Source organism: Lonchura striata, chromosome 15 (assembly GCF_046129695.1).
Source record: "Lonchura striata isolate bLonStr1 chromosome 15, bLonStr1.mat, whole genome shotgun sequence".
NCBI classification, from domain to species: domain Eukaryota; kingdom Metazoa; phylum Chordata; class Aves; order Passeriformes; family Estrildidae; genus Lonchura; species Lonchura striata.
In genome coordinates, this window is record NC_134617.1 from 18,451,339 (window position 1) to 18,522,716 (window position 71,378).

The following is a 71,378-nucleotide window of genomic DNA, read 5'->3' on the forward strand; positions in this document are numbered from 1 at the left end:
AGCCCGTGTCACAATCCTTTAGTGCAAGCGGGAATCATGACAGTTCATTTTCCCCATCTCAGAATTAGCAGAAGTAGATAGGCTTATCATGAGAAACCGAATGTGATAAACATGTTAGAAATGCAAGGCTCCACGTTATTAATTTTTAATTTAATAAAAGTTATTAAGTGTACCAAATATAAACTTTGAGAAAAATGAAAAAAAGCCACTATAAAAAAAAGTCAATGTGGAGCCCGGGATTGCCTCCGGGTGAGACAGAGGTTGGACAGCTGCAGCAGAGGGTCCTCTATGCTTCACACCGACCGTCCTGTCTGACCCATGTTTATACGATTTTCCTTGCCTGAGCCAGAGTCCCCTTTCTTCCTTTTCAAAGTGCATGTATTCATGTGGAGTTCTTTTCTCTGTGGCAAGTTGAACAATACGTGTCCGGAGAGTGATGAACACCTGTGTTTGCAGTCCCGGAATTCGGATTTGAGATGTACCTCCCTGATGGCTCTGACTATCTCGGTCTCGGATATTTATCGTGTATTTATGGTCCGGGTGTATCTCGGACAACCTTGATGCATGATCCCTCTCTGGGCTGGCCACTTTCGTTCGCTTGTAAATAAAGTCCTCCCTCTCTTGTCCAGGTGGCTTTGACATGGTGTTGCAGTCGCTGTTGCTGGCTTGTGCGATTTAAAAACTTCTTATAAGAGTATAATTTAACAGCACATAACTATAAAATAGACGACAATTTTATTTGCACGAATTATCCTATAGACATATAACAGTCCTAATGATTCCTTGAGGCCTTGCAGTGTCACAATGTTCTCCATGGTTCCACAGGCCCCACAGTGTCATGTGACTCCTCTGTTCCATGAGTCCTGCAATGTCACAATGGACCTTTGGACCAATGGACCATGGGGCTTTGCAGTGTCACAACGGTCTCCTTTGGCTCCACAGTGTCCCAATGGAGCACTGATTACAGGCAGCCTCTCTGTGTTACCCTGGAGCTTTGTTTCCGTGGGGTCTCGCAGTGTCCCAATGGAGCCTTGGCTGGATGGGGCCTCACAGTGTCACAATGATGCCTAAATTCCACTGAGGCACACGGCGTCACTAGGGTCCCCTTGCTTCCATGAGGCCCAGCAATGTCACAGTGGTGTCCATGAATCCATGAGGACTCACAGTATCCCAATGGTCCCTTGATCTCACATGGTCCCACAGTGTCCCAATGGTCCCTTGGTCTCACAAGGCCCCACAGTGTCCCAACGGTTACTTCTTCTCACATGGCCCCACAGTGTAACAATGGTCCCTTGGTTCCATGGTTCCTGGTCTGGTGCATTCCCCTTTCCCCTTCTCAGGCCGCCCTGCCAGCTGAGAAATGCTCACTGGGCCTGGGCCTTGGCCAGCAGCCCCTGGCTCAGCTCCTCTGGAGCTCATCACAGACACTGTCTGCTCCAGGCTCAACCCTTCATCCCCTGGGGAGATGCCAAAGCCTCCACAGGGAACATTTCCCTTTGCTCAGGGGAATTTCTCACAGGTGCCTTGTAGTGACTCTTTGTGTCTGTGTGCACACAGGAGTGCCTGTGCTCAGGGAAATGTGGCAGAAATGCTGCTCTCTGAGGGCTTTGATTGCCTTGGATAGCTGAGCCAGTCAGGCCTGGATGTAAGGTTAAGTCATGTCACCCTGATTCTTAAGATTTTCTAAAGCCTTCTGAGTTTCCATTCTGTTGGAGAACCTTCCCACACAATTTCTGTCAACAACATATTGTTTACAATCTTTTATGGGGCTGGACAAACTTGATGTACTAGTGCTTTGTCCAATGTCTTTGGACAGGTGGCCCATTCACTCTCCAATCCAATGTCACCTTTGGGAAAGTATAAAACTTGGAGTCAGAGAATAAACTTTTCTCTTTACCTTGAAAATAGCAGGTGGCTCGCGTCGTGCTTTCACGTGTCTTATAGCGACAAAGTCACAAGCTGTAAGCAAAGTTAAATGCTGCTAAGAGTTGTTCTTTTGCTAATTTCTGAAGCTTAATAGAAGTTATAAGCAAAGTTGAATATTGTTAAATGTTATTCCACAGCTCTGTTTAGCTTTTAGGCTGTATTCCTTTTATCCTTGCCCTCACTGTCCTTTCGTCACAGACACACACACACACACACACACACACACACACACACACACACACACACAAACACACAGAGACACACAGACACCGGGACAGTTCTTGACTCCTTTTTGGTTTGATTGCCTGGATTTTGTTTGGTTTTGTTGTTGCTTTGTTTCCTTGGTGTGCCTGAAGTGTCCAGTCAGGAGCAGAGTGACTCTTGCCAAGGAACTCTGTGGTGCTGTCACTTAATATTAAAGTTGTGTTATGCTACTCCCCTGCTGGGGATTTTTAAAGTGCTCTCAACCCTCCTTCATAAGAGGGTGAAGGAGCCCTGGCCAAGCTCTGGCCCTGGGGGCACAGGGATGCTGCTAGGGGTTCCCTGTCTCCCTTTTCCAACTGTGACGGCCCTGAGCCCCTGTCCCCGTGTCAGGCTCTGGGCTTGATCTCCTCGAACATCCTCAGGGGGAGGCTGCAGCGCCAGGGGCAGGGGGACCCAGAGGGACACGGGATGCCACTGTGCACGAGCAGCTTTGGACTTCTCTGGGAGGAACTGTGAGTGGGAGCTGGCTTGAAGTGACCTCCCCAGTAAGGTCACAGAGCCCCTGTGATGTCACACTGCCTCCTGGGATATCACAGCCCACCCTGAGATCTCACAAATCCCCCTTGTGATGTCACAGGGCCAGTGCTGCTCTATCACTCTGGGATGTCATACAGTTGCGCTGTGATGGCACAGAAGACTCTGGCATCACAAAGTCAGCCCGTGTCACAATCCTCTAGTGCAAGCGGGAATCATGACAGTTCATTTTCCCCATCTCAGAATTAGCAGAAGTAGATAGGCTTATCATGAGAAACCGAATGTGATAAACATGTTAGAAAAGCAAGGCTCCCCGTTATTAATTTTTAATTTAATAAAAGTTATTAAGTGTACCAAATATAAACTTTGAGAAAAATGAAAAAAAGCCACTATAAAAAAAAGTCAATGTGGAGCCCGGGATTGCCACCGGGTGAGACAGAGGTTGGACAGCTGCAGCAGAGGGTCCTCTATGCTTCACACCGACCGTCCTGTCTGACCCATGTTTATACGATTTTCCTTGCCTGAGCCAGAGTCCCCTTTCTTCCTTTTCAAAGTGCATGTATTCATGTGGAGTTCTTTTCTCTGTGCCAAGTTGAACAATACGTGTCCGGAGAGTGATGAACACCTGTGTTTGCAGTCCCGGAATTCGGATTTGAGATGTACCTCCCTGATGGCTCTGACTATCTCGGTCTCGGATATTTATCGTGTATTTATCGTCCGGGTGTTTCTCGGACAACCTTGATGCATGATCCCTCTCTTGGCTGGCCACTTTCGTTCGCTTGTAAATAAAGTCCTCCCTCTCTCGTCCAGGTGGCTTTGACATGGTGTTGCAGTCGCTGTTGCTGGCTTGTGCGATTTAAAAACTTCTTATAAGAGTATAATTTAACAGCACATAACTATAAAATAGACGACAATTTTATTTGCACGAATTATCCTATAGACATATAACAGTCCTAATGATTCCTTGAGGCCTTGCAGTGTCACAATGTTCTCCATGGTTCCACAGGCCCCACAGTGTCATGTGACTCCTCTGTTCCATGAGTCCTGCAATGTCACAATGGACCTTTGGACCAATGGACCATGGGGCTTTGCAGTGTCACAACGGTCTCCTTTGGCTCCACAGTGTCCCAATGGAGCACTGATTACAGGCAGCCTCTCTGTGTTACCCTGGAGCTTTGTTTCCGTGGGGTCTCGCAGTGTCCCAATGGAGCCTTGGCTGGATGGGGCCTCACAGTGTCACAATGATGCCTAAATTCCACTGAGGCACACGGCGTCACTAGGGTCCCCTTGCTTCCATGAGGCCCAGCAATGTCACAGTGGTGTCCATGAATCCATGAGGACTCACAGTGTCCCAATGGTCCCTTGGTCTCACAAGGCCCCACAGTGTCCCAACGGTTACTTCTTCTCACATGGCCCCACAGTGTAACAATGGTCCCTTGGTTCCATGGTTCCTGGTCTGGTGCATTCCCCTTTCCCCTTCTCAGGCCGCCCTGCCAGCTGAGAAATGCTCACTGGGCCTGGGCCTTGGCCAGCAGCCCCTGGCTCAGCTCCTCTGGAGCTCATCACAGACACTGTCTGCTCCAGGCTCAACCCTTCATCCCCTGGGGAGATGCCAAAGCCTCCACAGGGAACATTTCCCTTTGCTCAGGGGAATTTCTCACAGGTGCCTTGTAGTGACTCTTTGTGTCTGTGTGCACACAGGAGTGCCTGTGCTCAGGGAAATGTGGCAGAAATGCTGCTCTCTGAGGGCTTTGATTGCCTTGGATAGCTGAGCCAGTCAGGCCTGGAAGTAAGGTTAAGTCATGTCACCCTGATTCTTAAGATTTTCTAAAGCCTTCTGAGTTTCCATTCTGTTGGAGAACCTTCCCACACAATTTCTGTCAACAACATATTGTTTACAATCTTTTATGGGGCTGGACAAACTTGATGTACTAGTGCTTTGTCCAATGTCTTTGGACAGGTGGCCCATTCACTCTCCAATCCAATGTCACCTTTGGGAAAGTATAAAACTTGGAGTCAGAGAATAAACTTTTCTCTTTACCTTGAAAATAACAGGTGGCTCGCGTCGTGCTTTCACGTGTCTTATAGCGACAAAGTCACAAGCTGTAAGCAAAGTTAAATGCTGCTAAGAGTTGTTCTTTTGCTAATTTGTGAAGCTTAATAGAATTTATAAGCAAAGTTGAATATTGTTAAGTGTTATTCCACAGCTCTGTTTAGCTTTTAGGCTGTATTCCTTTTATCCTTGCCCTCACTGTCCTTTCGTCACAGACACACACACACACACACACACACACACACACACAAACACACAGAGACACACAGACACCGGGACAGTTCTTGACTCCTTTTTGGTTTGATTGCCTGGATTTTGTTTGGTTTTGTTGTTGCTTTGTTTCCTTGGTGTGCCTGAAGTGTCCAGTCAGGAGCAGAGTGACTCTTGCCAAGGAACTCTGTGGTGCTGTCACTTAATATTAAAGTTGTGTTATGCTACTCCCCTGCTGGGGATTTTTAAAGTGCTCTCAAGCCCTCCTTCATAAGAGGGTGAAGGAGCCCTGGCCAAGCTCTGGCCCTGGGGGCACAGGGATGCTGCTAGGGGTTCCCTGTCTCCCTGTTCCAACTGTGACGGCCCTGAGCCCCTGTCCCCGTGTCAGGCTCTGGGCTTGATCTCCTCGAACATCCTCAGGGGGAGGCTGCAGCGCCAGGGGCAGGGGGACCCAGAGGGACACGGGATGCCACTGTGCACGAGCAGCTTTGGACTTCTCTGGGAGGAACTGTGAGTGGGAGCTGGCTTGAAGTGACCTCCCCAGTAAGGTCACAGAGCCCCTGTGATGTCACACTGCCTCCTGGGATATCACAGCCCACCCTGAGATCTCACAAATCCCCCTTGTGATGTCACAGGGCCAGTGCTGCTCTATCACTCTGGGATGTCATACAGTTGCGCTGTGATGGCACAGAAGACTCTGGCATCACAAAGTCAGCCCGTGTCACAATCCTCTAGTGCAAGCGGGAATCATGACAGTTCATTTTCCCCATCTCAGAATTAGCAGAAGTAGATAGGCTTATCATGAGAAACCGAATGTGATAAACATGTTAGAAAAGCAAGGCTCCCCGTTATTAATTTTTAATTTAATAAAAGTTATTAAGTGTACCAAATATAAACTTTGAGAAAAATGAAAAAAAGCCACTATAAAAAAAAGTCAATGTGGAGCCCGGGATTGCCACCGGGTGAGACAGAGGTTGGACAGCTGCAGCAGAGGGTCCTCTATGCTTCACACCGACCGTCCTGTCTGACCCATGTTTATACGATTTTCCTTGCCTGAGCCAGAGTCCCCTTTCTTCCTTTTCAAAGTGCATGTATTCATGTGGAGTTCTTTTCTCTGTGGCAAGTTGAACAATACGTGTCCGGAGAGTGATGAACACCTGTGTTTGCAGTCCCGGAATTCGGATTTGAGATGTACCTCCCTGATGGCTCTGACTATCTCGGTCTCGGATATTTATCGTGTATTTATCGTCCGGGTGTTTCTCGGACAACCTTGATGCATGATCCCTCTCTTGGCTGGCCACTTTCGTTCGCTTGTAAATAAAGTCCTCCCTCTCTCGTCCAGGTGGCTTTGACATGGTGTTGCAGTCGCTGTTGCTGGCTTGTGCGATTTAAAAACTTCTTATAAGAGTATAATTTAACAGCACATAACTATAAAATAGACGACAATTTTATTTGCACGAATTATCCTATAGACATATAACAGTCCTAATGATTCCTTGAGGCCTTGCAGTGTCACAATGGTCTCCATGGTTCCACAGGCCCCACAGTGTCATGTGACTCCTCTGTTCCATGAGTCCTGCAATGTCACAATGGACCTTTGGACCAATGGACCATGGGGCTTTGCAGTGTCACAACGCTCTCCTTTGGCTCCACAGGGTCACAATGGAGCACTGATTACAGGCAGCCTCTCTGTGTTACCCTGGAGCTTTGTTTCCGTGGGGTCTCGCAGTGTCCCAATGGAGCCTTGGCTGGATGGGGCCTCACAGTGTCACAATGATGCCTACATTCCACTGAGGCACACGGCGTCACTAGGGTCCCCTTGCTTCCATGAGGCCCAGCAATGTCACAGTGGTGTCCATGAATCCATGAGGACTCACAGTATCCCAATGGTCTCTTGATCTCACATGGTCCCACAGTGTCCCAATGGTCCTTTGGTCTCACAAGGCCCCACAGTGTCCCAATGGTCACTTCTTCTCACATGGCCCCACAGTGTAACAATGGTCCCTTGGTTCCATGGTTCCTGGTCTGGTGCATTCCCCTTTCCCCTTCTCAGGCCACCCTGCCAGCTGAGAAATGCTCACTGGGCCTGGGCCTTGGCCAGCAGCCCCTGGCTCAGCTCCTCTGGAGCTCATCACAGACACTGTCTGCTCCAGGCTCAACCCTTCATTTCCTGGGGAGATGCCAAAGCCGGAATGGGCACAGGAGAGTGGTTATGTCAGTCTCAGGGGTATGACAGTGGCTCTGAATCAGAGGCGTTGTGGGGCAGATCGAGGCCGAAGCATAGCCGGGGTTGGAGCAGAAGCGTTCTCTCCCCCGTGATCATGCAGGCAGGGACGGGGCGTGGCCAGGATGTAAAAATTCCTCAGGGCACGGTTCCGTCATCGTTCCTATGGCAACAGACAGCCCAAGCCCATGGCCAATCCCTGTCAGCTTCAGACATGGCCAAATTAGAACAATTATTGCAACAAGAGTCAGTTTCTCCGATTGCAGGGATCGCAAACGTGAATCAGTTGTTAGGAGAAATGCTCAAAGGTTTATCAGGAATATTGCGGGATTTGCAAATGTAAATCAATTGTCAGAAGAAATGCTCAAATGTTTATCGGAAGTGCAGATTGAAGAGCAGAGTGCGGTTCCCACCTCAGCTGGTCAGGCGGCAGCGCCATCTAGCGGCGGAACCACAACATTGCAACAGGCTTCGCAGAACTTGTCCGGTCAAGGCACTGCGCCACCCAGTGGTGGAACCGTGACATTGCAGGACTTTTTTCCAGTTTCTTATAAGAAAAACTCCAGGGTGAAAAAGGTCACATCTGCACGGCAGCAGGAACCTCCACTGACACCGGAACAGTGCGGGACTCAGGACACTTCTGCTGAGGTGCAGCAACGGGATGAAACGATACGCATCACTGCTTCGAAGGGTTTCCCAGCTTGGACAATTCCAAAATCAAGGTCTGACAAAATTTCGGGGCCAGGAGAGTCAATTTTAATATCAAAGGGGGTTGTTGAATTTCTTTTACAATATTTAAGCACAGCCTTGGAGTCAGAGCCAGAACTGTTGGTTCATCTTCCAAAAATTTTCCAAATAATGCAGGGCAGTCGTGTGTTCTTATCCACAGCAGATGCTTCACTTTTCTCCAGAGACTCTCAGCCTTCATCTTCGCAGATGCTGCAGACGCCGTTGGTATCGGTGAGTGCTGCTGCACCAGAGGTGCAGCCACAACAGATGACTCCACTCTACAGGCAAGTACCCACTGAATTTACAGCTTTGCAGAGTGCAAAATTGGACTGGCAGGACATTCGAGCAGAGTTGGCTCGGGAAATATAATGATGGCCGTGAACTATGACGCTTAGGGCCAAGACCCGAGATGGGAACGCCTGGATCGTGGAGCAATCAAAGATTTAGCTAAGGCCATTCGGGACAATGGGTTGTCATCACCATATTTCAAGCAGATGTTAAAAAGTATTTTTAGCATGTATGACTTAACACCATATGATCTTAAATATCTTGCAACATCAGTTCTTACAGACACCCAAGCTCTCATGTGGCAGAAGGCATGGAGGAGATCCCTGGAGGAGCTGAGAGCCAGATACCAGGGCGGGCCAAATGCAAACCTCACCATGGTGCAGCTTGCTGGTGATCCTCCTGAGGACGATCCAACTCAACAGGCGGTGAGGCTCCCGCATCACGTGCTCAGCGACATCAAAGAGGCAGCACGGAGGGCAATTCTTCAAATTGCTCCAGTGGGGGTCCAGGACAACATCTACACGGAGATCAAACAGGGTCCTTCAGAGCCGTTTTCTTCATTCGTGGATCGTCTTTCTCAGGCAGTGGAGCGGCAGGTGAGCGAGGAGGAAGCGAAACCACACCTGGTCAAAAGCCTCGCGTTCTCCAATGCCAATCCGGAGTGCAGACGGATCATCAGCATGATGCCGCACCAGGCCACCTTGGCAGACATGATCGAGGCGTGCAGCAAGGTGGGGACACCACAACATGTTGCTTCCATCATGGAGGAACACTTGGGGGATCGAATTGAAAAACGTGTTAGGGAAGTTCTTGCAAATTATACAAAGGGCAACTCTAGGCAAAGAGACGGTGCTTTGGGTGTGGGACACAAGGACATATTAAAAGGAACTGCCCACAACTTGCAAAGACCAACAAGCCACCAGACCTTTGCCCTCGATGCAGGAGAGGGAAACATCTCACAAGTGAGTGTCACTCACAGACAGATGTGGATGGGAAACTTCTTCCGATTCCGGGAAACAGGAAAAAGAGCGCAAATCAACGCCAGCGCGCTCAGGCAAAAATCCTGGCGGTGACACAGAACCAACAGGAACAATCCTCGGGGAGAAATGAACAGAGCCCCTCAGCAGAGCAATCTCCAAAATCCCCAGCGACCCAGACTTGGTACCACCTGGATTCCAATGTGTCTTGGCAACCTCCAAATTGACGTGTCTTTTGGACAATAGCCATGCAGTGATACCTACAGGTGTCACAGGGACTTCTTGGAAAAGGCAGGACTTTTTAATAATGGCCAGGGACAGAAGTACTATCCTTGGACTTGTTGTTTATCCATCTTTGATTTCAGCAAACCATAATGAGGAGCTGATGGTCACGGCAAAAGCCTTGCGACCACCTCTGACAATTCCACAAAACACACTGATTGCCCGAGCTATGGCTCTGCCATCTCATCCAGAAAGGCAAGCCATGCCGGTGTTCAACAAACGGGACTCTTTTCCTGGTGATCAAGCAGACGTGCATGCATCTTGGGTGAAACATTTGAGCCGGGATCGACCCATCGTTACTTGTCAGTTGACTTGTAACAAAAAGACAATTGCTATTACAGGGATGCTTGACACAGGAGTGGATGTTACAGTTATTTCATACATTTTTTGGCCTCGGGAATGGGACTTGGTTGCAGCTTTGGGTTCTCTCACAGGCATAGGGGGGAGTTCCCTGTGCATGCAGAGTGAGAATGCAATTGTTGTCACAGGCCCGGGAAAAAAGACAGCAGTTATCCGTCCTTTCATCGTGCAAAAGCCCATCACAGTATGGGGAAGGGACCTTTTGGCACAATGGGGACTGAAATTAGAATTGGATTTTTAACAGGGGTCACTGTGGCACTCAAACTCTGAAACTGACCTGGAAAACAAATGATCCTGTTTGAGTGGATCAGTGGCCCCTGGAGTGGAGAAAATTGAGTGCATTGAAAAAGTTGGTCCAGGAACAGCTGCAGAAGGGACACATCAAACCAACAGACAGCCCATGGAACTCCCCAGTGTTCGTCATTTGCAAGAAAACTTCAGGGTCTTGGAGACTGCTTCATGATCTCAGGAAAATCAACGAGGTCATCAGGACATGGGGCCACTGCAGCTTGGGCTTCCATCTCTCTCGATGATCCCAAGGGACTGGTCGCTTGTGATCATTGATCACAATGCCTATTTTTTCAGCATTCCACTTCATCCAGATGATGCTCCATGCTTTGCATTTTCTGTCCCAAGCATCAACAGAGAAGAACCTCTGCAAAGACACCACTGGACGGTTCTTCCTCAGGGGCTCAAAAATTCTCCAAGTATTTGCCAATGGTACGTGGCCCAAGCTTTGCATCCAGCATGAGAGAAACATCCAAAAAAAATATTATCCATTATATGGACAATTTGCTCTTTGCAGCACCAACAAAACAGGAGGTGCAAGAGGTTCGTGACTGTGTGATTGCGCAGGTGCAAAAAGCAGGACTGGAAAATAGTACACCAAAAATACAGGAAATTGCACCTTGGAAATACTTGGGATGGAAGATCACAAAGCAAACGATAAGGCCACAGAAACTGGAAATCAACACAAAGGTCACCAATCTCCAGGACTTGTAACAGCTTTTGGGGGAGATCAACTGGATGAGACCGATCCTGGGAATCACCAATGATGACATCTCGTCATTGCTCGATCTTTTGAGAGGGGACAACAACATCAAATCTCCCAGAACTCTGACGCCTGAAGCAAAAAGAAACCTTGAAAAGATCACAGACATGATTCAGCAGAGACAAGCACATCGCTTTGTAGAATCATTGCCTTTTCATTTAGCAGTGTTGGGGGAAACAGCACAGTTATATGGGTTGATTTTTCAGTGGGATTTGTCTCAAGTGGACCCTCTTTTCTTGATAGAGTGGGATATTTTAGCTTACAGGCCCTCAAAAACAATTCTCACAGATCTAGAAATGGTAGCACAGATTATTATCAAGGTGAGAAACAGGTTGCTGACAATGTCAGGCAGAGATTTCTCAGTTATTCATGTTCCTTTGAAAAATGCGTATTTTGAATGGGCGATGCAGAAATCACAGGATTTTGTAGTTGCTTTGTTAGGATATCTGGGAATTTGTACAATTCATTTTCCAGCTCACAGGATGCTGAATGCAAAAGTAAGTTTCAGGGAAAAACCAAAAATAAGCCAGGAACCAGTGGAAGGGGTGACAGTGTTCACTGATGGTTCGGGAAAAACACACAAATCAGTAGTTACATGGCAAAACCCAAAAACAGGGGAGTGGGAATCAGACATTAAAATGGTACAGGATTCACCACAAATTGTGGAATTGGCAGCAGTGGTCAGGGTTTGTCAATTGTTTCAGGAACCTCTCAATCTGATCACAGATTCAGCATATGTTGCGAATGTGGTCAAACAGTTAGAGGAATCACTTTTGAAACACACTGACAATGAAATTTTATATTCATATTTGTCATGCATGAGGACAATTCTAGAAGGTAGAGAACACGAATATTTTGTTGTACGTATCAGGGCACATTCATCACTCCCAGGGTTCTTAGCAGAAGGAAATGCTCACACAGACAAGCTCAAAATGACCATATCTCAGACATTGCCAGATATTTTTGAGCAGGCAAAATTGAGCCATGCATTTTTCCATCAAAATGCACAGCCATTGATGGAATCCTTTCGCCTTTCTAAAAGTCAGGCAAAGGAGATCATCAGTGCTTGTCCAGACTGTCAGCTTGTGCAGCCTCCTGCATCTACAGGAGCTGTCTATCCAAGGGGATTGCAGAGTCTTCAGCTCTGGCAAGCTGATGTCACAAAATACCCATCCTTTGGGAGGCTCAAAAATATCCATGTTTCAGTAGACACATTTTCAGGGGCGATTTTTGCATCATTACATACAGGGGAGACCGCAGAACATGCCTGCAGACACTTTCTACAAGCATTTGCATCACTCGGGGTGCCACAAGAAATAAAAACAGATAATGGTCCAACTTATACAGGCAAGGTGCTTGACAAATTTCTGAAAAAATGGGGAGTGAAACACACTTTTGGTATTCCTTATTCTCCCTCAGGTCAAGCAATCATTGAAAGAACACATCACACCCTGAAATCCCTTTTGGATAAACAGAAAAGGGGAGAGGCAGGCACAACACCTTATATGCAGCTGAACAAAGCTCTGTATGTGTTGAATTTTTTAAATGGTTCATTCTCAGAGCCCACACCACCAATTGTCAGGCATTTTACAAACAGTGCACAAGCAAAGTTAAGGGAAAATCCTTTGGTTTTGATCAGAAATCCAGAATCAGGACAAATTGAAGGTCCATTTACATTAATAACTTGGGGCAAGGGTTTCTCTTGTGTTTCCACAGAGCGAGGACCGAAGTGGGTGTCGGCGAGGCATGTGAAACCTTTTCGGGTGCAGACGCAGGTGGACGCAGACCCGAGGAGCAAAGAAGAGAGCACGCAGACGGAGGCAGACAACAACGCTGCAGACGTCTCGTCAGACAATGATTGATTACCCAGAGACTTAGTGGTTTTTTGGGGAAATTAAGTGTTATTTGAGTGTTGGTGTATTGCAGGGATTTTCACAGAGGTTGGGGACATGGACATGGAGTTTAGACAGGCAGTGTTCATGCGTCTCATTCTCTTGCCTGTTGCTTTGGGCAATGAGACAGACTTTCCCATGAAACAACTGAGGGAAAATGTGTGGGAAATTTTGGCAAAGGCAGCGGGTCTGGACAGTATTTGTCTGACTCATTCAAAGCCAGGGAAACCATTTTCAACATGTTTGGTAGGTGTGCCAGTGAAGGAGTGGCCAATTCCAAAAAATATCCCTCCAAAGGTTTTGAAAACTTTTTCAGATCCTATGGAAGGATGGCATGTTTGAACGCAGTACCTCCCTGTGCCTCACCTGGAACCCCCAGAGTTGGACATTTTTGGGTCAACAAAAATGAAATACTGCATCAAATTTAATCCAGTGGGAGTGGCAAAGACAGATAATCATACAATAGATGTCACTCCAATTCAGCCTTTTTATAAAAATGCATCATCCTGGTGCAATTACACCAAGGTGACGAGCAAATCATCCCTTCAACACCCAGCCACTTTACCGAAGGGAGTGTTTCTGATTTGCGGGGACAGAGTTTGTCCTGCTATCCCTGCAAAAGTCAAGGGCAGTCCATGCAGCATTGGGGAGCTCTCATTGATAACACCTGATTTGAAAACTTTAAAGGAGCAGACATGCAAAGAGAAAAAGATCCTTTGATCAATAGAGTCCGAATTGTGATGATGATGTTTATACCTGGGACAAGGCTCGGAGAATTGCAGTTGCAATTTTCTCGCCCCAAACAGCATCAGGGGTGGCCTTGACACAATTGGACCACATAGCTTGCTGGTTGAGCAAACACAGTCGTGCCATTTCATCTGCACTGAGTGACATGTTAACAGATATCAGCAGTGCAAGACAGGCAGTGCTTCAAAACAGGGCAGCAATTGATTATTTGTTGCTGTCACATGGGAACGGATGTGAAGAATTTGAGGGGATGTGCTGAATGAACTTGTCAGATCATTCAAAAACCATTCATGAAAATATAAAACAGTTAGAAAGTAGTATCACCAAGTTGAAAAAAGTAACAGGATCCTGGTGGGATGATTTCTTTAACCTTTTTGATGTCTCACCAGTGTGGAAAGAAATTTTAAAAATAATATTTTACATTCTTATAGGGCTTGTAGTTCTTCTGCTTGTTATGCCATGCATTTTCATGTGTATTCTAAGGGCCTTGAACAAAGTGGCAAAGCAGGTGTTTTTGGTTCAAACAGGGAGGGGAGATGTGGGAACTCAAAATGTCTCTCAGACATTTTTAAAGGTTCCAGGCCTTGGTCAGAGGCATTCTAGACCCCGGCAGGCAGCTGGAAACAGCTGTGATTTCGAGTTTGAACCATGGAATGAATTACCAAATTTGAAGGTGAAACAAGCAGTCATAAAGGGTTAGATAGTATAGTAAAAGTAGTTACAAAGTAGAGGGGAAATTTTTTTACTATTGTACAGGGGGGTTTTAGCATATATACAAGGGGTTTTTTACTTTGTACATGGGGGTCAGAAGTTCTAAGATGGAGGAAAGTGGGCTGTTCCTGTCTTTCCTCTTTCTTCTTCCTTACCTCCATGTTCTTGGTGATGTTGGCATTTGCAGATTGGTTTAGAGTAGAAAAGCACTTGGTAATATAGGTAGTAGGTATTGGGGAATAATTGTAAACATGTTATACGTAATATATCTTATAAAAGATAGCAGCAGCCCTGGGTGGGGAGGGAGAAGAAGAAGACACCGGACAGTCAGGGTGTCAGGAGTGTGTGCGTCTCTGCCCGGGCCGCTGATCAAACAGACGCAGCCCGAGAACCTAATCTGTTAGATAACTAGCAATAAATCGTCTTGAGACCAAACAACAAGAGACTGTGGAGTTTTTCTTTGGAAGCATGGGTTGGAAGAGAGACTTTACCACCACTCGAGACCCCAAACCAAACCCAGGGTTCTCACAACTTGCAAATCCAATTAAGGGTAAGGACCATCCCACAAGATAAAAAGATAATAGTTCAAGTCATGAATTGACCCACTGGAGAATCCAAGGTTTGTGCGACCACATTTTATGGGAAAATTTATGTATTGGAGTGTATGACCTGGCAAAGGCAGTCACAAGAGGATGTGCGATTTGCCTGAAAACTGACCAATAGGTAATGAGAAAAACAGCACATGGGGGAGGAAAACTTGCTTTAAGACCTTTCCAAAACATACAAGTAGATTTCAGTAAAATGCCCTCTGTGCAGAGGTACAAACATTTACTAGTGATCGTAGATCATCTCACTCACTGGGCAGAGGCTTTCCCTACCAAAAAGGAAAACGCACAAGAAGTTGCAAAAATAATCTTAGAAAATATCATACCTCCATACGGGCTAGTCAGTAACATTGACTCGCACTGAGGTCCGCATTTTGTCTCTTGAACTTTGCATCAAGTAACAAAAACCCTGGGGATAAGGTAGAGATTGCACACCCCATGGCATCTTCAAAGCTCGAGAAGGGCAGAAAGGATGACTAGAACTCTTAAAAATGTAACAACCAAATTAATTAAAGAGACAAAAATTAATTAGCTCAAATATTTACCTCTTACTCTCTTGTGCATCACAAGACCTCGGTCCGACATAGGGGCTTCTCCTTATGAAATAATGTTTAGACTCCCTCTTCTAATCACCCTTTTCAGTACTGCAGATTATTTAAAAGGGGAGGCAGCAACTCAAAAATATTTAAAAATCATAAAAAAATCCCTAGAAGGCCTCAGAAAGAAGGGGTATCTCCCCCAAACCTCCCCTCTGGATACCAAGGCCCACATCAGTCCTGAGGACTGGGTGTTAATAAAATCCTAGAACACCACCACTCCACTAACCCTCAAATTTGAAGGACCTTTCCAGGTGTTCAAGAAAAAGGCTGAACCCATATCACCAGAGTAAAAGGACCAGTGCCACCCCCAGACACCAGACCAGACCCAACAGGGTCACCCACCTCCTCTTGTATATGGACGGTAATTAGGGGACCCGAAGACTTTAATTTAAAAAAAACTTGCTAGAAGCTGATATACAATAAGGTAGTAGTAACCGTTTCTGAGTTAAAGTACCACAGTAAAAGTTTAAACACTTTGTAATTGTTTAATAAGTGTCCTTTAGCCAAGGAAGTCAACTGAAGAAAGTTTTAGTTAGAATATTATTAAGTCTCACTTAGTTGCTAGGAATTAAGAGAATTACCCAAAGAACCTAAACCTCAAAAGCCAGAGACTGTAAGTTGATGCGGGCTTAAGCCCAATCTAAGAAATAGTGGAGGGATTTATTATGAACAAAACAGCCTTGCTGAGACACTTCGGTTTGGGCTAAGTACTGACATTGAAATATTAATTAGCGAATTGCTCCTGGGAATCACCTACACCCCCACCCACACTACTATTCTAGGACTGGGATGCAAAATAGAGAGACCAGTGGAATCATGGGAGAGGGTTTTGGGGATGAAAACACCCCTGAATGGAAGGCTGGGCACAGTGGAGGGGGCTGGATGGGTGAGCTGCTTGGGGAAAAGGGAACCACATCCCTGGTCTGTGTCTGACCTGTCACCATAGCCTGCAGGGGACCACACTGGACTGGGCTGTGGGAAGCAGGAACAAAGGAACAACTCTTCCTGGTGTTCCCAGGAGGGAAGGACAGGGGACAGCTGCTGCTGCACTTTGGCAGCAGGCTCTGCACATCCCCTCACCCTTCGGCGACCAGGACTTCAGACATAGACTGCACACCTCTTCACCTCTGGCTACCAGTGTGCCACGGAGACTCCAGGGACAGACTCTGCAGCCTTCTCGCCCTTTGGCTACTGGGAAAAAGCTACAACAGCGGGGGCAAGCTCCGTGTTGAGCTCCCTGCCCAGCTGATCTTTTTAATAAATAGCTGAACATTAATAAAGGCATGAGCCCTGTTTACTACATGAAGGCCCCCAAAATTCCACTAAAAAGCCCCAAAATCCCCTAAAAATCACCGCTGTTGTGCCCCCGTCCCCCGAATCCCCCATACCCCATTCAGGGTGGGCCTGGGACTGCCTGGGACCCCCAGATCTCCATAGGACCCCCTCCAGGAACCCCAACCCTCCCCAGAGCCCCCCCCAAAGTTGGCCCAGGACCCCCTGAGAGCCCCCAGACCCCAATTGCACCCAGCCCAGGATGCCCCCTGAGACCCCCCCAGACCCTTCCCAAGACCCCACCCAGGACCCTTCCAGGACCCTCCAGACCCCGCCCCAAACCCAACTCTGGACCCCCCAGCCTCTCCCCAGATCCCTCCAGGACCTTTCCCAAAAACGCCCAACCGCCCCCCAGACCCTCTCTGGGACCTTTCCAGATGCCCCAAAGCCCCTCCCCAAAACCTCCAAAACCTCCTAGGATGCCTCCAGGACCCCCCAAACCGCTCCCCAAACTCCGCCCAGACCCTCCCAAGACCCCCCCTCCAGGCCCCTCTCAGGACCCATCCCCACCCCCCAGGTCCCCCCACAATGCTCCAAGACCCCTCCCCAGACTCTCCCTGACACCTCCAGGACCCCTCAGGATCCCCCACCCAAGAGCCCTCCAGGACGCCCAGACTCCCCCGAGGACTCCTCCATGAGCCATCCAGGACCCCCCAGAGCCCTCCCTAAACTCCCCCCGGATCCCTCCCCAAAGGCCCCCGATCCCCCCAGGACCCCTCCCCAGCCCCCCCAGCCCCTCCCAGCCCCCGGCCCCTGTGCGGAGCCCCCTCCCCAGCGTTGCGGCCCCCGCGGCTCCCGCGGCTCCCGCCTCTCCCAGCGCCTCCCCCGCTCTGGCAGCGCCGCCCGCAGGGCCCGCCCGAGCCCGGGGGGCGGGGCCGCCGGGGGAGGGGCGCCGCTCCCGGCTCCCTCTGATTGGCTGCAGCCGCGCGCTGATTGGTTGGTTCGGCACGGGGCGCGCCGCTATTGGCTGGAGGAGCCCGCGCGCGCGGTGCAGGCGGGAAATTGTCAGGGGAGCGCGGCTGAGGAGGGGCTGAGGTGGGGCCGGGGAAACTGAACGGGGGGTTTGGGGCGGCTCGGGGAGAAACTGGGGATTTCTGGGGAACTGACAGGAAATAGGCGTGTGTCTGGTGGGTTTGGGGGAATGAGGGGGCTTTAGAGAGCTTTGGGGGGAGCTTGAGAGCTTCTGGAGCGTTCTCCGTTGGGTTTAGGGGGATCTGAGGGTAATTGCGGGGGTCCGAGGGGACTTTGGCGGAGTTGTGAGAGGAACTGGAGGGATCTGGGGGTTCTGAGGTGGCTCTGGGGTCAATTTTGGGGTAAAGTGGGGGGATCTGAGGGTAATTTGGGGGCTTTAGGTGGGTCTGGGGTGGATTTGGGGCTCTGGGGACACCTAAAGGGGTGCCAGGGGGTGAAGGGGTCGCAGCCCCCCAGACGCCCCCTGAAGCCCCCCTGTCCCCACAGAGGGGTCCCGGCCCTGGCGGTGCAGGACCCCCGGCCCCAGCCCAGCATCTCCATCAACCACCTGAACCGGGACACCAAGGAGGACGGGGATGGCTGGGGGGTCCTGGGGGCTCTGAGAGTGTCCGTGCCTGTCCCCAGGGGCTCAGGCTGTCCCCTGGGTGTCCCCGAGCTGGAGAAGTCCCTCTGCGCCGTTTCCTCGCCGTTTGGGCAGATTTTGGACATTTTGGTGCGGCGCAGTCTCGGCCTGCGGGGCCAGGCCTTCCTCACCTTCAGGGAGATGAGCAGCGCCACCAACGCCCTGCGCTCCCTGCAGGGCTTCCCCTCCTGCGGCCAACCCGTGGGGAGACAGCGACTGGGGGAGTTCTGGCACTGGGGAAAGAACTGCAATGCTGGGGAAAAACCGCCAAACTCTGGCCTCATATATCCCCAAAATCCAACTTGGAATCCCTCCAAATGCACCCCGATGACCCCAAAGTTTCCCCTTCTATGACAAGCCTGTGGTGAGACAGAAATGCTGGGGGAAAATCCGGGAATTCTCAGGGAAAAAAAAACAAAATCCTGAGGAAAAAAAACCAAACCCAATCAGGATTCCCCCCAGAATCCCATCAAGAATCCCTGAAATCAAATTGTGAACACCCCCTAAATCCAACCAGGAACCTCCTAAAGCTTCCCCTTCTATGACAAGTCCATGGTGAGATCCAAATCCCTGGGAAAATCCTGACATTTTGGGAAAAATCCAGAAGTTCTGGGATAAATCCTGGATTCCTGGGGGAAAAACTCAAAATGCAGCCTCAAATATCCCCATAATCCAGCCAGGAGCCCCCCAAAGCTTCCCCTTCTACCACAAGTCCATGGTGAGAGAGAAATCAGAGTAGAAGTCCTGGGATTTTGGGAACAATCCTGAAATTCTGGGAAGAACGCCAAAATCCTTGGGAAAAAACACAAATCCAGCCTCAATTATCCCTAAAATCCACCCTAAAACTTCCCAAAGCTTTCCCTTCTGGGACAAACTCGCGGTAACAGCAGAATCTTCAGGAAAATACCCAAATTTTGGGATCAGTCCTGAAATTTTGGGAAAAAAAGAACAAATTCAATTGGGAACCCACCCAAAATCCCGTGGGAAACACCAAAATCCAGCCCAGGAACCCCCTCAGAATTCACCCTGAATCTCCCAAACCTTCCCCTTCTACCCCACAGTGAGATTCAAATCCAGGGGAGAATTCACAGACCCTTGGGAAAACAGGAAATTTTGGGAAAAAGCCTGAAATCCGGGGAAGAAACAGAATTCCAGCCAGAAATCCACCCCAATCCCCTGGGAACGACTCCAGACCCCTGTTGGAACCTCCAAAATTGCTCTAAATTCCCCCAAAATCCTGCTGAAATTCCCCAAATTCCTTCTAGGACTTGCCAAAACCCCTCAAAAAAGTCCCTGATTGCTCTTGGAACTGCCCCAGATTCCTTCTGGAGCCTCCCCATATCCCTCAGAACTCTTGAAAATCCCTTGGAAAACCCAAAAATCTCTCTTGGAACTGCCCCAAATCCCTGAGAATTCCCCCAGATCCCTCAGAAAGACCCAAATCCTCCCCAGATCCCCTCTGAATTCCCCCAGACCCCTCAGAAAGCCCCAGATCCCCTCTGGAGCCTCTTCCAGATCCCCCCAAAATCCTCGGGAACAACCCCAAACCCCCCGAGCCGTCCCCAGCTCCCCCCGGAGTGATCCCAAATCCCCCCGGAGCCAGCCCAGGTCCCCTCTGGAAGCTCCCCGAGTCCCTCGGGAAGCCGCAGATCCCCGGGAGCCGCCGGGCAGCGCCGGGAAAGCCCAAAGCCCCGCGGCAGTGCCGCATCCCGGCCGGAGCTGCCCCGGGAGCCCCGCGGGGCCGGGGCCGGGGCCGGGATGCGCCGTCCCAGCGGATCCAGCGCGCCCGGCCGGGCTCGGCCAGCGCGGCCCAGGGCAGGGAGCGCTGGTGGGGCGGGAGCGGGAGCGGAGCGCGAACGGGACCAGCGCAGAGCCAAGGGGGGAGAGGCCCCGGCCCCACAGAGAGCGGGGCCGGGCGGGGATGGCTCGGGGATTGTCCCGGGCGATTCGGGCACTCGCAGCGATCTCTGCGGGATTCTTGGGCTGCTCCTGGGAGGTTTGGCTGGGATTTTGAGGGAAGTTTTCGTGGGGATTTTTTGGGTGGATTTCCTCGGACTTTGGGTGGGATGTGATAGGACTTGGGGGCATTTTTTGGGGAATTTGAGAGGGGTTTGGTGGGATTTCGGCGCGGATTTTTGGAATGGATTTGGTGTGGATTTTGGGGGGGTTTAGGGAAATTTTGGTCGGATATTTTGGGTGATTTGGTGGGATTTTTTGTGTGGATTTTGTGTGATTGGGGGATTTTTGGCTGCATTTTTGTACAGATTTTTCTCTGTGGATTCTGTGGGATTTTCATGGGGATTTAGTGGGACTTTTTGTGGGATTTTTGTGTGGCATTTAAGGGGATTTTGGGGGCGATTTTTATGGGGATTTTGAGGGATTTCTGTGAGCCTTGGGGTGATTTTTTGTGGATTTTTTTGGGTGAGTTTTGTGGGCTTGTGGGTGGAATTTTTGTGGAGATTTACCTGGGATTTTGTGTGGTTTTTCTGGCATTTTCAAGGAATCTACAGTGGAATTTTTGTGGGAATTTTATGGTATTTTTGGTGGGATTTTTTGTGAGGATTTTGAGTCGATTTCTATTGGATTTTGGGGAGTTTTGGGGGATTTTTTAGGAAGATTTTAGTTGGGTTTGGGGTGTTTTGGGGGGGATTTTTATGGGATTTTGATGATATTTTTGTGAGGACTTTTGGTGATATTTTTGTGAGGGTGAGTGGTGCCTTTGGTTCCAACCAACTTTCCTCCCCGAGCCAACGTTACCCACTCCCTCACACGTCCCCCCGTGCCTTCCCACTGCCTTGTCCTGTCTGGGCTTCCACAGCCCCTCATCCCTTCGTGGCCCCGTCCCCTCAGGGTCTCCCCCAGCCTGGCCAACCTGATCCATCAAGAGGCACCTGGGAGCCCTCAGCATTCCAGGCAGCAACACACGGGCAGGAGGACACGGATGGCGCTTCCTGCCTGGGACAGGGCTTGTGGCCATCTCCAGGCACCGCTCTCACAGAGATCCCCACAGCTCCAGCCCCTGCCCATCTGCTCTGTGGGCAGCACAAAGGCTTCAGCAGAACCACCAAAGGCCAAGGGGCTTCTGGCCATTTTCCCTGCAACCCTGCATGCCTGGGCAGCTTGCTGAGCCCAGGAACCCTTTTCTCCCTCTTCCCCTAGGCCCTGCAGAGCCTGGGCAGCAAAAGAAAGATCCTGGGAGTCTGTCTATTACAACACATCCTATATTTCTATGCTAAAGAAAAACAAAAAGAAGAAAAGAACAATCCTAAAGAAACGAAACATTCCTGCTGGCTCGAGTGGCCCCAGCAGACAGAGCCTCTGGGATCAGCTCTCTGCAGAGCTGCAGCAGCGCAGCCAGCCAAGCCCCGACAGACGAGGCCGTCTCCTCCATGCCCTGCAGAGCCGATCATGCAGGCTGTGGAAGCGGGAATATCGAGCTCTCTCTATTCCCTGGAGGACAGACAATGTTTGAACTGCCAGGCTCGCAACGGCGACACTGATGTCATTGGCCGTGTCTTCTAGGGCTGAAAGAGAGAGGAACAGCGCCATGGTCAGTTCCCGCATCTGAGGGGACCCGAGGAGATCCCTGTGCCAGGGCCATCCCAGCCGGCTCTGGCTATGGCCAGCAGGGAGCAGGGACCAGCTGGATCAGCCCAAAGCTGCTGGCCACGAATCCCCCAGGTGCCCTGAAAGCTCTGTGTGCTCTGTCCACGCCGCCCCTGGTCTGCACAGGGAGCAGAGCCCTCCACAGCCGGGGCAGGGCTCGCAGCTCCCCCGCCAGCCCTCGCGTGCAGCCCGCTGCCCTCACTCACCCTCACAGATGAGATGGAGCTCTTCCTTCCTCCCCCTCAGGTACCGCCCGGCCGTCCCTGGGAACACAGAGCCTGTCAGGCCCAGCGGCACAGCTCCCTGCCAGCGGCTCTGCCAGCCCTGTGCCCACACGCCCTCCTGGCCCGGCTCGTGGCTCACCCATGAACCTGACGGCCGCCTCTCGCAGGGGCTCCTGTGGGCTCTGCAGGTAGGGCAGGGCCCGGCGCAGGTGCTCGGCCACGCTGCTGCTGTCCTCTGCCAGCTGGAGAGAGCGACAGGAGGGAAGGGTTGGCCCCGCAGCCCCCCGGGCCGGGGCTCCATGGGCACCCGGCTCGGGCCGCAGGAGCCTGGAGCAGAGCCCGCGCGGCCTCGGGCTGCAGCAGCGGGCAGGGGCACAGCTGCCAGCCCGCACACCGAGCACCGCGCTCAGGGGCTGCTCCAGGCTGGGGCTGTGGCTTCCCGGCCCTCCTTACCAGGATCTCAATGAACCTCCACAGTTTCTCCTTCTTTACAGGCTTTTCAAGATCTCTCCTGTTCAGGAATTTGGCCACACAAAGCAGGGTTTCCCAAGAAGCCTGGAGAGCAGTAGAGACACGGAAATGGCCCCACAGCCCAGGATCAGCATCCCTGTGCCAGGGCCAGGAGGAGGATGCAGCCTGCCAGGCGCCAGGGCAGGAGGCAGCCAAGCCCCCTCCCAGGGCGACAGCAGCAGCCCGTGAGTCCTCACCTCTGCCACACTCTGATTCTCATCATGGCAGTGGAAGAAGAGTGGGAGCAGGCTGTGACACACTTGTGTCATCAGGAGCTTTTTCTCTTCTTCCACTACAGTAGACAGCAAGGCTCGAAATACAAACATGGAGATCCACTGCACATGCCAGTCATCCTGTGTAACAGGAAGGAAACAAGACCTTGGCATCAGCTGATTCTGGCCCACCTTGGCGCAGGCCTGCATCTCCACAGGGCACCAAGTGTCTGGGCAGCAGCCAGTGGCCGTGGCTGAGGGCACAGAGCCTTACGTGTTCAAAGAGTGGCAGGAGCACCTTAGCCAGCTGCAGGGCGATGGGGCTGGGTATTGGGGTGTCATTATCCAAGAACAAATCACTAAGTAGAACAATGCTCATCCTGACCACATCACTATCATTTTCCTGCAGGAGCTCCCCGAGGCTTTCGGTCAGGCTCCGCATTCTTTTGGCCTGTGCGGAACAAAAGTGTGTGAAAGGCCACCCTGCTGCCACAGGGCCCAGAGGCCAAAGGCCTGTCCCGCAGCCCTCGGGCAGCTGAAGTGGGAGGCAGGAGAGCTGGGAGCGGCTGACCCAGTGCCTGAAGACCAGAAACTGTGTTCCCCAGCACCACGCTGCCTGCACGGCTTCAGCTGCTGCCCCCTCCTTACCAGCGAGGGATTATCCCTGACCAAGAGGAGGGCTCTCAGAACCTGGCGGCGCATCTCTGTGTGCTCACTCAGCAAGTGCCTCGACAAGAGATCCATGATGCTGTCACTGCATGCACTCAAGTCCAGGCAATGCAGGACCTGAAAGGCACAGGGCAGTGACAGGGGACCCGGCCGGCAGGAGCCCAGAACCGCACAGGGCGGGGACCAGGCAGCAGCGCAGGGCGTGGGCACCATCCCAGGCAGCTGCGGCTACGAGAGGGCAGAGAGCTGGGAGGCAGCGCCGGCCTTCAGACTCACCTCCACAAGGAATGCCAGGGCAGGGAAGTGCCAGTATGGCATCTCTTTGCGGAGCAACTGAAGGAGATAGTCTAAGATGCTTTTACACAAGTCGATGGATTCTTTGCCCATCTCCCTGGAAGGCAGAAAATGGCACTAAGATGTGGCAGCAGCTCTCTGGCCTCAGAGAGAAACAAACAACTTTCCCAGGCATCGCCTGAGAAAGTCTGAGAAGATCAGAGGAAAGAATGAAAAAACATTCTTATCTTAACATGCTGCACCTGGCATTGTGAACATTCGGAATATGTTACAGAGATTTGTCTACCAAAATGTGCTTTCTTAAGTAACTAATGGTATAGTGTTTAGACTAGAAAACACATTAAATCAACCTATATCATAACTATCTATAAGAACAATGGGTTTCTTAATAATAATTATTATTGATCGGACCTCTGAAATACATGGAGTCAGTGATAATTACTGGCCGGGGGCCCGCTCCTACGACACTAAGACCCTGAGTCGGGGGGGGAAGCCCCTCCCAGGACAGACTGATGCAGTTCTTGTCTTTACCCCCCACCCTGCAGGGGGACCTGGGTCCTTTGAGATGTGGCAGCTGCTGGGCACCCTCCTCTCCCAGCCTTTCCCAGTCTGCTTGGCTGTCCCTCGTCCCTCTGGCCCATGGCCATGGGGACTGAGTGGGATATCCCAGACACAGAGCACAAATGCCGGGAGCAATGGGGAGAAGGGGGTCTCACCTGGCCAGCAGACCCACAGCATAAATGTGGGTGTCAGCACAGAGCAGCGTGTCCCAGCCACGCTTGCGCTCCATTGACAACACCACATCCTCATAGTCCATTTGGCACAGCAGGGACTTCAGGGTCCTCACTGCAAACCTGAGTGCAGAGCAAAGCCCGGGTCACACTGGGAGCACTGGCTCCTGCCCTGGCCATGTGGCAGGGACAGAAGGATTGGGATAGAGCACCTGTTGGGGCTGCTGGCAAGGCCATGTTCTTCCTGGCATCCCTTCCAGAAGGTATCCACCTCCTCTGGCATCTCTTTGGTGCTGAAGAACACTTGGAAGAGCAGATGCACAAATAACTGCGGGAAATGCTCATCCACTATATCTGGGACACAGCGCTCCTGAAGGATCTTCCATATCACCACAGTTGCCTGCAAAGGACAAAGCCCCCCGAGGCAGCGTTCAGTGCCAAGGTGTCCGTGGGACAGGGCCCGAGCGTGGCAGGGAGAGGCCCAGAGAGACACAGGGGGAGCAGCGGGCCTGGTGGCCCTGCAGCTGTCCCTAGGCCAGCTTTCAGGCCAGTGCCTGAGGCAGGGAGATGCAGTGGGGAAAGGAGGATGGAGAGCTGCTGGACAGGTGGCCTTGGGGCCAGCAAAGTCCACTGGCAGAAACTCACAGCCAGGGCAAAGACAGTCATTCTGTTCCCATTGCAGGTGCTCATGCTGTGCTCTGGCCAGCTCCCCAGCACATCCAGGAGTATCTGCTGTGCCAGCTCTGCAGTCCAGGGTGTGCACATGATGGTCTTCCACATGGCCATGGCAGCTCTGCAGGGTTAGAGCTCTGTCTCAGGGCATCTCAGACACAGCACCGTGGTGTGGGCATCTCTAGAGGCCCGGGTTGACTGCCGGCTCTGCCTTTGCCCACTGCCCCTCTCCAGCAGCAGCCAGGCAGCCCAGCCCTGTGGGGACAGGCCCCTGTGGGACAACGAGGGAGCATGGCAGCAGGCTTGGGGCTGACATGCCAGGGCCTGGAAAGGGAGCAGCCAGAGGGCCCTGGGACTCTCTGTTGGTCAGAAACCTGGCCCAGGCTGTACAGGGCGATGGGTTGGGGTGAGCCCTGAGCCCTCTGGGCAGATGGGCCCCATACCTGTCACAGGATGGGGCCACACGCAGGAGTGTCATTACTGCCTCATTTGGCTGCGCTTCTGTGAGATACAGCAGGGCGTTGTCCAGCCTGTGCTCAGCAGAATCATTGGCCATGAGCCACTGGTGGATGTATCTCACCATGCCGGGCACCTGGAGAAGGCACAGGGAGACTTGGAAAGCTGCCAGAGGGATCAGCGTTCCCAGGGTCCCCAGAGAAGTGCTTCCCTTCCCGCCGCACTGCGATGGCCTCAAAGGCTCACAGGGGCCAGCACTAGTGGCTTGGAAAGCTATGTGACTCATGGGGCAATTGAAGCCTGGCCACATCTGCTTACTTGCTCTGCTCTGGGAACACCACTCTGCACAAGCAAATCCAGCAGGGCGGCACTGGTCTCATGTCCGAGGAGCTCTGAGTATGCTCTGAGCCCAGGGCTCATGACACTGGTCTCTTCCTGCCGAATTCTCTTGATGAATTTGCAAACAAGCTGTAGGAGAAGAGCAAGAAGCCATGGGGTGCTGCAGGTGTGCTGCTGGGCTGAGCAGTGACAGCAGGCCCAGCCCAGGTGGGGATGGCTGCAGGTACCTGTGCTGTTCTGTGGAAGCGGCCATGGGCGGGTTCCTGCTCTTGTGTCTGGTCCAGGGCTGCATCTGGGAAAGAGCAAGCGCAGCCAGGGCTGAGGGTCTGCGGGAGAGGCCGGAGAACACAGCCCAGCCCTGCGCTGCCCAGGCAGGGACAGCCCCGCAACGGCCCAGAGCATGGAGCACGGCTGTGGGGTGTCTGCCCGGCCCCTATTCCATCCTGACCATGGGCATGGCCCCAGGGGATGGGATGGCATGGCATGGCATGGCATGGCATGGCATGGCACGGCATGGCATGGCATGGCATGGCATGGCATGGCATGGCATGGCATGGGGCCAAGCTGGCTGCAGGCACCAGCCCTGTGGCCCAGCTCTGCCACTCACCCTTCTGCCGTGGCTGGAACTGCTCCAGCTCTTCAGGCTGCTGTGCTGGGGCAGCTCCAGGGCCTTCTTTCTCCTCCTTCCCCCAGGCCAGCTTGGGCACGCTCGCAGGTCTGTGCTCTACGACACTGCCTGGATTCATGGCTGCTTGCAGAAGGTGAAAACGAAAAGGTCCAAGTCAGCAAGTGCTGCAGTCGTGCCTTGAGGGCACCTGCAAGTGTGAAGACTTGGCAAGGCTACAGGACAGCAAGTCCTGCACTCTGCTCTTGGGGCTCCAGCCACAAGGACAGGAGACTCCTGTCAAGGACAGTGAAAAGCAAATGCCACAGTCTGCCCTCGAGGGCAGCTGCAGAAGATTTGCCTTGGGAAGGCCAGGGGTCACCAAGTGCTCTGCTCTGGCCACGAGCTCACCTGCAGGAGTAATACCTCGGGAAAGCTCTGGGTCAGCAAGGAACGAGTGGCTGTGCGAGGGCTCCTCACAGCACCGCTCTCTCGCGTCCTCTCTCGTCGTGTGCACCGAGCACTGTGGAGTGTAACTGTAACTTGTAACTGCCAACACCTCTGCCAGAGCGTGTCACCAAGGGCCCTTGGAATCCCTGTCCCGTTCCATTCCATGGTGACCATGCTGCACGGTGTCACCAAGGGCCCTTGGAATCCCTGTCCCGTTCCATTCCACGGTGACCATGCTGCACCCTGTCACCAAGGGCCCTTGCACGCACTGCCACCTGCCCTGGGGCCACCCCGTGCCCACCCAAAGTGGCCCAGGTTGGAAGGAATCCCTGGCCCCAAGTGTCTGAGACAGCCCGACGGGATCTTTAGGAATGACTCAGACCATCAGCCAACGCTGCCCTGCTCTGCAGGCTCAGGGCAGCAGAAGGAGCCCCCACGGGCTCTGCAGGAGCTGGCAGAGGCTGCCCAGCAGGGAGGCCATGGGGCACAGAGCCCCAAGGCTGCCCAGGGCCCCACGGCACAGGGGCCGTTCCCAGCCCCAATGCTCCTGTCCTGGCCTGGGCTGCACAGGGGCTGTGGCACCATGGCTGGGCCAGCACAGGGCCACAAAGGGGCCCCGCAGCCGCTGCCGGGGCTGGCAGCAAGTCCGGGCACAGACAAGGAATTGCTGAGCATGGCCTGCGCTGGCCAGGGCTGACTGTGCCAAAGGCAGAGCTCAGCTGCTCTTGATGCCTGCAGGAAAAGTCAAGAGGCCAAAGAGCCTCCATGGCTGTGCTGGGGACAGAGGCTGGAGGAGGGAAATGCAGGGAAGCTGTGGCATGGGGAGGACATGCAATTCCAGCAGACACCTCAGCCTGCAAGGTGCTCTGCTCTACCTCAGCTCCTCTCTTAGATATGCCAATCCCAGCTCAGCACCTCAGGGTACTGGGGCCCAACAAGTAGAACATGCCTGTTCATGGAAAGGGGAGCAGGTTTCAATATCTCTCTGTTCCATAACATACAAGCAAATCTTTATTATCTGGCTCACTGGAGAACTTTGAAGAAATGGTAATGTTTTCCCACCCAGAACAGCAATTTCCTGGCTCTACTGCTTTCTTCTACTGATGGCAGGAGAAGAAATACTCATCTTCCCCTCTACCTCTGCCACCAACATTCAGTATAATATTTCATGACGCGCTTCCTTTGGGTGTTTCCAGGACTCCTGGTTAAATGGCCCTATCTAAGGACATCTCTTCATTTAGAGCAGCTGCATGTATGTCCTTCCCATTGCTCCCAGATTTCCTCCTGCAGCTGTTCTCTGGTCATTCCAATGCATCTCCTTTAAATGGCTTCATGCTTTGAGCTTTTGGGAGTTTCCCAATTTTTCAGAAGTTTAAATAACTCCTTACTCAGCATCTTATTGTAAGTTTTACCTATCACCTCTTCTTATGCCTTTGTCTAAAATCCTGCCTTTATGGCAATGCCTTGTAGATGGTGGACATGTCAGATGCTGCTGGGATGTCACAAGGAGCAGAGGGAAGGGTTTTGCTTGATTCAATTTATCATATTCACATTTTTTGATGTTGGCCATGAAGAGAAAGTTTTCAGTACCCTCCTACCCCTGCCTCTGTGCGAACTGGCCAAGGAGAGACCGGGCGGGGGCGGCAAAAGTCTGCAGGCGGTGCCAGGGAGTCTGATGGGGCAGGGCGGGGCGCTCCCAACCATGGCTGGGCGGGGGCCGCGACAGACAGGGGCAGGGGCAGGGGCAGGGGCAGGGGCAGGGGCAGGGGCAGGGCCAGGGGCAGGGGCAGGGGCAGGGGCAGGGGCAGGGGCAGGGGCAGGGGCAGGGGCAGGGGCAGGGCAGGGGCGGGGAGAGAGGGGATGCGAGAGTGTGCGGCCGTGCGAGCGGGAGCGGCGGGGGCGGTGGGGAGCGGTGGTGTCTGAGGAGCCGGGCGTGTGTCCCTGTGTCTGTCTCTCTCTCGGTGTCAACGAGGCCCGAGGGCGGGCGGCTTCGTGCCGGCCCCGGGCGCCTCGGCACCGAGCCCCCGCGGCCCCCCAGGCTCCTTCCGAGGACCGAAGACCTCTGCGGGCCGTGAAGGAACCGGCCCCAAAGCGGCCGCCCGCTTGCCGGCGGTGCTGCCGGCGGCGGGCCGGGCCGGGCCGAGTCGCACCGGGGCCGGCGGCTGCGAGCTGATTTCCGCCGCACGGACGGGCTTCTCTTCCCCGCTGGCCCCGCTGACATTCTCTTCTGCGGGGCAGGGCTGTGTCGGCTCCCGGACGGGGGGCGGGGGGCACTGGGGACGCCGTTTCCACAGTTCTGCACCTCAGGAGACCCGAGCACAGGGCACGGGCTGCCCGTCGGCTCGCCTGCGGGTGCTCTGCATAATAAAGGAAACTGAACAAAATCTGCCAAGAAAATTTCTTTTTCGGCTAAGTTTCTCATACCAGGCAAATAGAAGAGCCATTCTTTCAAGAAAGGAGAAAATGGGGGGGAATAAAACCCTAAAGACAAACTGAATAAAACCCCAAACCAAAAAAATCTCAAAACAAAACACAAAACCCAAAGGAAAAAAACCCAAAAAATCCAAAACAAAACCAGAAAACCCAAAACAAAAGCCCTGCACCTCACCTGCCCTCCAAAAAACCACCCCAAAAAACGAAATACAACCCAGAAAAATACAAAAATATGTGTTGGTCTTGAAAGTGGGCGGTTTATGGGCTGGGATGGGGCTGCTAGAGCTGTCCGGCTCTGGGCTGTAAGGAGGCTGTGAGCTTCCCCTGGCTCCAGGGCCGCCGGTGCTGGGTCGGCACCCTTGCGGCAAGCGTTGTCAGGGGGCAGCAGGTCTACTCTTGCTCCAGGCAAGCCTGGGGCAATCAGGTCTACCCGTCTCCGGAGCCATCAGGTCTACCAGGATCTGGGGACTCCCGGCTCTTGGCGGTGCCCGTGCCACGGGCAGTGACGGGTGACATCAGGTCATCCCCAACTCCGCGCCGGCCCAGGGTTATCAGGTCTACCCAGCTCCAGGGTCACCTGGTTCGTGGCAGGACCTTCATGGCCAGGGTCAACAGGTCTACCCCGATGCTGAGTGACCGTAAGGTGTTGTGGCCAGGACAACAGGTCTACCCTGGCTCCGGGGCTGCTGGGTTCATTGCAGTGCCCTGGATGTGAGCGGTGGCGGGGGACAAAAGGTCTACCCTGGCTCCGGGCCGGCCCGGGGCCATCAGGACTACCCCTCTCCACGGCCGCCGTGCTCGTGGTTGCGCTCAAGCTGCGGGTGGGATTGACAGCTAGCAGAACAGAATGGTTGGAAAAAGATCTGCCACCACCAGACACCAGACCACACCCAACAGGGTCACCCACCTCCTCTTGTCTATGGACGGTAATTAGGGGACCTGAAGACTTAAAACTAATTTAAAAAAACTTGCTAGAAGCTGATATACAGTAAGGTAGTAATAACCATTTCTGAGTTAAAGTACCACGGTAAAAGTTTAAACACTTTGTAATTGTTTAATAAGTGTCCTTTAGCCAAGGAAGTCAACTGAAGAAAGTTTTAGTTAGAATATTATTAAGTCTCACTTAGTTGCTAGGAATTAAGAGAATTACCCAAAGAAGCTAACCCTCAAAAGCCAGAGACTGTAAGTTGATGCAGGCTTAAGCCCGATCAAAGAAATAGTGGAGGGATTTATTATGAACAAAACAGCCTTGCTGAGACATTTCGGTTTGGGCTAAGTACTGACATTGAAATATTAATTAGCGAATTGCTCCTGGGAATCACCTACACCCCCACCCACACTACCATTCTAGGACTGGGATGCAAAATAGAGAGACCAGTGGAATCACGGGAGGGGGTTTTGGGGATGAAAACACCCCTAAGTGGAAGGCTGGGCACAGTGGAGGGGGCTGGATGGGTGAGCTGCTTGGGGAAAAGGGAACCACATCCCTGGTCTGTGTCTGACCTGTCACCATAGCCTGCAGGGGACCAGACTGGACTGGGCTGTGGGAAGCAGGAACAAAGGAACAACTCTTCCTGGTGTTCCCAGGAGGGAAGGACAGGGGACAGCTGCTGCTGCACTTTGGCAGCAGGCTCTGCACATGCCCTCACCCTTCGGCTACCAGGACTTCAGACACAGACTGCACACCTCTTCACCTCCGGCTACCAGTGTGCCACGGAGACTCCAGGGACAGACTCTGCAGCCTTCTCGCCCTTTGGCTACTGGGAAAAAGCTACAACAGCGGGGGTGAGCTCTGTATTGAGCTCCCTTGCTCTGCTGATCTTTTGAATAAAGAGCTGAACATTAATAAAGGCACGAGCCCTGTTTACTACATGAAGGCCCCCAAAATTCCACTAAAAAGCCCCAAAATCCCCTAAAAATCACCGCTGTTGTGCCCCCGTCCCCCGAATCCCCCATACCCCATTCAGGGTGAGCCTGGGACTGCCTGGGACCCCCAGATCTCCATAGGACCCCCTCCAGGAACCCCAAATCTTCCCCAGAGCCCCCCGCCAAAGTTGGCCCAGGACCCCCTGAGAGCCCCCAGACCCCAATTGCACCCAGCCCAGGATGCCCCCTGAGACCCCCTGAGACCCTTCCCAAGACCCCACCCAGGACCCTTCCAGGACCCTCCAGACCCCGCCCCAAACCCAACTCTGGACCCCCCAGCCTCTCCCCAGATCCCTCCAGGACCTCTCCCAAAAACCCCCAACCCCCCCCAGACCCTCTCTGGGACCTTTCCAGATCCCCCAAAGCCCCTCCCCAAAACCTCCAAAACCTCCTAGGACGCCACCAGGACCCCCCAAACCGCTCCCCAAACTCCGCCCAGACACTCCCAAGACCCCCCCTCCAGGCCCCTCTCAGGACCCATCCCCACCCCCCAGGTCCCCCCACAATGCTCCAAGACCCCTCCCCAGACTCTCCCTGACACCTCCAGGACCCCTCAGGATCCCCCACCCAAGAGCCCTCCAGGACGCCCAGACTCCCCCGAGGACTCCTCCATGAGCCATCCAGGACCCCCCAGAGCCCTCCCTAAACTCCCCCCGGATCCCTCCCCAAAGGCCCCCGATCCCCCCAGGACCCCTCCCCAGCCCCCCCAGCCCCTCCCAGCCCCCGGCCCCTGTGCGGAGCCCCCTCCCCAGCGTTGCGGCCCCCGCGGCTCCCGCGGCTCCCGCCTCTCCCAGCGCCTCCCCCGCTCTGGCAGCGCCGCCCGCAGGGCCCGCCCGAGCCCGGGGGGCGGGGCCGCCGGGGGAGGGGCGCCGCTCCCGGCTCCCTCTGATTGGCTGCAGCCGCGCGCTGATTGGTTGGCTCGGCACGGGGCGCGCCGCTATTGGCTGGAGGAGCCCGCGCGCGCGGTGCAGGCGGGAAATTGTCAGGGGAGCGCGGCTGAGGAGGGGCTGAGGTGGGGCCGGGGAAACTGAACGGGGGGTTTGGGGCGGCTCGGGGAGAAATTGGGGATTTCTGGGGAACTGACAGGAAATAGGCGTGTGTCTGCTGGGTTTGGGGGAATGAGGGGGCTTTAGGGAGCTTTGGGGGGAGCTTGAGAGCTTCTGGAGCGTTCTCCGTTGGGTTTAGGGGGATCTGAGGGTAATTGCGGGGGTCCGAGGGGACTTTGGCGGAGTTGTGAGAGGAACTGGAGGGATCTGGGGGTTCTGAGGTGGCTCTGGGGTCAATTTTGGGGTAAAGTGGGGGGATCTGAGGGTAATTTGGGGGCTTTAGGTGGGTCTGGGGTGGATTTGGGGCTCTGGGGACACCTAAAGGGGTGCCAGGGGGTGAAGGGGTCGCAGCCCCCCAGACGCCCCCTGAAGCCCCCCTGTCCCCACAGAGGGGTCCCGGCCCTGGCGGTGCAGGACCCCCGGCCCCAGCCCAGCATCTCCATCAACCACCTGAACCGGGACACCAAGGAGGACGGGGATGGCTGGGGGGTCCTGGGGGCTCTGAGAGTGTCCGTGCCTGTCCCCAGGGGCTCAGGCTGTCCCCTGGGTGTCCCCGAGCTGGAGAAGTCCCTCTGCGCCGTTTCCTCGCCGTTTGGGCAGATTTTGGACATTTTGGTGCGGCGCAGTCTCGGCCTGCGGGGCCAGGCCTTCCTCACCTTCAGGGAGATGAGCAGCGCCACCAACGCCCTGCGCTCCCTGCAGGGCTTCCCCTCCTGCGGCCAACCCGTGGGGAGACAGCGACTGGGGGAGTTCTGGCACTGGGGAAAGAACTGCAATGCTGGGGAAAAACCGCCAAACTCTGGCCTCATATATCCCCAAAATCCAACTTGGAATCCCTCCAAATGCACCCCGATGACCCCAAAGTTTCCCCTTCTATGACAAGCCTGTGGTGAGACAGAAATGCTGGGGGAAAATCCGGGAATTCTCAGGGAAAAAAAAACAAAATCCTGAGGAAAAAAAACCAAACCCAATCAGGATTCCCCCCAGAATCCCATCAAGAATCCCTGAAATTGAGTTGGAAACACCCCTAAATCCAACCAGGAACCCCCCAAAGCTTCCCCTTCTATGACAAGTCCATGGTGAGACCCAAATCCTTGGGAAAATCCTGACATTTTGGGAAAAAATCCTGAAATTCTGGGAGAAATCTTGAATTCCTGGGGGAAAAACTCAAAATGCAGCCTCAAATATCCCCAAAATCCAACCAGGAACCGCCCCAAAGCTTCCCCTTCTACCAAATGTCCATGGTAAGAGACAAATCAGAGTAGAAGTCCTGGGATTTTGGGAACAATCCTGAAATTCTGGGAAAAACTCCAAAATCCTTGGGAAAAAACCCAAATCCAGCCTCAGTTATCCCTAAAATTCACCCTAACGCCCCCCCCCCCCCCCCCTCACCCGCCAAAGCTTCCCCTTCCGGGACAAACCAGTGGTAATAGCAGAATCTTCAGGCAAATACCCAAATTTTGGGAAAAATCCTGAAATTCTGGGACAAAAGCACAAAATTCAATTGGGAACCCACCCAAAATCCGTCCAGGAGCTCCCAAGAATTCACCCTGAATCTCCTAAACCTTCCCCTTCTACCCCACAGTGAGACCCAAATTCAGGGAAAAATCCACAGATTCTTGAAAAAACAGGAAATCTTGGGAAAAAGCCTGAAATCTGGGGAAGAAACGGAAATCTCACCAGAAATCCACCCCCCAATCCCCTGGGAATGACCCCAAATCCCTGCTGGAACCTCCCCAATTCCTCTGAATTACCCCAAAATCCTGCTGAAATTCCCTGAATTCCTTCTAGGACTTGCCAAAATCCCTCAAAAACGTCCCTGATTGCTTCTGGAACTGCCCCAGATCCATTCTGGAGCATCCCCAAATCCCTCCGAACTTCTGAAAATCCCTTGGAAGACCCCAAAATCCCTCTTGAAACTCTCCCAGATCCCCTCAGAATTCCCCCAGATCCCTCAGAAAGCCCCAGATCCCCTCTGGAGCCTCTTCCAGATCCCCCCAAAATCCTCGGGAACAACCCCAAACCCCCCGAGCCGTCCCCAGCTCCCCCCGGAGTGATCCCAAATCCCCCCGGAGCCAGCCCAGGTCCCCTCTGGAAGCTCCCCGAGTCCCTCGGGAAGCCGCAGATCCCCGGGAGCCGCCGGGCAGCGCCGGGAAAGCCCAAAGCCCCGCGGCAGTGCCGCATCCCGGCCGGAGCTGCCCCGGGAGCCCCGCGGGGCCGGGGCCGGGGCCGGGATGCGCCGTCCCAGCGGATCCAGCGCGCCCGGCCGGGCTCGGCCAGCGCGGCCCAGGGCAGGGAGCGCTGGTGGGGCGGGAGCGGGAGCGGAGCGCGAACGGGACCAGCGCAGAGCCAAGGGGGGAGAGGCCCCGGCCCCACAGAGAGCGGGGCCGGAGCGCGGGGCCGGGCGGGGATGGCTCGGGGATTGTCCCGGGCGATTCGGGCACTCGCAGCGATCTCTGCGGGATTCTTGGGCTGCTCCTGGGAGGTTTGGATGGGATTTTGAGGGAAGTTTTCGTGGGGATTTTTTGGGTGGATTTCCTCGCACTTCGGGTGGGATGTGATAGGACTTGGGGGCATTTTTTGGGGAATTTGAGAGGGGTTTGGTGGGATTTCGGCGCGGATTTTTTGAGTGTATTTGGTGTGGATTTTGCGGGGGTTTAGGGAAATTTTGGTCGGATATTTTGGGTGATTTGGTGGGATTTTTTGTGTGGATTTTGTGTGATTGGGGGATTTTTGGCTGCATTTTTGTACAGATTTTTCTCTGTGGATTCTGTGGGATTTTCATGGGGATTTAGTGGGACTTTTTGTGGGATTTTTGTGTGGCATTTAAGGGGATTTTGGGGGCGATTTTTATGGGGATTTTGAGGGATTTCTGTGAGCCTTGGGGTGATTTTTTGTGGATTTTTTTGGGTGAGTTTTGTGGGCTTGTGGGTGGAATTTTTGTGGAGATTTACCTGGGATTTTGTGTGGTTTTTCTGGCATTTTCAAGGAATCTACAGTGGAATTTTTGTGGGAATTTTATGGTATTTTTGGTGGGATTTTTTGTGAGGATTTTGAGTCGATTTCTATTGGATTTTGGGGAGTTTTGGGGGATTTTTTAGGAAGATTTTAGTTGGGTTTGGGGTGTTTTGGGGGGGATTTTTATGGGATTTTGATGATATTTTTGTGAGGACTTTTGGTGATATTTTTGTGAGGGTGAGTGGTGCCTTTGGTTCCAACCAACTTTCCTCCCCGAGCCAACGTTACCCACTCCCTCACACGTCCCCCCGTGCCTTCCCACTGCCTTGTCCTGTCTGGGCTTCCACAGCCCCTCATCCCTTCGTGGCCCCGTCCCCTCAGGGTCTCCCCCAGCCTGGCCAACCTGATCCATCAAGAGGCACCTGGGAGCCCTCAGCATTCCAGGCAGCAACACACGGGCAGGAGGACACGGATGGCGCTTCCTGCCTGGGACAGGGCTTGTGGCCATCTCCAGGCACCGCTCTCACAGAGATCCCCACAGCTCCAGCCCCTGCCCATCTGCTCTGTGGGCAGCACAAAGGCTTCAGCAGAACCACCAAAGGCCAAGGGGCTTCTGGCCATTTTCCCTGCAACCCTGCATGCCTGGGCAGCTTGCTGAGCCCAGGAACCCTTTTCTCCCTCTTCCCCTAGGCCCTGCAGAGCCTGGGCAGCAAAAGAAAGATCCTGGGAGTCTGTCTATTACAACACATCCTATATTTCTATGCTAAAGAAAAACAAAAAGAAGAAAAGAACAATCCTAAAGAAACGAAACATTCCTGCTGGCTCGAGTGGCCCCAGCAGACAGAGCCTCTGGGATCAGCTCTCTGCAGAGCTGCAGCAGCGCAGCCAGCCAAGCCCCGACAGACGAGGCCGTCTCCTCCATGCCCTGCAGAGCCGATCATGCAGGCTGTGGAAGCGGGAATATCGAGCTCTCTCTATTCCCTGGAGGACAGACAATGTTTGAACTGCCAGGCTCGCAACGGCGACACTGATGTCATTGGCCGTGTCTTCTAGGGCTGAAAGAGAGAGGAACAGAGCCATGGTCAGTTCCCGCATCTGAGGGGACCCGAGGAGATCCCTGTGCCAGGGCCATCCCAGCCGGCTCTGGCTATGGCCAGCAGGGAGCAGGGAACAGCCGGATCAGCCCAAAGCTGCTGGCCACGAATCCCCCAGGTGCCCTGAAAGCTCTGTGTGCTCTGTCCACGCCGCCCCTGGTCTGCACAGGGAGCAGAGCCCTCCACAGCCGGGGCAGGGCTCGCAGCTCCCCCGCCAGCCCTCGCGTGCAGCCCGCTGCCCTCACTCACCCTCACAGATGAGATGGAGCTCTTCCTTCCTCCCCCTCAGGTACCGCCCGGCCGTCCCTGGGAACACAGAGCCTGTCAGGCCCAGCAGCACAGCTCCCTGCCAGCGGCACCGCCAGCCCTGTGCCCACACGCCCTCCTGGCCCGGCTCGTGGCTCACCCATGAACCTGACGGCCGCCTCTCGCAGGGGCTCCTGTGGGCTCTGCAGGTAGGGCAGGGCCCGGCGCAGGTGCTCGGCCACGCTGCTGCTGTCCTCTGCCAGCTGGAGAGAGCGACAGGAGGGAAGGGTTGGCCCCACAGCCCCCCGGGCCGGGGCTCCATGGGCACCCGGCTCGGGCCGCAGGAGCCTGGAGCAGAGCCCGCGCGGCCTCGGGCTGCAGCAGCGGGCAGGGGCACAGCTGCCAGCCCGCACACCGAGCACCGCGCTCAGGGGCTGCTCCAGGCTGGGGCTGCGGCTTCCCGGCCCTCCTTACCAGGATCTCAATGAACCTCCACAGTTTCTCCTTCTTTACAGGTTTTTCAAGATCTCTCCTGTTTAAGAATTTGGCCACACAAAGCAGGGTTTCCCAAGAAGCCTGGAGAGCAGTAGAGACACGGAAATGGCCCCGCAGCCCAGGATCAGCATCCCTGTGCCAGGGCCAGGAGGAGGATGCAGCCTGCCAGGCGCCAGGGCAGGAGGCAGCTAAGCCACCTCCCAGGGCGACAGCAGCAGCCCGTGAGTCCTCACCTCTGCCACACTCTGATTCTCATCATGGCAGTGGAAGAAGAGTGGGAGCAGGCTGTGACACACTTGTGTCATCAGGAGCTTTTTCTCTTCTTCCACTACACTAGACAGCAAGGCTCGAAAGACAAACATGGAGATCCACTGCACATGCCAGTCATCCTGTGTAACAGGAAGGAAACAAGACCTTGGCATCAGCTGATTCTGGCCCACCTTGGCGCAGGCCTGCATCTCCACAGGGCACCAAGTGTCTGGGCAGCAGCCAGTGGCCGTGGCTGAGGGCACAGAGCCTTACGTGTTCAAAGAGTGGCAGGAGCACCTTAGCCAGCTGCAGGGCGATGGGGCTGGGTATTGGGGTGTCATTATCCAAGAACAAATCACTAAGTAGAACAATGCTCATCCTGACCACATCACTATCATTTTCCTGCAGGAGCTCCCCGAGGCTTTCGGTCAGGCTCCACATTCTTTTGGCCTGTGCGGAACAAAAGTGTGTGAAAGGCCACCCTGCTGCCACAGGGCCTAGAGGCTAAAGGCCTGTCCCGCAGCCCTCGGGCAGCTGAAGTGGGAGGCAGGAGAGCTGGGAGCGGCTGACCCAGTGCCTGAAGACCAGCAACTGCGTTCCCCAGCACCACGCTGCCTGCACGGCTTCAGCTGCTGCCCCCTCCTTACCAGCGAGGGATTATCCCTGATCAAGAGGAGGGCTCTCAGAACCTGGCGGCGCATCTCTGTGTGCTCACTCAGCAAGTGCCTCGACAAGAGATCCATGATGCTGTCACTGCATGCACCCAAGTCCAGACAATGCAGGACCTGAAAGGCACAGGGCAGTGACAGGGGACCCGGCCGGCAGGAGCCCAGAACCGCACAGGGCGGGGACCAGGCAGCAGCGCAGGGCGTGGGCACCATCCCAGGCAGCTGCGGCTACGAGAGGGCAGAGAGCTGGGAGGCAGCGCCGGCCTTCAGACTCACCTCCACAAGGAATGCCAGGGCAGGGAAGTTCCAGTATGGCATCTCTTTGCGGAGCAACTGAAGGAGACAGTCTAAGATGTTTTTACACACATCGATGGATTCGTTGCGCATCTCCCTGGAAGGCGGAAAATGGCACTAAGATGTGGCAGCAGCTCTCTGGCCTCAGAGAGAAACAAACAACTTTCCCAGGCATCGCCTGAGAAAGTCTGAGAAGATCAGAGGAAAGAATGAAGAAACATTCTTATCTTAACATGCTGCACCTGGTATTGTGAACATCCGAATATGTTACAGAGATTTGTCTACCAAAGGGTGCTTTCTTAAGTAACTAATGGTGATAGTGTTTAGACTAGAAAACACATTAAATCAACCTATATCATAACTATCTATAAGAACAATGGGTTTCTTAATAATAATTATTATTGATCGGACCTCTGAAATATATGGAGTCAGTGATAATGATTATCTGGCCGGGGGACCGCCCCTATGAAACTAAGACCCTGAGCCGGGGGGGGAAGCCCCTCCCAGGACAGACTGATGCAGTTCTTGTCTTTACCCCCCACCCTGCAGGGGGACCTGGGCCCTTTGAGATGTGGCTGCTACTGGGCACCCTCCTCTCCCAGCCTTTCCCAGTCTGCTTGGCTGTCCCTCGTCCCTCTGGCCCATGGCCATGGGGACTGAGTGGGATATCCCAGACACAGAGCACAAATGCCGGGAGCAATGGGGAGAAGGGGGTCTCACCTGGCCAGCAGACCCACGGCATAAATGTGGGTGTCAGCACAGAGCAGCGTGTCCCAGCCACGCTTGCGCTCCATTGACAACACCACATCCTCATAGTCCATTTGGCACAGCAGGGACTTCAGGGTCCTCACTGCAAACCTGAGTGCAGAGCAAAGCCCGGGTCACACTGGGAGCACTGGCTCCTGCCCTGGCCATGTGGCAGGGACAGAAGGATTGGGATAGAGCACCTGTTGGGGCTGCTGGCAAGGCCGTGTTCTTCCTGGCATCCCTTCCAGAAGGTATCCACCTCCTCTGGCAGCTCTTTGGTGCTGAAGAACACTTGGAAGAGCAGATGCACAAATAACTGCGGGAAATGCTCATCCACTATATCTGGGACACAGCGCTCCTGGAGGATCTTCCATACCACCACAGTTGCCTGCAAAGGACAAAGCCCCCCGAGGCAGCGTTCAGTGCCAAGGTGTCCGTGTGACAGGGCCCGAGCGTGGCAGGGAGAGGCCCAGAGAGACACAGGGGGAGCAGCGGGCCTGGTGGCCCTGCAGCTGTCCCTAGGCCAGCTTTCAGGCCAGTGCCTGAGGCAGGGAGATGCAGTGGGGAAAGGAGGATGGAGAGCTGCTGGACAGGTGGCCTTGGGGCCAGCAAAGTCCACTGGCAGAAACTCACAGCCAGGGCAAAGACAGTCATTCTGTTCCCATCGCAGGTGCTCATGCTGTGCTCTGGCCAGCTCCCCAGCACATCCAGGAGTATCTGCTGTGCCAGCTCTGCAGTCCAGGGTGTGCACATGATGGTCTTCCACATGGCCATGGCAGCTCTGCGGGGTTAGAGCTCTGTCTCAGGGCATCTCAGACACAGCACCGTGGTGTGGGCATCTCTAGAGGCCCGGGTTGACTGCCGGCTCTGCCTTTGCCCACTGCCCCTCTCCAGCAGCAGCCAGGCAGCCCAGCCCTGTGGGGACAGGCCCCTGTGGGACAACGAGGGAGCATGGCAGCAGGCTTGGGGCTGACATGCCAGGGCCTGGAAAGGGAGCAGCCAGAGGGCCCTGGGACTCTCTGTTGGTCAGAAACCTGGCCCAGGCTGTACAGGGCGATGGGTTGGGGTGAGCCCTGAGCCCTCTGGGCAGATGGGCCCCATACCTGTCACAGGATGGGGCCACACGCAGGAGTGTCATTACTGCCTCATTTGGCTGCGCTTCTGTGAGATACAGCAGGGCGTTGTCCAGCCTGTGCTCAGCAGAATCATTGGCCATGAGCCACTGGTGGATGTATCTCACCATGCCGGGCACCTGGAGAAGGCACAGGGAGACTTGGAAAGCTGCCAGAGGGATCAGCGTTTCCAGGGTCCCCAGAGAAGTGCTTCCCTTCCCGCCGCACTGCGATGGCCTCAAAGGCTCACAGGGGCCAGCACTAGTGGCTTGGAAAGCCATGTGACTCATGGGGCAATTGAAGCCTGGCCACATCTGCTTACTTGCTCTGCTCTGGGAACACCACTCTGCACAAGCAAATCCAGCAGGGCGGCACTGGTCTCATGTCCGAGGAGCTCTGAGTATGCTCTGAGCCCAGGGCTCATGACACTGGTCTCTTCCTGCCGAATTCTCTTGATGAATTTGCAAACGAGCTGTAGGAGAAGAGCAAGAAGCCATGGGGTGCTGCAGGTGTGCTGCTGGGCTGAGCAGTGACAGCAGGCCCAGCCCAGGTGGGGATGGCTGCAGGTACCTGTGCTGTTCTGTGGAAGCGGCCATGGGCGGGTTCCTGCTCTTGTGTCTGGTCCAGGGCTGCATCTGGGAAAGAGCGAGCGCAGCCCGAGCTGAGGGGCTGCGGGAGAGGCCGGAGAACACAGCCCAGCCCTGCGCTGCCCAGGCAGGGACAGCCCCGTGACGGCCCAGGGCACGGAGCACGGCTGTGGGGTGTCTGCCCGGCCCCTATTCCATCCTGACCATGGGCATGGCCCCAGGGGATGGGATGGCATGGCATGGCATGGCATGGCATGGCATGGCATGGCATGGCATGGCATGGCATGGCATGGCATGGGGCCAAGCTGGCTGCAGGCACCAGCCCTGTGGCCCAGCTCTGCCACTCACCCTTCTGCCGTGGCTGGAACTGCTCCAGCTCTTCAGGCTGCTGTGCTGGGGCAGCTCCAGGGCCTTCTTTCTCCTCCTTCCCCCAGGCCAGCTTGGGCACGCTCGCAGGTCTGTGCTCTACGACACTGCCTGGATTCATGGCTGCTTGCAGAAGGTGAAAAGGAAAAGGTCCAAGTCAGCAAGTGCTGCAGTCGTGCCTTGAGGGCACCTGCAAGTGTGAAGACTTGGCAAGGCTACAGGACAGCAAGTCCTGCACTCTGCTCTTGGGGCTCCAGCCACAAGGACAGGAGACTCCTGTCAAGGACAGTGAAAAGCAAATGCCACAGTCTGCCCTCGAGGGCAGCTGCAGAAGATTTGCCTTGGGAAGGCCAGGGGTCACCAAGTGCTCTGCTCTGGCCACGAGCTCACCTGCAGGAGTAATACCTTGGGAAAGCTCTGGGTCAGCAAGGAACGAGTGGCTGTGCGAGGGCTCCTCACAGCACCGCTCTCTCGCGTCCTCTCTCGTCGTGTGCACCGAGCACTGTGGAGTGTAACTGTAACTTGTAACTGCCAACACCTCTGCCAGAGCGTGTCACCAAGGGCCCTTGGAATCCCTGTCCCGTTCCATTCCATGGTGACCATGCTGCACCGTGTCACCAAGGGCCCTTGGAATCCCTGTCCCGTTCCATTCCATGGTGACCATGCTGCACCCTGTCACCAAGGGCCCTTGGAATCCCTGCCCCGTTCCATTCCACGGTGACCATGCTGCACCGTGTCACCAAGGGCCCTTGCACGCACTGCCACCTGCCCTGGGGCCACCCCCAGCCCCCCAGAGTGGCCCAGGGTGGAAGGAATGCCTTGCCCCAGGTGTGTCAGACAACCCAACAGGATCTTTAGGAAGGGCTCAGCCCATCAGCAAACGCTGCCCTGCTCTGCGGGCTCAGAGCAGCAGGAGCCCCCGCAGCTGCCGACGCAGCCGCGGCGGGAAGGGCACGGGGCCTCCACAGAAGCTGGCACGGCCTCCTCGGGACACGTCCCACATGGTGGCCATCCTAAGCACGGCCGTGGGACACAGACCGGGAACATGTTGTCCAGGGCAGGAATGCTGCTCTGAGCCCTGGGGCCCGGGCAGCGCTGACAGCAGCAGGTGAGGCACAGTCCCCGCCCAAGCAGAGTTCCCCCGAGCCCTGGCAGCACCGGTGCCCATCTCCTGCCCCAGAAACCTGTGCCCCAAAAGGGCTTCTCTGCCAGAGGGCAGCCAAAGCTGGTGTGCACTGGGGGCTGTGCTCTGTCCTACAGGGGCTATTGGTAGCAGCACCTGGAGCAACTGGTGGCAACATTTGGTGCGTGTCAGATGTTGTTGCTCCTTCCCAGAATGATTTTTTCATGGAGGGGATTAGCAGTAGCACAGAAACACCAACAGCTACTGAACTTCACAGGACAAAAGGACTCCACCGAAACACTGCCATGTTTCCTTGTGCTTTTGCGTCTTTCTTGCACTCTGAAAGAAAAAGAATTGGCCCAAGCCCTGCTATTCAAATCTCCAGCTGCTGTGTGTCTTCCTGTGGCAGCTCTCTGCAAACAAAACTGGCTGCCTGCTCAGCTGGGCAATGGACGGCCACAAACAGGGAGGGCCCTGGTGAACATCTCTTTGGTCTCGTGGGGCAGCGAGGGCACAGGAGACAAAGACTGCTCCTCCCGAGTTCATGGGGCAACAGAGAGATTTTATTTCCCAAGCCCCCCCTTACACAGGGCATTTGAAAGACCAGGCCTGGAAGCTCTCATTGGTTTGAGCTCCACGCCCCTTCAGGTTCTGGCCTGTGAGGTGCCTGCAGTTTTGGGAGATATTTGATTGGTCAAGACCCCTGTCAATCATGGGAACACCTCACCCTCCTTTTCTTTATAAAATTCTGTGTATTGTTCTCTGTCACCCATCTGCAAGGGCCCTTTGCCAACATGGTGACAGAGGACAGCGTGCATCTAATTTGCACTGGAGCTGCAGCATTCCCCTCCAGGAACTGTTAGGGGAGAACTCAGGCCACAGGCATAATGCTTCTTGGTTACAAATTGAACTTATCTCTAAAAGCAGAAAGCTATTTAATCCTGAGCCCATTAAACACTTAGAGAAAAACCCAATTTTAAAAAACAACCTTTAAGCACTTGATCCCTTGGGGAAAAACCAAACTTCCAGAAAACAATCTGTAAACAGAAAAACTGTTTGCAAACTTGAGAAATAATTTGTAAACAAATCAAATCCATCTATGAACTGTCCATGAGGCAGGTGATCATTTGTAATGCTGTCTGTGGTTTCCAGTGTCCATATTTTAGGCAGCTGTATTGTACTGTTGTAGGATTTATTGTAAAACATGAGAACAGACTCAGAGGGGAGGAGGGTGTACCCTCAATCCAACCCCTTTCCCCTTTTTTCTTTGTATAAAAATAATAATAGGAACAGAACATGGACTTTGAATACTATTAACTTATGCAACGTTTCATCCACATTTACTGAAAAGGTTCAGGGCGAAGAACTTGATTGGGAGATGTTTTGATCAGGGCAAGGAACTTGGTTGGGAGACATTTTCTGTATTTATATTTTATCTAGTGCAAACCATATACTTTTTTCCCTTTGTTAGAAGTTAGAAATTTTGTTATTGACTTTAATAGCTGACTTTTCACTTTTAAAATGATGACAAGTGGCAGAATGTCAGTGAAAATCTCTGCAACTGCAATTTGCTTATGATAAATCGATGTTCTATGTGTACCTCAGTGGATATTCTTTGAATCATACCAGTTTATCTTAAAGCAATGCAAGAATAATTACTCGAATATTAAGAAAAGACATGTTAATGCACATACTAGGACTTTTACTAAAATATGAATATCAATCTAATATCGATATCCAACTGAGATGGACAAAAACTCTCTATGGGTTTAAAGTTAGAAAGTGTATGTTTATTGAGACAGCCGGGCAGTACCTGGGATAATTCCCTAATGCACACTGCAAAAATCACAGGTATTACAAAGCTTTTCTATTTACAGAAGTCTTGAATACACAAAATATGAATGCATATTCATATCCCTGTCACTTCCTCTGATCCGCTTCACATGCTAATTGGCAAAAAGGCAATTAAGCATGTGTAGTTCTGTTCCCTGAAATGAGTCTGGGGTCCATTTTGGGGAGGGGTTTCCAAAATGAGGAAGTAAAATAAGTCTTCCTCGTTCTGACCTTTCTGCCTTTCCCATGCACACGTGACAAATGAATCCTTGCCGTTTTCCTGTGCTTAATGGATTCCTAAAGTATGGGAAGTCTGCAACTGTTTTTGTGTCCCTGAAATCTGTTTATCACATTCTGTTTCACATGATAAGCACAGCTACCCAAGCATAAAGCTGGCAAGCAATGAGTTAATAGATCCTGGATATCTTATCTAAGATCCAACTACTGTTAACTATGAACAAAGCCCATTTATCTACTTTCGATAAGTCAGCAACATCTAATTTAACTATCATCTTAACTTTCCTAAAATTCTTAATTCTTCAAAATTAATGTCTCACCGGGACTGGGGACAGGGAATGGGAATGGGGACAGGGAATGGGAATGGGGACAGGGAATGGGGTATGGGAATGGAGACAGGGACTGGGAGTGGTGACAGAGACAGGGAATGGGGACAGGGACCAGGAATGGGGACAGGGAATAGGACTGGGACAGGGACAGGGACAGGGAATACGGTACAAGGATCAAGAATGGGGTCCGGATTGGGATGGGAGCAGGACGGGAACGGGACGGGGGGACACGGGAACAGGCAGGGGCAAGGGGAGTATGGAAGGGGAGTAAGGAATGGGGCAGCCGCTGCAGGTGGACGAGGCGTTGGGATGGGGCACATGGGGACAGTTCCAGGGCAGGGGATCCTTGACCAGCTGCCCAGAACCTCCACCAGGGTCTCCCAGGGCAACTGGAGCCGCTCAGCCTGGGGTGCCCAAAGCCCTGAGCAACTCCCAGGTCCCTCCCAGGAACCCCCAAGTCCTTCAAACCCAGCATCCCCCATATCCCCTGCAAGACCCCCCCCTCCATGTCCCTATCCTTGTCTTAGCTCAACATCTTTATTTTTGCCTGCTTTTAAGAGTTTTGAAAGGGCAAAGAGAAATGAAAAGAAAATCCAGGCCACGGGGAGCCAGGAGGATGTGGAGCCTTTCCAGCCGGGTGTCTTCCCAACATGGATCAGCAGCACCACGGGTCACCGGGGCTCTGCCCACCGGGGCTCACTGGGGATCATCCAGCACGGATCCTCCCATGGGGGATGGAGCTGGAGCAGTGCACGGAGCTCTTCCCACACTGGGGCACTCACAGGGCTGCCCTTCGTCTATGCCGGGCCAGGGGGACAGGCCGTGCCCCCTGTCCCCTGCTGCTGGGCCAGGGTGTTATGGACAAATTCAATTGGGGAGGCTAATTATAGATAAATCAATTAACAAGAATTTATTAAGCAAGTGGTATTAAGCAAATGAACAGTGCTGGGCGGCTGGGGAGCCTCTGCTCTGCCACGGCGCACCTTCCCCCTTTTACCTTTTTGTTTTTATAGTCCCTTTTTATTTCCTGTTGACGCATTTTCTCTCGATGCACTCTGCGTCGGTGCAATTGGTTCCTGGGGGGTCTTTTGTTCTGCCCTTGGTGGTCATAGGAATGAAGGCTCCTCCTCTTCCTTGCAGATTGTCCTTGGCCTAAAAGTTAACTTGTATATAATTAGTTACACAGTCTTCTATGCTAATTGCATTCCCTACTCAGTTCAGATTCTTATCTCCTATATCGCTCGTTTTGATGAGCAAAACAATTTTTATTTATTACAATTCCCCCTTTTTCTCTTTACCAATTTGTTCATTAAAACGCTTTAACTCTTGGTAGCTTAAGACCAGGGTTTCATCTACTTCTAAGTCCCTGGGCAATGTTTCCTACCTATCTCTAATAAGTGTTAGATGAGCTGCCTCTAATCTTCCTTTTACAATGTCTATGATTTTATTAAAAATGTAAGGTCTGAAAGTTAAACTTAGTAACAACAATATTACGGGACCTGCAATCTCCCTTATACAGAATTTCTCCTTGAGTGCCATACCCCGGAGTTTTGCACCCCTCAGGGTACCATGAGGTCTTTAAAAATTTACCTGGATGGGTGACAGCCAAGGCGGTTGCTATGGTTTCACAGCCCCAATACCCACACAGATATTCCCCGGGATAATGACAATATCCCCTCCAAGGATTGGAACTAGGACGCCAATAGGTAGCCCGGAGTTCAGGTTTACTCCATCTCCACATAGAGTCTGCCAAGTCTTTGTTAGTAACAAAAAAAATGGGAGCTACAGTGGTGGCATTATGCTTAACAACTTTCCCTTGGTCTATTTTGGTCAGAGTCCAATTAAATGGCTGGTGTGCATAGTCCCCTTGACCAGGCCAGGTACAACATATAACTAATATGCACAGAATTTGCCAGCAAGGGTGGAGTCCAAACTGCCCCAGGGTTTGATTATCATTATCTCCCCATTCCCAGTGTTTGTTTTGACATGTTATTGCCGGGCTCACCTTTACCCTTGGGAGATCAGTATCCTTGAGGCAGTTCTTGAAATACTTTGAATTGTCCCATTTGAGGGCTCTTTCCTCCACCGCTTCTCATCCCTCTGCCTCGCTCGCCGACTCGGTTGCTCCAAGCCGCGAGGCGCACCATCTTCTCGGAGCAAGGATATTCTTCAAGAGGACCCAAACTCTGTTTTTGCTGCCTCTTTTTGAATGATTTCCAGTTTTTATCCTTCACTTGTGGTGAGTCACACTGAATCCCAGGTAAAGTTTTCCAGCAATTCCCTTTTATAATTTGAACAATTAAGGGAATTGGTTCATTGGAGTGGAAACAACAATTTTCAGGTCTGGCCCCCTTAGTAAACACCTCCCATCACTCTTGGGATTCCCTTGGTAGGGTCCCGTTCTCTTCTCCAATCCTTAGGACTGACTTTGTCAGTTCTCTTTCTAACTGATAACACCCTTAACAAATACCCCTAGGAGGAGTGCCTCTGTAACTATGGACCCACCACCGTTCCTGGCAAATTTTACAAATATAGCATACAAAAGGGTAACAATCACAATCCTTATTTGTACAATATACTCTAAAATCATTAGTTATAGGATATCCATAGTCCAATATCTCACTCTACCAGCTGGTTCGTACAATTTTTACTGAGTCCATTCAGTCCATTTAAATGTGACCTTAAGGTCCCCGGGCTGGCTGGTTATTCTCCAGGGCTCTTGGGCAGCAGCAGGAATCGCTCCCTTTATTTGGCTTGCATGGGTCCACCCCTTCTCGGCGGTTCTGACTGCAGTTTCTGTAGTGAGTAAAACAACATAGGGGGCTTCCCAGTTTGGGGTTAGTGAGGTTTCTTTCTAGGTTTCTTATTAAAACCTTATCACCTGGATTTATATTGTGGATTGCTAGGTCTAAAGGAGGTTGTTGCACTAGTAACCCAGCTCTTCTAAGGCCTTCCTGAGCCTTCATAAGTTGCATGACATATTGGTTAATTTGTTGATTACTTATTTCAGGGTGATCTATAGGAGAATCCATGTCATAAGGCATCCCATAAAGCATTTCAAATGGAGAAATTCCAATATCGGTTCTGGGCAGAGTTCTTATATTTAACAAGGCTAAAGGTAAACATTTTACCCAAGATAACTGTGTTTTATACATCAATTTAGTTAGTTGTTTCGTAATTTTCCCATTTACCCTTTTCACTTTACCTGAGCTTTGTGGATGCTGGGGAGTATGATATTGCCACTTTGTTCCTAGAGCTGTAACTACTTCTTTAATTATTTTGGAGGCAAAGTGTGGCCCTCTGTCTGAGTCTAGTACTTCTGCTAGTCTGTAGCAGGGGATTATCTCTTCTAATAGTATTTTTACTACTGTTTGTGTACTTGCCCTGGAGGTAGGGAATGCCTCTACAAAGTGAGTCAAGTGATCTATTATCACCAATAAGTGTTTATACCTTCCTACTTCAGGCAAATCAGTAAAATAGATTTGAATGTGGGAAAACGGTCTATGTGCCAATTCCCGCCCCCCCCATTTCCCACACCACTCAGGATTTCTCACACCTGGGTCTACTCCTGGGTCAGGGGTCTCTTCAGCCCCGCTAGAAATCTCAGCCCTCATTCTAGAGAGACTGCAGACTGTATAGAGAAAGTTACCAGATTAAACACCAGGAAGATGGTCTCTTTAACAGTCAGGGGAAACGGAACATTCTCTAATAGGGAGCTAAGAGATTCTGAGGAGAAGAAGGAAAGCAAAGGCTGAAAAGCCTCGTCCCCTGCTTCCCCTCTAACAAACTGGCTGCACAACCATGACTATGAGCCATGCATTCCTGGAACAGACTTCAGCACCTTTATAAACCCTCTGCAAGCCATTACACCCATGCCCAGCCCGATGGATATTCTGGTTAGTGCCCTTCTACTGCAAAAACTACGTATTAGGGACAATACCAGAGCTATTCCTGAATAAGAAAATAAACCTAGGGACCATAGAGGGATTAAGATCTCAAAAAAATTTAGGGACCAGAAACACATACAGGCCTCCACTCTAAAAGACACTCTGAATTCAATCAACAAAGCCAGTAACTGCTCCATACTAACACAAAGTAATTGGAACCAAAATATGATTAGAATGGGGTTTGTTTTTTCACTCTCTCCAGCCACGAAATGGGCAGCAAAATATTTGTCCTCGTTTAGGGCAAATCTGGGGAAAAACCTCTGGAAGGAGCCCCCAGAAAACAATCCCCCACAGCCTCTCCCCACCCACCTGAATCAGGAAGAATTTTCTCTGAGAGAAGTGGAAAAGAACCTGTTTATTTAACAAACAAAACCCTTCCCAGCACTAAAAAAATTAACAACACCAGATGACAACAAAACTCTTTCACCACTCTGCAGAGATGACAAATCCAGAAAGTCTCTCCTGGGAGTGGTCGCCCGGGTCTGGGCGCTGGGGATTGCTCTGGGCACTGGGGATGGCTGCTGCAGATCACAGAGCGCAGGCTCTCGGTGCTTCTCGGTGTTTAGAGGGTCCCAGTCCAGAGCAGGTTGGATGGTATTCAGGAAAGGGAAAGGGAAAAGAAACAGTCCAGGGAAAGAATTGGACTGCTTAGCTAAACTAATTTAAAAAGCAAAGGCAAAAGCAAAAGCAAGCAAAAAAGCAAAGCAAAGCAAGCAAAAGCCAGCAAGCAAAAGAAAGCAAGTCAGTCAACACTGGCCTCTTCTAGACAGCAGACCATGGGGGCAGGTGAGCCGGCCGATAACAAGGCAAAACAAACCTTCACTTTCTGAGTCAGTTCTGAAAGCAAAGAACATAATATCAAACATAAACAGAACACACGATTGGAGATACAAACACCATAATGTCACCCTTGGACATTCCACCCCTTACCTCCATATCTTCAACATCATGTAAAAACTCCATCAAGTAAAAACTTCCATCTTTCACTTACTCATACACATTTCCTTCTATTTCACTTGCTCAAACCTTTGAGCCTTACACATTTCCTTCTGTCTCATGTCTGTGTGTTTTCGTGTACAGACACTGGCAGTAAAATCCAGCAAATAGTGATATTTGCACGAGTCTCACCCCACAGTCAGATCCCCCTGAGGTACACATCGTGTTGCTCCATCTCTCTGCATTATCCACCATGTACAACCTGGTCCCTGAGCAAAGACAATCCCACAAATGGGTTTTTCTTACTTGAGGCAGAATTGATCCACACTGATTTCCCTAACAAACCTCTGACATGTGCCACTGGGACTTTATCTCCATCTACTATATTCAGGGACTCAGACTGGGCAGGACCTGCTCAATTGGTGGAACCTCGGCTGTTAACTAACCAGGTGGCCTTTGCTAAATGCTGCTCCCAATTTTTGAAAGAACCCCCACCCAATGCTTTTAAGATTGTTTTTAACAGTCCATTGTGCCTCTCCACTTTGCCTGCAGCTGGTGCATGGTTTGGGATGTGGTACGCCCACTCAATGCCATGTTCCCTAGCCCAGGTGTTGATAAGGCTGTTCTTGAAATGAGTCACATTTTCTGACTCAATCCTCTCAGGGGTACCATGCCTCCAAAGGACCTGCTTCTCAAGGCCCAGGATGGTGTTACGGGCTATAGCATGAGACACAGGGTAGCTTTCCAACCATCCAGTGGTGGCTTCTACCATGGTCAGCACGTAGCGCTTGCCTTGGCGTGTCTGGGGCAGTGTGATATAGTCAATCTGCCAGGCCTCCCCATACTTGTCCTTGGACCACCGCCCACCATACCACAGAGGATTCACCCGCTTGGCCTGTTTGATGGCAGCACACGTCTCACAGTCATGGATCACCTGAGAAACACTGTCCATGGTTAGAGCCACCCCTCGGTCTCGTGCCCGCTTGTAGGTGGCATCTCTGCCTTAATGGCCTGAGGTATCATGGGCCCATCGAGGCAGGAACAACTCCCCCTTATGGTGCCAATCTAAGTCTATCTTTGACACCTCTATTTTTGCTGCCTGATCTACCTGCTCATTGTTTTGGTGCTCCTCATTAGCCCGACTTTTGGGGACATGGGCATCTACATGATGGACTTTCACTGTTAGTTTATCCACCCGAGAGGCAATGTCTTTCCATATATCAGCAGCCCAGATTGGTTTTCCTCTACGTTGCCAGTTGGCCTTTCTCCACCTTCCCAGCCAGATCCACAGAGCATTGGCTACCATTCACGAATCAGTATAAAGGTAGAGCTTTGGCCACTTCTCCCTTTCAGCAATGTCTAGAGCCAGCTGAACGGCCTTGAGCTCAGCAAGTTGGCTCGATTCACTGTCTCCTTCAGTAGCTTGTGCAACTTGGCGTGTGGTGCTCCATACGGCTGCTTTCCACTTCCGGTTCATCCCTAAGATGCGACAGGAACCGTCAGTGAAAAGAGCGTAGCAGGTCTCCTCTGCTGGTAGTTGGTTGTATGGTGGAGCTTCTTCAGCCTGTGTCACTTCTCCCTGCTCTTTTTTGTTAGTGAGGCCAAAGTTTTCACTTTCCGTCCAGTCTGTAATTATCTCCAAAATCCCAGGGTGATTCGGGTTTCCAATACGGCATGCTGTGTGATGAGGGCAATCCACTCGCTCCATGTGGCGTCAGTGGCATGGTGGGTGGAGGGAACCTTTGCTTTGAACATCCACCCCAGCACCGGCAGTCAGGGTGCCAGGAGGAGTTGTGCTTCTGTGCCAATCACCTCCGAGGCAGCTTGAACTCCTTCATAGGAAGCCAAGATTCCCTTCTCTGTTGGGATGTAGCTGGCTTCAGACCATCTGTAACTTTGGATCCAGAATCCCAATGGTGGGCCTCGAATCTGCCCAGGCACCTTCTGCCAAAGGCTCCAGGACAGACCATTGTTCCCAGATGCAGAGTAGAGCACATTCCTCAACTCTGGTCCTGTCCTGACTGGGCCAAGGGCCACAGCATGAGCGATATCCTGCTTGATCTGGGTGAAGGCTTGTTGCTGCTCAAGGCCCCAGTGGAAATCATTCTTCTTTCGGGTAACCAGATAAAGAGGGCTCACAATCTGGCTATACTCGGGAATGTGCATTCTCCAGAAACCTATGGCACCCAGGAAAGCTTGTGTTTCCTTTTTGCTGGTTGGTGGGGACATAGCCCTGATCTTGTTGATGACCTCAGTGGGAATCTGGTGCCATCCGTCATGCCATTTCAGTCCCAGGAACTGGATCTCTTCAGCAGGTCCATTGACTTTGCTTTTCTTGATGGCGAAGCTTCTAGTAGTATCTGGATGATCTTCTCACCTGTCTCAAACACTTCCATTGCCGTGTTCCCCCACACAATGATGCCATTTATGTACTGCAGGTGTTCTGGAGCCTCACCCTTTTCCAGTGCAGCCTGGATCAGTCCATGGCAGATGGTGGGGCTCTGCTTCCACACCTGGAGCAGTCAGTTCCAGGAGTACTGCACACCCTTCCAGGTGAAAGGAAACTGAGGCCTGCATTCTACTGCCAGAGGAATGGAGAAAAATGCATTAGCAATGTCAGCAGGGGTGTACCACTTTGCTGCCTTGGACTCCAGCTCATACTGGAGTTCCAGCATGTCCAGCACAGCAGCGCTCAGCGGTGGAGTCACTTCATTCAAGCCACAATAATCCACAGTCAATCTCCATTCTCCATCAGACATGTGCACAGGCCAGATGGGGCTGTGGAAGGGTGAGTGGGCCTTACTGACCACCCCTTGGCTCTCCAGCTCACAGATCATTCTGTGGATGGGGATCAAAGCACCTTGATTTGTCTGATACTGCCGGTTGTGCACTGTTGAGGTGGCAATTGGTACTCATTGCTCTTCCACCCTCAGGAGTCCTACTGCAGATGGGTTCTCAGACAGTCCAGGCAAGGTGTTCAATTGCTTAATGTCCTCTGCCTCTGCAGCAGCTATGCCAAAAGCCCACCTGAGTCCCTTTGGGTCTCTGTAACATCCGTTCTGGAGGAAGTCTATGCCCAGAACACACGGGGCCTCTGAGCCGGTCACAATGGATGTTTCTGCTGCTCATTCCCAGCCAGGCTCACCTCAGCTCCCAACAGGGTCAATTGCTGCGATCCCCCCGTCACCCCGGCAATGGAAACAGGTTCTGCCCCCACATGTCCCGATGGCATTGGGGTACACTGCGCACCAGTGTCACCTAAGGCTTCAAATTTCTGTGGCTCTGATGTGCCAGGCCATCGGATCCACACCATCCAGAAGATCCAGTTTTCCAGTGCTTCTCCCTGGCTAGAGACAGGGCCCCTCTAACCCTGGTTATTGTTTCTTTCCTAGGCATACATGGTAGAGGTATTTTAAAGGTGATCTGACAAATCATACTCAGCAGCTCGGTCATGGGAGGCTAAGGCTACCTTCACTTTACTGGAATTCCCTCGGTCAGTGCTTCCCTCCTTGAGCTGACACACCCACGCTGCCAGGACAGAAATGGGTTTCCCATCCCACCTTCCCATGTCTTCCCCATGGTAACGCAGAAAGAGCCCCAGGCCAGCCCGTGGGGCATACCCTCTCTCTCTGGCTGGGGAACGTTGGGCTCTGACTTTGGGGCCTGTGACTCGCACTGGGGCAATGTGGGAACTGTTCCTCCTCACCTCCTCCCTCATCTCCCTCATCTCCTCTTTGAGTTCCTTGCCCACAGCAGAGCCATGAGCCTGCACTGGGCCATGGATCATACTCTCACAATTTCTCAGCTGTTGGCAGCAGAGCCCACTGTCTCTCGGCTGTTATCAGCATTAATCGTGGCAATGAAGGTGGTGTACTGAGATGGCCCCAGCCTTGCCAGACTCAACAGCATTTTCCCTGTGCCCCTGACCTTGTCGGGGTCATTATCATGCTGTCCATCCCTCCCAAAGAGTACCTCCAATGCTGCCATTTCCTTCAGCTGTTGGTCCCTTCCTCAAGGGTTTTCCATCATGTTCTGTGCTGGTGCTCCTGCATTCTCACCCTGTGAACAAACCTCTCTCTGGCACTCATTAAAATCCACTCCCAGAGGGAAAGGGACCCTGGCTCCCTTACAAAAATCTGATTCATACCTGAGCCGTGGGTCAAGGGTCCCATATTCCTTGCCTCACCACCATCCAGCTGGACACCTGTACCCATGAGGTCTCAGACTTGAAGCAGTCAGGTTGTATAAGCCTCACGTCTCCATCGTACAATGTCCTTGTGCAGGTTACGGAGACTTTTGTACATCAGGGACTCGGTGATGATCGCAACCTCTGGTTCCCCTGTGGGTTGTGAGGGCCTTCCCTTATCTGGGTGCTCTGATTCCATCTTAGACCTCCTTGTTTCTACAGGGGCGACTGCTGCTGGCTGTGGCTGCCTTTGTGGCTCAGCTGGAACCTGGACAGTTCTAACATCTGTGGGTTCCACTGCTGCCCCATCAGAATCTCCTTTTTCGAGGCAGGGGGAGGGCTTCTCACCAGCTGGGGAAATGCACTCCTTCAGCATCTCCTGCATCTCCCTCAGCAGACCCCCACCCAGTCTGGGTGGTTCATATCTGGGGTGGCTGTGGGGCAGGGTCAGGCTCTGGGGCAGCAGCATCCCTGGTCTCTGGGGCCGTGTCAGGTTCTGGGCTGGGTGTCAGGGTGGTTATCCAGGTTAATCTTCCCTTGTGTCTCAGTGCCAAATAGAACAGGGCTAACAGCAACACAGCCCCTGTATGATATCATTGGTATTTGGAGTGGATCTGAGCCCTTCACAAACTGGTGGGGCAGCCCCAAAGAGATGGTTAAAGGCTTGGGAGAAAATTTCCCCCGGTGTCATTTCCTCACAGTAGGTGCCATTATTAAAGTAACCCCAAAAGCACACAGTTAGTGTGTGATAGCTGTGAATCCATGTGCCTGCTTCCCAGAGGAAGTTAAAGATCCTGAATTCTTCCCCTTATTCACCCATAAAACAAACCAGAGAACAGCCACAGCAGCCTTGGCTGTAGGAGCCGTGTTTAGATCAGGGCCTGCAAATGGAGAAATGCAGCCACGGTTCCGTGCCACCCAAACCAGGGCAGGCTGGAGCACAGGGTGCCGCTTGACGAGGTTTCTGTAGCAGCACACAAAAATCAAAAATTGGATTACTCAAGAACTGTTATTCCCTTTTTTGTTTCTTTGCCTTCGAGCTACACTTTGGGTGCCAAAATCTGTCTTGGTTTGCAAAGACAGGAGTCTGCTAAGGAAGGCAGGAGCCTCCCTGAAATGGGGAAAAAAATAAATGTAGAACCCCCTCCCTGTAAATTGCTATAAATTTGAAGTTAAGGGTGACTCTCAGGCAAAAATATGGGAGCAGGAAAAACAGTTCTTTATTAGGGAAGAAAACTAAAAGATAAAATAAACAATGCAGTGAACCAACCTCTAACAGATGGCAATTGAATACATCTTGCCTTGCAGTCTAGGACAACAACTTATTCAGCATGAATCACATCCATTTACCACATGCCCCTTACCGACAGATATTGCCCACCTGGGGCTGACATGCCAAAAGTTTTTTAAAAAATTATGCATTTTTTCATAATTAAAATTTAATTAAATCTTAATAAACGAATACAATTAATTAATTTTAGCTTAATAACAATTAAAATTTAATTTTGCTTATGCATAAAAATATTATTAAATCTTTTATTATTTCATTTTAATGCTTCTATAAAAAAATCTCTATATGTGTTTTCTAACTAAAAACTTATTGGTCATTGGTGCTAAGTAACACAATTCCCTTCATTAATTCATTGACCACTCTTGGCTATTGATTTTGCCCTCTTTATTCTAATTTTTGTTTATTTGTATTATTTTTGTCATAATTTCTTATCATTTTCACAGGCAGGGTAAAAGCGGCCACTTTGGGGCCCACGGAGACATTTCTGGGCAGATTTGGGGCAGTTTTGTGTCTGGGGAGGGAATTCAGAGAGAACTTGAGGGTCTGGGGGACCCCTGGGGGAGCCGGGCGGGCGCTTGGAGGGGCACTCAGGGATCCTGAGGGGCAGTTCGGGGTCCGGGGGAGCACTCGGGGGTCCGGGGCCCTGGAGGTCAGCGAGGGGAATTTGGGGCCCTTCGGGGTCCGGGGGAGCACTCGGGGGGCTCGGGCGGGGCTCGCTGGGCGCGGGGGCTGATGGGAGTTGTAGGCGCGGATACAATGCGGTGTAACGGGGCCGCGGAGCATCACGGGAGTTCTAGGCGCAGCTACAGCTGCTCTCGGTGGGGCGCGGGGCATGACGGGAGATGAAGTCACGGCTGGAACAGCGCTGCCCGTGCGCCGCGGAGCATGACGGGAGCTGTATCCCGGAAGTGGCTCGGACGCGGCGTTTGGGGTCCGGGAAGGCCTCGGGAGACACTTTTGTATGGGGCAGATGGGGGCGGATACTGGAGGGGGGGAGGGTGTCTTTGTAGAGCGCGGGGCATGCCGGGCGTTGTAGTCCCGGCCCCAATGGGGCTCTATTGGGCTGCGGGGCATTATGGGAGTTGTAAGCAAAAAGAATAGACGCCGCTGACTCCAGGCACCGCCCCCAAAGCCATGATCCCTGACGCTGATTGGTTGGGAGCTGTGATGGGCGGGAGCCTCGGCAAATGGGAGGTGGCAGAGGCGGGAACGGCCATTCAACCCCTCCAATTCCTCCCAGCACAGCCCAGTTCATCCCCAGTACAGCCCAGTACAGCCCCAGTGCCCCTCCAGTCCCTCCCAGTACAGCCCAGTTCATCCCAAGCACAGCCCAGTACAGCCCCTGTGCCCCTCCAGTCCCTCCCAGCACAGCCCAGTCCCTCCCAATACACCTGAGTTCATTCCCAGGCCCTCCCAGTCCCCCCAGTGCCATCCATATCCCGCTCCAGTGTCCCCCAGTCTTCCCCACAGCGTTCCCGCCCATTGCGTGGCAGCGGCGCAGACGGAATGTCCTGCGGCCCAAACCTCCTGCTCCTGCCACACAGCGCCAGCCTTCTCCCCTCCTCCTCCTCTCCAAGCAGAGCACAAATCCCAGCTCGGAGGAGGCTACCCCAGAGAGGGCTCCGGCTCCTGTCTCAGCCCGAGTGTCCCTGCAGAGGAACAGAGCATCTTTCAGGCACTTCCACAAGCTCAGGGTTCCCATTTCATGGGGAATCTGGGATGAAAATGGCCTTTTTCAGAAAGACAAATGCAGAGGAGATGGATTAGAAATTATTTGGGAAAAGTGACCCTTCTTCCAGACAAAGTTCACCAAGTCATTGCCTGCATTTCTCCTTTTCAGGTTCTTACAGTCATCTCCTGAAAGGTCCAGATTGTTCTGGTGCTTTTCATGAACTGATTGAACTCTTGATATATATCAGTGCATGAGATGTGGAAGCTTCTAAAATGAACACAGAAACAAACTCCCTCTGTCAGCCCATTTTCATCTTCTACATCACTTTCAAGCTGTCCATAGGGATGTTGGAATGATTATCAGAGAGCTCCCCATTTCTGGCTGCAGGCTCTGGAGATTCTTTCTCTGCATTCAGTCAGGCTTGCATTCCCTGACAATTCCTGGTAGCCCATCATGGTTTCTTAGGGCAGAACAATAACAGTAAGAATCTCACCAATGGCCCAACTGCCCAGCCCACAAGGAAAAGAAAGAACAAGTTGTAAAATTCTTCAACTATTTGTCCCACTTTTCTGCAAGAGTCGAGCTGCACACACGGTGTGGAAAGCCAAGAGAAGCTGCAGCTGGTGGCACATCTTGTGACAGAAGCTGCTCAAAGCTTCCTTGTCCTCCAGCAAAGGTTCTTGGAAACAGCAAACAGGACTGTGGAGAAGATTCTAGGAAAACGGAAACAGCTTTTAAGAAATGAAATGAAAATGGAAAGAAACAATCCAAGATGTTTTTCTCTGTTTATTTTTAGGCTACCCTTTTCTATCTTTCACTACTTCTCCTTCCCACTAATTGCAAATGGATCTCACTTCTAAGATCCACGACTTGGCAAGTTTTAGACAGTGTAAAATACCATGAGCTTCACACAGTTTGCCTTCCCCTGTTTTTTTGTTTTTTTTTTTTCTTTTTTTGGATATCAGTGCTGGGGACTAAGTGCAGTTCTTGGGTCAGGTACAAATTCAGCATTGAGGGAATGTGCTCCAAGAGTGTTTGACCCTCAGCAGGGACAATGAACAGCAGTGACCGAGGGGATTCCTGTGCCCCTGAGCAGGAGTCCAGACTCTGGGTCTGGGCAGGACACGGCAAAGTTCCCGTGTTTGGACAGGCTCAGGGGCTGCCCCGGGGAGTGCGGGGCTGGGCGTGGGGGCGAGCGGGCAGCGGACACACGGACACGGGGACACATGGACACAGGGACACATGGACACGGAGCTTCAGCTGCAGCGGCAGCAGCGGCAGCGAAAGCAGCGAAAGCAGCGAAAGCAGCGAAAGCAGCGAAAGCAACCAGCACTAGGGTGAGCTGGTGAGTGAGCCGGGCCAGCGGCAGAAGCCGGGCCGTGCCGGGCGGGGCTGAGCCGGGGCCCGGCAGGGTGGGAGCTGCCAGGACGCCTGGAGGGAGAGCGGGCGTGGGGCCAGCGCAGGACGCAGAGCATCCCGGGCTGGCCGAGGGGTTCCCGACCCCCGGCACGGCATCAGCCCCACTGACGGCATCGTGCTCCTCCCGCAGCCCCACGGCACCAGCGCAGCTCTGGAGATCGCGCTGCTGGACAAGGTCTCCTCTGGCTGTGCTGGTGTCATTCAGCTCCTGGAGTGGCTTCAGCTCCCCGACAGCTTTGTGCTGGTGCTGGAGCATCCGGAGCGGTGCCAGGACCTGTCGGGTTTCCTGGCGGAGCGGGGGTTCCTGCCGGAGGAGGAGGCTCAGGGGCTGCTCCTCCAGGTGCTGGAGGCCGTGCGGCGCTGCCCCAGCTGCGGGGTCCTGCACAGGGACATCAAACCAGGGAACATCCTGCTCGACCTGGCCACCGGGCAGCTGACACTGATCAAATTTGGCTGTGGCACTTTCCTCCAAGACACAGCCTACACCCAGTTTGCAGGTGAGCCCTGCCAGGGGATGCTTCTGGGCATCTCATGGCCCAGCCGAGGTGCAGCACCCGGGCTTCCCCTATTGCAGCCAGGATGGGATTAATGCTGGAGCCAGGTTGATTTGAGTGGGGTGTGAGGGGGCCAACTCCCATCCCTGCCGACAGCCTTCAGCACCCACTGTGCCCTGGGCTGGGGCTGGAGCTGGGGCAGCCAGCCCGACAAAAACCCCCATGGGGGTAGCAGAGAGGGGGGTCTGACCCCATGCCCCAGACAGTTTGGTGTGCAGGTGAGAAAGGGCTTGGACTGCTGTACTCCCCTTGTTTGCCTTGGCTTATTAACATTTTGTGGGGCCATGCAAGCACGGAGGAGAGGGGGTTTTCTCCACTACTGGGTGAGCTTTTCTTTTGTGTGTCATGGTTGTGCCTTCCCAGGGCTTCTGCTGCCCTCTTCCAGCACCAGTGGCTTCTTTTCCAGCCCTGTGTCTGTACACAAGTCCCAGGTGCTGGCGAGAGGGCAGCGGTCACACCGTGTGCCACTGGGGCAGCCCCCGCATGCCCAGGGGTGCTGGGGCCAGGCTCTGGGAGCAGCAGCATCCCCCTGATGAACTGTCTGTGTTCCACAGGAACCCTGTCCTACAGCCCACCAGAGTGGATCCGCCAGCAACGCTACCACGGCGAGGCAGCGACAATCTGGTCCCTGGGCCTCCTGCTGCACCACCTGGTCATGGGGAAGCACCCGTTCAGGAGGGGCCAGGAGATATCTGGGGCAGATCTTGTTCCCAAGACGGCTCTCTCAAGGTGGAGTCTCATCGCTGGGCACAGGGGCAAAGCCAGTGCTGGGAGACAGCAGCAGCTTGTGAGCATCTCACTCTGGCAGCTGCTGAGGAGGTGGCACATGTCCTGTTCTCCTGCTCTCCTCCAAACAGAGAATCCATGGGGAAGTTTAGGCCCAGCTCTGGGCACACCCAGCATGGCCTGGGCATGGGAACAGGGGGCAACTTCTCCAACTGACTGGTGATTGCTGGTTTCTCTCCCCAGAATGCCAGGATGTCATTAAGAGGTGTTTGTCCATGCAGCCCTTGGACAGGCCATCCTTAGAAGAGCTTTTCCGTGATCCTTGGGTGCAGGGAGTTCCTCTGCCCTAGAAGATGGGAGAGATCCAAGTGCACAGTTAGATCCAGGGGCCTGGCAGGTAACAGCTCCACACATCTCTTGGCACTCAGTGGCAAAGCTAACCGGACAGGTTTTGTCCTGCCTGTAGCTCTGAGCAGGGGCCAGCAGAAGGGAAGACGCAGCTCTTGGGCTGGAGCTGAGCTGGAGACCTGGTGTGGCAAGCACTGGGGGCCACCATCCCCCTGGTTTTGCTTGCCATGGTTCATGGATGGCTGGGGCCCTGGGCAGAGCCCTGACAGCCTGGTCTGACCCAGGGAAGGAGAAGGAACCCCTGGAGAAGCTGTCCCAGGTGGGGCTGCTGCTGCTGGGGACAGCGAGAACAACACCAAGGATGACAACCTCTTGCACCACCTGACCACCGGCAGGCTGAAGATGATGGACTTTGATTCCGACATCTCATTCAAAGTCAGGTTCCACAGGGAATTTGCAGATGAGTCCACACACAGGGGGATGCTCCCAGATTTGGGCATTGCACAGCCTGGCTGGGAACCAAAGGTTTCCCCTTTGCTGGGGCAGATGCAGCTGATCCTTCAGTTGGCTGCCAGGCTGCTTTTGGCAGGGCTGGGGGCAAGGGCTGGGGTGGATATGAAATGGGAGTGGGCTCCTGGCCCTAACAACAGCCCCCAGCACCCACCGTGCCCCGGGCTGGGGCTGGGCTGGGGCAGCCAGCCCAACACAAACAAACCCCCATGGTGGGAGCAGAGGTGGGACTCCAGACCCTGTGCAGGGGCTGCTTTGCTTTGCAGGCAAGGAAGGGCTTGGGCTGCTCCACTGCCCTTGTTTGCTTTGGGATCACCATGGGGGCAGTGCAGGGGAAGAGAGAAAGCCTGGGATTCCCTCACCCATGGTGGGTTTTTCCCTGGCATGCAGGGGTTGGGCCTTCCTTAAGGCCCTGACAGAGGTAAGATCTTTGACCTTTTTTCTTGTTCCCCTTTTTGTCTGTAACCTATTTTCCATAATTTGATGTTTGTTTTTCTAGAGGAAGCGTTCCAGGTGGGGCCCAGTCTGGATCAGGACGTGCTTGGGAGCAGCTGCAGCGTGGATGGGCTGTGCCCTTGGAGAAGGCTGAGGGCATCGTTTGGGAGCAGCTTTTCTTCCAGCCGGGGATGGCGTGAGGTGGGTCCTGTCTGCTGGGGATGGTGGGATCGGAGCTCCGGGGAGATGGCAGCGAGCACAGGAGCGTCCTGCTCTGGGCAGCTGCTGAGGGCTGGAGGTGCCGTGCTGGCTGCAGGCTGGGCACATGTCCTGCCCTCCTGCTCTGCTCCCAAAGGCAGCAGTGATGGGCAGCTCTGGGCACAGCTCTGGCACGGCCAGCATGGCCTGGGCACTGCGGGCGGCTGGGACAAGGGGACAGGAGCCTTCAGCTGACGGGGCTTTCTGGTTTCTCTCCTTGCAGCCGGGCTCTGTGGGTGCTGAGGCTGCTCTGGGCTCTGCCAGGGCTCTGCTGGAGCTCAGCACCGGGCCGCAATCAGCCAAAGGAGAAATGGGGTGACCTGCAGCACAGACTGGCTTGAGCATTTCAGCAACACAGCTCAAGTTTGCGGGGTGTACACCTCCAAGGAAAAACATGGCACCACCCAAAAAATAAACTTGTTCAATAACTTCTGAAATGAAATCAATCTCAGATGACCCCAAATTACTTTTTGCAGCTTGCTCAAGCTGTAGCTCAGCCCTTCTCTGAACTGTTCTCTCCCCGACCTGCCTTTTACTTCCCAACTGCTCCCTCTTTTCCCCCAGAGAGTTCCCAGCCCATTCCAGTCTCCATCACACTGTTGCCTTCCTTGGTGCCCCTCACCGTGAGGAAGGCCAAGCCCCAGGCTTATGGACTCATCCTGTCACTGGCTGAGGAGCAGCAATGTCTCAGAGGCCTGGTGGGATTTTAGTGTCATTGAGAGCTGCTCTCCAGCCCTCAGCTCTCCTCACTGCTGTGTTCCCACTCCATTTTCCTCGTCCTTGCAGCAGGATGAGCTCTGTGAATCCCCTTGAGCCTCCCCACTCTTCCCAGCCCATGCACCACCTCAGTTAGGCTGAAGCTGCAGCTTCTCTGTCTCCTCTGGCACACCAGTGCAGTCCCCTGTGCGGGGAGCCCCAGCCCCAGAGCCCAGCACTCAGCAGTGCATTCGGGGCTGGAGCAGCTGCCCTGCAGCCCTGCCTTGGCTCTTTGTGGCAGGGAATGCTCCTTGTTTGCAGCTGTCCCTGCAGGATGGCCCCAGGGCAGAGCCCAGCCGGGCTCCCACTGCAGCCCCTGAAGCTTGGGGCAGACAGTGGTCCCAGAGCTGAGGTTCACGGGGAGCACCCGGAGCTGTGCCTCGCACTCTGTTGCCGTGTGTCACCGTGCAGGCTGGCTTGTACTGGGTGAATGTACCAGCCCTGGTTTGACTAACAGGGGCCTGGCTCATCACATCTCTCCCAAGGCTGCAGGCATTCCCTAGGCCAGAATCTGAAGGGGCACAGAAGATTAGACCAGTGAAATCATCCAGACTGCATTTTTCAAAGGCCCTTTAGAAGGAAGATCTTGAGAATAAACGTGCTGTTTGCCACATGAACATTGGGGTGAGTGGTCTTTTTGGCTCCAACCCATTTTCCTCCCCGAGCCAATGTTACCCACTCCCTCACACGTCCCCCCCGTGCCTTCCCACTGCCTTGTCCTGTCAGGGCTTCCGCAGCCCCTCATCCCTTCGTGGCCCCGTCCCCTCAGGGTCTCCCCCAGCCTGGCCAACCTGCCCCATCAAGAGGCACCTGGGAGCCCTCAGCATTCCAGGCAGCAACACACGGGCAGGAGGACACGGATGGCGCTTCCTGCCTGGGACAGGGCTTGTGGCCATTTCCAGGCACCGCTCTCACAGAGATCCCCACAGCTCCAGCCCCTGCCCATCTGCTCTGTGGGCAGCACAAAGGCTTCAGCAGAACCCCCAAAGGCCAAGGGGCTTCTGGCCATTTTCCCTGCAACCCTGCATGCCTGGGCAGCTTGCTGAGCCCAGGAACCCTTTTCTCCCTCTTCCCCTAGGCCCTGCAGAGCCTGGGCAGCAAAAGAAAGATCCTGGGAGTCTGTCTATTACAACACATCCTATATTTCTATGCTAAAGAAAAACAAAAAAATGGAAAGAGCTATCTTGAATAAATGAAACATTCCTGCTGGCTCGAGTGGTCCCAGCAGACAGAGCCTCTGGGATCAGCTCTCTGCAGAGCTGCAGCAGCGCAGCCAGCCAAGCCCCGACAGACGAGGCCGTCTCCTCCATGCCCTGCAGAGCCGATCATGCAGGCTGTGGAAGCGGGAATATCGAGCTCTCTCTATTCCCTGGAGGACAGACAATGTTTGAACTGCCAGGCTCGCAACGGCGACACTGATGTCATTGGCCGTGTCTTCTAGGGCTGAAAGAGAGAGGAACAGCGCCATGGTCAGTTCCCGCATCTGAGGGGACCCGAGGAGATCCCTGTGCCAGGGCCATCCCAGCCGGCTCTGGCTATGGCCAGCAGGGAGCAGGGAACAGCCGGATCAGCCCAAAGCTGCTGGCCACGAATCCCCCAGGTGCCCTGAAAGCTCTGTGTGCTCTGTCCACGCTGCCCCTGGTCTGCACAGGGAGCAGAGCCCTCCACAGCCGGGGCAGGGCTCGCAGCTCCCCCGCCAGCCCTCGCGTGCAGCCCGCTGCCCTCACTCACCCTCACAGATGAGATGGAGCTCTTCCTTCCTCCCCCTCAGGTACCGCCCGGCCGTCCCTGGGAACACAGAGCCTGTCAGGCCCAGGGCACAGCTCCCTGCCAGCGGCTCTGCCAGCCCTGTGCCCACACGCCCTCCTGGCCCGGCTCGTGGCTCACCCATGAACCTGACGGCCGCCTCTCGCAGGGGCTCCTGTGGGCTCTGCAGGTAGGGCAGGGCCCGGCGCAGGTGCTCGGCCACGCTGCTGCTGTCCTCTGCCAGCTGGAGAGAGCGACAGGAGGGAAGGGTTGGCCCCGCAGCCCCCCGGGCCGGGGCTCCATGGGCACCCGGCTCGGGCCGCAGGAGCCTGGAGCAGAGCCCGCGCGGCCTCGGGCTGCAGCAGCGGGCAGGGGCACACCTGCCAGCCCGCACACCGAGCACCACGCTCAGGGGCTGCTCCAGGCTGGGGCTGCGGCTTCCCGGCCCTCCTTACCAGGATCTCAATGAACCTCCACAGTTTCTCCTTCTTTACAGGCTTTTCAAGATCTCTCCTGTTTAAGAATTTGGCCACACAAAGCAGGGTTTCCCAAGAAGCCTGGAGAGCAGTAGAGACACGGAAATGGCCCCACAGCCCAGGATCAGCATCCCTGTGCCAGGGCCAGGAGGAGGATGCAGCCTGCCAGGCGCCAGGGCAGGAGGCAGCCAAGCCCCCTCCCAGGGCGACAGCAGCAGCCCGTGAGTCCTCACCTCTGCCACACTCTGATTCTCATCATGGCAGTGGAAGAAGAGTGGGAGCAGGCTGTGACACACTTGTGTCATCAGGAGCTTTTTCTCTTCTTCCACTACAGTAGACAGCAAGGCTCGAAATACAAACATGGAGATCCACTGCACATGCCAGTCATCCTGTGTAACAGGAAGGAAACAAGACCTTGGCATCAGCTGATTCTGGCCCACCTTGGCGCAGGCCTGCATCTCCACAGGGCACCAAGTGTCTGGGCAGCAGCCAGTGGCCGTGGCTGAGGGCACAGAGCCTTACGTGTTCAAAGAGTGGCAGGAGCACCTTAGCCAGCTGCAGGGCGATGGGGCTGGGTATTGGGGTGTCATTATCCAAGAACAAATCACTAAGTAGAACAATGCTCATCCTGACCACATCACTATCATTTTCCTGCAGGAGCTCCCCGAGGCTTTCGGTCAGGCTCCGCATTCTTTTGGCCTGTGCGGAACAAAAGTGTGTGAAAGGCCACCCTGCTGCCACAGGGCCCAGAGGCCAAAGGCCTGTCCCGCAGCCCTCGGGCAGCTGAAGTGGGAGGCAGGAGAGCTGGGAGCAGCTGACCCAGTGCCTGAAGCCCAGCCAAGTTCCAGCAACTGCGTTCCCCAGCCCCACGCTGCCTGCACGGCTTCAGCTGCTGCCCCCTCCTTACCAGCGAGGGATTATCCCTGACCAAGAGGAGGGCTCTCAGAACCTGGCGGCGCATCTCTGTGTGCTCACTCAGCAAGTGCCTCGACAAGAGATCCATGATGCTGTCACCACATGCACCCAAGTCCAGGCAATGCAGGACCTGAAAGGCACAGGGCAGTGACAGGGAACCCGGCCGGCAGGAGCCCAGAACCGCACAGGGCGGGGACCAGGCAGCAGCGCAGGGCGTGGGCACCATCCCAGGCAGCTGCGGCTACGAGAGGGCAGAGAGCTGGGAGGCAGCGCCGGCCTTCAGACTCACCTCCACAAGGAATGCCAGGGCAGGGAAGTGCCAGTATGGCATCTCTTTGCGGAGCAACTGAAGGAGATAGTCTAAGATGCTTTTACACTCATCGATGGATTCTTTGCCCATCTCCCTGGAAGGCAGAAAATGGCACTAAGATGTGGCAGCAGCTCTCTGGCCTCAGAGAGAAACAAACAACTTTCCCAGGCATCGCCTGAGAAAGTCTGAGAAGATCAGAGGAAAGAATGAAGAAACATTCTTATCTTAACATGCTGCACCTGGCATTGTGAACATTCGGAATATGTTACAGAGATTTGTCTACCAAAATGTGCTTTCTTAAGTAACTAATGGTATAGTGTTTAGACTAGAAAACACATTAAATCAACCTATATCATAACTATCTATAAGAACAATGGGTTTCTTAATAATAATTATTATTGATCGGACCTCTGAAATACATGGAGTCAGTGATAATTACTGGCCGGGGGCCCGCTCCTACGACACTAAGACCCTGAGTCGGGGGGGGAAGCCCCTCCCAGGACAGACTGATGCAGTTCTTGTCTTTACCCCCCACCCTGCAGGGGGACCTGGGCCCTTTGAGATGTGGCTGCTGCTGGGCACCCTCCTCTCCCAGCCTTTCCCAGTCTGCTTGGCTGTCCCTCGTCCCTCTGGCCCATGGCCATGGGGACTGAGTGGGATATCCCAGACACAGAGCACAAATGCCGGGAGCAATGGGGAGAAGGGGGTCTCACCTGGCCAGCAGACCCACGGCATAAATGTGGGTGTCAGCACAGAGCAGCGTGTCCCAGCCACGCTTGCGCTCCATTGACAACACCACATCCTCATAGTCCATTTGGCACAGCAGGGACTTCAGGGTCCTCACTGCAAACCTGAGTGCAGAGCAAAGCCCGGGTCACACTGGGAGCACTGGCTCCTGCCCTGGCCATGTGGCAGGGACAGAAGGATTGGGATAGAGCACCTGTTGGGGCTGCTGGCAAGGCCATGTTCTTCCTGGCATCCCTTCCAGAAGGTATCCACCTCCTCTGGCATCTCTTTGGTGCTGAAGAACACTTGGAAGAGCAGATGCACAAATAACTGCGGGAAATGCTCATCCACTATATCTGGGACACAGCGCTCCTGAAGGATCTTCCATATCACCACAGTTGCCTGCAAAGGACAAAGCCCCCCGAGGCAGCGTTCAGTGCCAAGGTGTCCGTGGGACAGGGCCCGAGCGTGGCAGGGAGAGGCCCAGAGAGACACAGGGGGAGCAGCGGGCCTGGTGGCCCTGCAGCTGTCCCTAGGCCAGCTTTCAGGCCAGTGCCTGAGGCAGGGAGATGCAGTGGGGAAAGGAGGATGGAGAGCTGCTGGACAGGTGGCCTTGGGGCCAGCAAAGTCCACTGGCAGAAACTCACAGCCAGGGCAAAGACAGTCATTCTGTTCCCATTGCAGGTGCTCATGCTGTGCTCTGGCCATCTCCCCAGCACATCCAGGAGTATCTGCTGTGCCAGCTCTGCAGTCCAGGGTGTGCACATGATGGTCTTCCACATGGCCATGGCAGCTCTGCGGGGTTAGAGCTCTGTCTCAGGGCATCTCAGACACAGCACCGTGGTGTGGGCATCTCTAGAGGCCCGGGTTGACTGCCGGCTCTGCCTTTGCCCACTGCCCCTCTCCAGCAGCAGCCAGGCAGCCCAGCCCTGTGGGGACAGGCCCCTGTGGGACAACGAGGGAGCATGGCAGCAGGCTTGGGGCTGACATGCCAGGGCCTGGAAAGGGAGCAGCCAGAGGGCCCTGGGACTCTCTGTTGGTCAGAAACCTGGCCCAGGCTGTACAGGGCGATGGGTTGGGGTGAGCCCTGAGCCCTCTGGGCAGATGGGCCCCATACCTGTCACAGGATGGGGCCACACGCAGGAGTGTCATTACTGCCTCATTTGGCTGCGCTTCTGTGAGATACAGCAGGGCGTTGTCCAGCCTGTGCTCAGCAGAATCATTGGCCATGAGCCACTGGTGGATGTATCTCACCATGCCGGGCACCTGGAGAAGGCACAGGGAGACTTGGAAAGCTGCCAGAGGGATCAGCGTTCCCAGGGTCCCCAGAGAAGTGCTTCCCTTCCCGCCGCACTGCGATGGCCTCAAAGGCTCACAGGGGCCAGCACTAGTGGCTTGGGAAGCCATGTGACTCATGGGGCAATTGAAGCCTGGCCACATCTGCTTACTTGCTCTGCTCTGGGAACACCACTCTGCACAAGCAAATCCAGCAGGGCGGCACTGGTCTCATGTCCGAGGAGCTCTGAGTATGCTCTGAGCCCAGGGCTCATGACACTGGTCTCTTCCTGCCGAATTCTCTTGATGAATTTGCAAACAAGCTGTAGAAGAAGAGCAAGAAGCCATGGGGTGCTGCAGGTGTGCTGCTGGGCTGAGCAGTGACAGCAGGCCCAGCCCAGGTGAGGATGGCTGCAGGTACCTGTGCTGTTCTGTGGAAGCGGCCATGGGCGGGTTCCTGCTCTTGTGTCTGGTCCAGGGCTGCATCTGGGAAAGAGCAAGCGCAGCCCGAGCTGAGGGGCTGCCGGAGAGGCCGGAGAACACAGCCCAGCCCTGCGCTGCCCAGGCAGGGACAGCCCCGTGACGGCCCAGGGCATGGAGCACGGCTGTGGGGTGTCTGCCCGGCCCCTATTCCATCCTGACCATGGGCATGGCCCCAGGGGATGGCATGGCATGGCATGGCATGGCATGGCACGGCATGGCATGGCATGGCATGGCATGGCATGGCATGGCATGGCATGGGGCCAAGCTGGCTGCAGGCACCAGCCCTGTGGCCCAGCTCTGCCACTCACCCTTCTGCCGTGGCTGGAACTGCTCCAGCTCTTCAGGCTGCTGTGCTGGGGCAGCTCCAGGGCCTTCTTTCTCCTCCTTCCCCCGGGCCAGCTTGGGCACGCTCGCAGGTCTGTGCTCTACGACACTGCCTGGATTCATGGCTGCTTGCAGAAGGTGAAAAGGAAAAGGTCCAAGTCAGCAAGTGCTGCAGTTGTGCCTTGAGGGCACCTGCAAGTGTGAAGACTTGGCAAGGCTACAGGACAGCAAGTCCTGCACTCTGCTCTTGGGGCTCCAGCCACAAGGACAGGAGACTCCTGTCAAGGACAGTGAAAAGCAAATGCCACAGTCTGCCCTCGAGGGCAGCTGCAGAAGATTTGCCTTGGGAAGGCCAGGGGTCACCAAGTGCTCTGCTCTGGCCACGAGCTCACCTGCAGGAGTAATACCTCGGGAAAGCTCTGGGTCAGCAAGGAACGAGTGGCTGTGCGAGGGCTCCTCACAGCACTGCTCTCTCGCGTCCTCTCTCGTCGTGTGCACCGAGCACTGTGGAGTGTAACTGTAACTTGTAACTGCCAACACCTCTGCCAGAGCGTGTCACCAAGGGCCCTTGGAATCCCTGTCCCGTTCCATTCCACGGTGACCATGCTGCACCGTGTCACCAAGGGCCCTTGCACGCACTGCCACCTGCCCTGGGGCCACCCCGTGCCCACCCAAAGTGGCCCAGGTTGGAAGGAATCCCTGGCCCCAAGTGTCTGAGACAGCCCGACGGGATCTTTAGGAATGACTCAGACCATCAGCCAACGCTGCCCTGCTCTGCGGGCTCAGGGCAGCAGAAGGAGCCCCCACGGGCTCTGCAGGAGCTGGCAGAGGCTGCCCAGCAGGGAGGCCATGGGGCACAGAGCCCCAAGGCTGCCCAGGGCCCCACGGCACAGGGGCCGTTCCCAGCCCCAATGCTCCTGTCCTGGCCTGGGCTGCACAGGGGCTGTGGCACCATGGCTGGGCCAGCACAGGGCCACAAAGGGGCCCCGCAGCCGCTGCCGGGGCTGGCAGCAAGTCCGGGCACAGACAAGGAATTGCTGAGCATGGCCTGCGCTGGCCAGGGCTGACTGTGCCAAAGGCAGAGCTCAGCTGCTCTTGATGCCTGCAGGAAAAGTCAAGAGGCCAAAGAGCCTCCATGGCTGTGCTGGGGACAGAGGCTGGAGGAGGGAAATGCAGGGAAGCTGTGGCATGGGGAGGACATGCAATTCCAGCAGACACCTCAGCCTGCAAGGTGCTCTGCTCTACCTCAGCTCCTCTCTTAGATATGCCAATCCCAGCTCAGCACCTCAGGGTACTGGGGCCCAACAAGTAGAACATGCCTGTTCATGGAAAGGGGAGCAGGTTTCAATATCTCTCTGTTCCATAACATACAAGCAAATCTTTATTATCTGGCTCACTGGAGAACTTTGAAGAAATGGTAATGTTTTCCCACCCAGAACAGGAATTTCCTGGCTCTACTGCTTTCTTCTACTGATGGCAGGAGAAGAAATACTCATCTTCCCCTCTACCTCTGCCACCAACATTCAGTATAATATTTCATGACGCGCTTCCTTTGGGTGTTTCCAGGACTCCTGGTTAAATGGCCCTATCTAAGGACATCTCTTCATTTAGAGCAGCTGCATGTATGTCCTTCCCATTGCTCCCAGATTTCCTCCTGCAGCTGTTCTCTGGTCATTCCAATGCATCTCCTTTAAATGGCTTCGTGCTTTGAGCTTTTGGGAGTTTCCCAATTTTTCAGAAGTTTAAATAACTCCTTACTCAGCATCTTATTGTAAGTTTTACCTATCACCTCTTCTTATGCCTTTGTCTAAAATCCTGCCTTTATGGCAATGCCTTGTAGATGGTGGACATGTCAGATGCTGCTGGGATGTCACAAGGAACAGAGGGAAGGGTTTTGCTTGATTCAATTTATCATATTCACATTTTTTGATGTTGGCCATGAAGAGAAAGTTTTCAGTACCCTCCTACCCCTGCCTCTGTGCGAACTGGCCAAGGAGAGACCGGGCGGGGGCGGCAAAAGTCTGCAGGCGGTGCCAGGGAGTCTGATGGGGCAGGGCGGGGCGCTCCCAACCATGGCTGGGCGGGGGCCGCGACAGACAGGGGCAGGGGCAGGGGCAGGGGCAGGGGCAGGGGCAGGGGCAGGGGCAGGGGCAGGGGCAGGGGCAGGGGCAGGGGCAGGGCCAGGGGCAGGGGCAGGGCAGGGGCAGGGGCAGGGGCAGGGGCAGGGGCAGGGGCAGGGGCAGGGCAGGGGCGGGGAGAGAGGGGATGCGAGAGTGTGCGGCCGTGCGAGCGGGAGCGGCGGGGGCGGTGGGGAGCGGTGGTGTCTGAGGAGCCGGGCGTGTGTCCCTGTGTCTGTCTCTCTCTCGGTGTCAACGAGGCCCGAGGGCGGGCGGCTTCGTGCCGGCCCCGGGCGCCTCGGCACCGAGCCCCCGCGGCCCCCCAGGCTCCTTCCGAGGACCGAAGACCTCTGCGGGCCGTGAAGGAACCGGCCCCAAAGCGGCCGCCCGCTTGCCGGCGGTGCTGCCGGCGGCGGGCCGGGCCGAGTCGCACCGGGGCCGGCGGCTGCGAGCTGATTTCCGCCGCACGGACGGGCTTCTCTTCCCCGCTGGCCCCGCTGACATTCTCTTCTGCGGGGCAGGGCTGTGTCGGCTCCCGGACGGGGGGCGGGGGGCACTGGGGACGCCGTTTCCACAGTTCTGCACCTCAGGAGACCCGAGCACAGGGCACGGGCTGCCCGTCGGCTCGCCTGCGGGTGCTCTGCATAATAAAGGAAACTGAACAAAATCTGCCAAGAAAATTTCTTTTTCGGCTAAGTTTCTTATACCAGGCAAATAGAAGAGCCATTCTTTCAAGAAAGGAGAAAATGGGGGGGGAATAAAACCCTAAAGACAAACTGAATAAAACCCCAAACCAAACCAAATCAAAACAAAACACAAAACCCAAAAAAACCCCCCCAAAAAATCCAAAACAAAACCAGAAAACTCAAAACAAAAGCCCTGCACCTCACCTGCCCTCCAAAAAAAACACCCCAAAAACGAAATACAACCCAGAAAAATACAAAAATATGTGTTGGTCTTGAAAGTGGGCAGTTTATGGGCTGGGATGGGGCTGCTAGAGCTGTCCGGCTCTGGGCTGTAAGGAGGCTGTGAGCTTCCCCTGGCTCCAGAGCCGTCGGTGCTGGGTCGGCACCCTTGCGGCAAGCGTTGTCAGGGGGCAGCAGGTCTACTCTTGCTCCAGGCAAGCCTGGGGCAATCAGG